Source organism: Pleurodeles waltl, chromosome 9 (assembly GCF_031143425.1).
Source record: "Pleurodeles waltl isolate 20211129_DDA chromosome 9, aPleWal1.hap1.20221129, whole genome shotgun sequence".
Taxonomy (NCBI): domain Eukaryota; kingdom Metazoa; phylum Chordata; class Amphibia; order Caudata; family Salamandridae; genus Pleurodeles; species Pleurodeles waltl.
In genome coordinates, this window is record NC_090448.1 from 76,124,994 (window position 1) to 76,197,082 (window position 72,089).

The following is a 72,089-nucleotide window of genomic DNA, read 5'->3' on the forward strand; positions in this document are numbered from 1 at the left end:
CCTCCCATGGTGGCTTTTCTAATGCGTGGCACGGCGGCGAGGGCGTGGCTGGTCGATCGTAGCTGGCGGGTGGGAGTGTAGAAGGTTAGGCGGTTGTTGAGGTACCTGGGGCCCAGGTCGTGGAGGGCCTTGTGTGCGTGGGTGAGGAGGCGGAACGTGATTCTCTTGCTGACGGGGAGCCAGTGCAAGTCTCTCAGGTGTCCGGAGATGTGGCTGTGTCGGGGGATGTCAAGGATGAGGCGTGCGGAGGCGTTCTGGATGCGTTGGAGTCTTTTCTGTAGTTTGGCCGTGGTTCCGGTGTAGAGGGTGTTACCGTAGTCCAGTCGGCTGGTGACGAGTGCCTGGGTGACCGTCTTCCTGGTTTCGGTGGGGATCCATCGGAAGATCTTTCGGAGCATGCGTAGGATGTTGAAGCATGATGATGAGACGGCGTTGACTTGTCTGGTCATCGAGAGGGAGGAGTCCAGGATGAAGCCCAGGTTGCGTGCGTGGTCCGTTGGTTTGGGTGCGCTGCCCATGGCCGGGGGCCACCAGGAGTTGTCCCAGGTAGAGGGTGATGATCCAAGGATGAGGACTTCCGTCTTGTCTGAGTTCAGTTTCACGCGGCTGTTCATCATCCACTCGGCTACGTCTTTCATCCCTTCGTGCAGGTTGGTTCTGGCGGTGGCTGGGTCGTTGGTGAGGGAGAGGATCAGCTGGGTGTCGTCGGCGTAGGAGATGATGTTGAGGTTGTGATGGCGTGCGATGGCTGCGAGGGGGCTCATGTACACGTTGAAGAGGGTGGGGCTGAGTGATGATCCTTGTGGTACGCCGCAGATGACTTCGGTGGCCTCGGATCTGAACGGGGGGAGGCGGACTCTCTGGGTTCTTCCGGTGAGGAACGAGATGATCCACTCTAGTGCCTTCTCTTGAATTCCGATGTTGCTGAGGCGCTGCACTAGGATGCGGTGGCAGACAGTGTCGAACGCTGCGGAGAGGTCCAGGAGGATGAGGGCCGCTGTTTCCCCGTTGTCGAGCAGGGCTCGGATGTCGTCAGTGGCTGCGATGAGGGCGGTCTCGGTGCTGTGGTTGGCTCGGAAGCCGGACTGTGAGTGGTCGAGGGATCCATTAGTCTCGAGGAAGGCGGCCAGCTGTCTGTTGACGGTCTTCTCGATGACTTTGGCAGGAAACGGGAGGAGCGAGATGGGGCGGTAGTTCTTGAGGTCGGTGGGGTCTGCTGATGGTTTCTTCAGGAGGGCGCTGAGTTCGGCATGCTTCCAGCTCTCCGGGTAGGTGGCGGTGTTGAAGGAGCAATTGATGATGTCCCGGAGATGGGGTGCGATGACGGAGTCGGCCTTGTTGAAGACGTGGTGGGGGCATGGGTCGGTTGGTGATCCGGAATGGATGGTGTTCATCATGTGGATGGTGTCTTCGGTGCTGACCGGGGTCCAGGTGCGGAGGGTGGTGTTGGGGGGCGTAGGTTTGGTGGTTGGGTGCATGGTCTGTGCGCCGAAGCTGTTGTGTATGTCGGCGATCTTGCGGTGAAAGAACGAGGCGAGTGAGTCGCAGAGGTCTTGTGAGGGGGTGATGTCGTTGTTTCCGGCGCTGGGGTTGGAGAGCTCTTTGACGATGCTGAAGAGTTCCTTGCTGTTGTGTGCGTTGTTGTCTAGTCGTTCTTTGAATGCTGTCTTCTTGGTGGTGTGGATCAGCTGGTGGTGTTTACGGGACGCGTACTTGAGGGCGGTCATGTTGTCTGTAGTCGGGTTTTTTCGCCAGGCTTTTTCGAGGGTGCGGCAGTTCTTCTTGGAGTTCTTGAGGTCGTTGTTGAACCAGGAGGCTTTCTTGCTGTTGGGCCTGATGGGATGGGTTTTCAGGGGTGCGAGGTTGTCAGCGCAGTTGGTGATCCACTGTGTAAGGTTGTTGGCTGCTTGGTTGGGGTCCGCTGAGCTGGCGGGAGGGTTCTGGCTCAGTGATGTGGAGAGCTGGTCGGTGGTGATCTTGTTCCAGCTCCTGCGGGGAGCCTGATGTGGGTGGTGGTGAGTCGTGGTTTTTCTGAAGCTGAAGTGGACGCAGCTGTGGTCTGTCCAGTGGAGTCCGGTGGAGTGGCTGAAGGAGATGTACTTGCTGGAGGAGAAGACTGGGTCAAGCGTGTGTCCGGCGTAGTGGGTGGGGGTGTTCACCAGTTGCTTGAGTCCGAGGTTGGCGAGGTTGTCCAGCAGGGTGGTGGTGTTGTTGTCGTTGTTGTTCTCCAGGTGGAAGTTGAGGTCCCCTAGGAGGATGAAGTCAGCGGAGGGGAGGGCGTGTGGGCTGATGAAGTCTGCGATGTCTTCGCTGAATTGTGTGCGGGGTCCTGGGGTCTATAGGTGAGGGTGCCTCTGAGTGTGGTCTTGGGGTCGGTGTGAATCTGGAAGTGGAGATGTTCGGCAGCTGTGAGGGTGTCGTCGGAGTTGGTCGTGATGCGGATGGTGTTCTTGTGGACAATGGCGATGCCTCCTCCTGTCTGGTTGACGCGGTCCCTCCGGGTGATCTTGTATCCGTCCGGGATGGCGATGGCGATGTCGGGCGCTGAGGAGGCGTTCATCCAGGTTTCTGTGAGGAAGGCGACGTCTGGAGATGTGGTGTCGAGCAGGTTCCAGAGTTCCACGGCGTGTCTGTGGATGGAGTGGGTGTTGAGCAGGATGCACTTCAGGTGGTTGCTGCTGGTGCTTGGTTTGGCGGGCACGGTGCGGGTCTGGATGCAGGAGAACTTGCAGGATTGGTAGGTGAAGGGTCCGTGGGTGCGTCTTGGGGCGGCACGGCAGAACCCGGGGATCCGGCCGGTGTTGAGTGCGAGGAGGGTGGCGGCTTCGTAGGTCCGGCGGGTAGGCTTGCAGCAGTGGGGGCCAGGGGGTCTGGCGCTGGGCGCGGTCCAGGCGCGGACGGGCGTAGACGGGCTTGCCTTAAGGCGCGCCAGCGGCGCGGCCTCCATATGAGGGGAAGAGGGAGGGAGGAGCAGCTGGGAGGTGGGAGCGGGGCGGCCAATGGGGAGCAAGGGGGCGGAGCTACCGGAGTGTAGCGGCGGGAAAAAAACGGGCGGCGATGGGGTGACGCGGCGAGGCTGGAAGAAAAAGAACACAGTAAGGGCAAGAGGTAAAATGTACAGTGGAACAATACCAGGGGCACAGGCACTCGGGGTACAGAAGAAAGAGCGGACACAGGCACTCGGGCACAAAACGAAGAGGACGCTGGCGCTAGGTCACTGGAGGCGGGAAAAGGCAGTCAGGGCACAGGAGCACAGGGCACAGGAGCGAGAGCGGTCACACTGGAGGCTGCGTGACGGTGAGGGGAGCGACCTGCCTGAGAACCAGGGTCAGAGGTCGCTCTCTCTATCGCTGCGCGGCCTCCATATGAGGGGAAGAGGGAGGGAGGAGCAGCTGGGAGGTGGGAGCGGGGCGGCCAATGGGGAGCAAGGGGGCGGAGCTACCGGAGTGTAGCGGCGGGAAAAAAACGGGCGGCAATGGGGTGACACGGCGAGGCTGGAAGAAAAAGAACACAGTAAGGGCAAGAGGTAAAATGTACAGAGGAACAATACCAGGGGCACAGGCACTCGGGGTACAGAAGAAAGAGCGGACACAGGCACTCGGGCACAAAACGAAGAGGACACTGGCGCTAGGTCACTGGAGGCGGGAAAAGGCAGTCAGGGCACAGGAGCACAGGGCACAGGAGCGAGAGCGGTCACACTGGAGGCTGCGTGACGGTGAGGGGAGCGACCTGCCTGAGAACCAGGGTCAGAGGACGCTCTCTCTATCGCTGCGCGGCCTCCATATGAGGGGAAGAGGGAGGGAGGAGCAGCTGGGAGGTGGGAGCGGGGCGGCCAATGGGGAGCAAGGGGGCGGAGCTACCGGAGTGTAGCGGCGGGAAAAAAATGGGCGACGATGGGGTGACGCGGCGAGACTGGAAGAAAAAGAACGCAGTAAGGGCAAGAGGTAAAATGTACAGTGGAACAATACCAGGGGCACAGGCACTCGGGGTACAGAAGAAAGAGCGGACACAAGCACTCGGGCACAAAACGAAGAGGACGCTGGCGCTAGGTCACTGGAGGCGGGAAAAGGCAGTCAGGGCACAGGAGCACAGGGCACAGGAGCGAGAGCGGTCACACTGGAGGCTGCGTGACGGTGAGGGGAGCGACCTGCCTGAGAACCAGGGTCAGAGGACGCTCTCTCTATCGCTGCGCGGCCTCCATATGAGGGGAAGAGGGAGGGAGGAGCAGCTGGGAGGTGGGAGCGGGGCGGCCAATGGGGAGCAAGGGGGCGGAGCTACCGGAGTGTAGCGGCGGGGAAAAAACGGGCGGCGATGGGGTGACGCGGCGAGGCTGGAAGAAAAAGAACACAGTAAGGGCAAGAGGTAAAATGTACAGTGGAACAATACCAGGGGCACAGGCACTCGGGGTACAGAAGAAAGAGCGGACACAGGCACTCGGGCACAAAACGAAGAGGACGCCGGCGCTAGGTCACTGGAGGCGTGAAAAGGCAGTCAGGGCACAGGAGCACAGGGCACAGGAGCGAGAGCGGTCACACTGGAGGCTGCGTGACAGTGAGGGGAGCGACCTGCCTGAGAACCAGGTTTAGAGGTCGCTCTCTCTATCGCTGCGCGGCCTCCATATGAGGGGAAGAGGGAGGGAGGAGCAGCTGGGAGGTGGGAGCGGGGCGGCCAATGGGGAGCAAGGGGGCGGAGCTACCGGAGTGTAGCGGCGGGAAAAAAACGGGCGGCGATGGGGTGACGCGGCGAGGCTGGAAGAAAAAGAACACAGTAAGGGCAAGAGGTAAAATGTACAGTGGAACAATACCAGGGGCACAGGCACTCGGGGTACAGAAGAAAGAGCGGACACAGGCACTCGGGCACAAAACGAAGAGGACGCTGGCGCTAGGTCACTGGAGGCGTGAAAAGGCAGTCAGGGCACAGGAGCACAGGGCACAGGAGCGAGAGCGGTCACACTGGAGGCTGCGTGACGGTGAGGGGAGCGACCTGCCTGAGAACCAGGGTCAGAGGTCGCTCTCTCTATCGCTGCGCGGCCTCCATATGAGGGGAAGAGGGAGGGAGGAGCAGCTGGGAGGTGGGAGCGGGGCAGCCAATGGGGAGCAAGAAGGCGGAGCTAAGGGAGTGTAGCGGCGGGAAAAAAACGGGCGGCGATGGGGTGACGCGGCGAGGCTGGAAGAAAAAGAACACAGTAAGGGCAAGAGGTAAAATGTACAGTGGAACAATACCAGGGGCACAGGCACTCGGGGTACAGAAGAAAGAGCGGACACAGGCACTCGGGCACAAAACGAAGAGGACACTGGCGCTAGGTCACTGGAGGCGGGAAAAGGCAGTCAGGGCACAGGAGCACAGGGCACAGGAGAGAGAGCGGTCACACTGGAGGCTGCGTGACGGTGAGGGGAGCGACCTGCCTGAGAACCAGGGTCAGAGGTCGCTCTCTCTATCGCTGCGCGGCCTCCATATGAGGGGAAGAGGGAGGGAGGAGCAGCTGGGAGGTGGGAGCGGGGCGGCCAATGGGGAGCAAGGGGGCGGAGCTACCGGAGTGTAGCGGTGGGAAAAAAACGGGCGGCGATGGGGTGACGCGGAGAGGCTGGAAGAAAAAGAACACAGTAAGGGCAAGAGGTAAAATGTACAGTGGAACAATACCAGGGGCACAGGCACTCGGGGTACAGAAGAAAGAGCGGACACAGGCACTCGGGCACAAAACGAAGAGGACGCTGGCGCTAGGTCACTGGAGGCGGGAAAAGGCAGTCAGGGCACAGGAGCACAGGGTACAGGAGCGAGAGCGGTCACACTGGAGGCTGCGTGACGGTGAGGGGAGCGACCTGCCTGAGAACCAGAGATGAGATTGAGATCTGAAGTGGGTCAGATGATTAAGAGTAATTTGCTTTGTTGGCAAGCGAAGCCGGTTGATGAGGTGTTGCAGTATGTGAAATACTGTAGTGATGAGATCGAGTTGAAGCAGAAGAAGTTGAAAGAAAAAGCAATGGTGATGCAGATCAAGGCAGCTCAAAAGGAGCACAGGGAGCTTTTTTGCAGCAGATACCGCAGCAGCAGGGAGCTGTTATATTCCAACCACAGGTAAGAGGATGTGGAATCAATGTGAATCGTGGTCCAGATTTGAATACTGCGGTGGTTCAGAATGATGTGCAGGGAATGAAAAAGATGTTACCGTGTCATCTTTGTGGAAACGTGCAACACTGAAAGCAAGAGTGTCCGATGATGGTGATGGATGGTGTTGTTCAGCAAAGTGGTCATGTCAATACATTTCAAACTATGAAAGTCCCAAGAATGAGAGGACTTAATCCGAATTTTCGAAATCACATGAACCAAGTGCAGAATTTCCAACCCATGCAGCAGGTGCAAACACCTTGTGCACAAATGACACATTTGCAACCAATGCAGCAGCAGGTTCCTATGGTACCTAGACAGCAAAGGCAGATACCTCAAGCCCCGATCGAACAGCAACAGATGATGCTTACTCAGCAGGTCATAGGTCAGAGACAAGACAGAAGTAGTAACACAGTGCACCAATTCCCATTACACAGAGAGAAAAAAATAAATGATGAATGGATGTGTGAGAGTTCGGGTGAGGAGCCATGTATGCTTGCAGCCTCATTAGAGGTAGACCAACGAGGACCCTTTGTGAGAGGGTAGGTGATGGCTCATAAGGTCTCATTTCAAGTGGAGACAGGAGCTACACGCTCTACATTAAGGAGTGCAGAAGTTCCAAACTTACCTCTTTCAGGCAGAACAGTTCAGGTTGCAGGAGTAGCGAATAAACAGTTGATAAACCTGATCACAGATCCAGTACATGTTGAGATTGGCAACTTCCATGGATTACACAAGTTTGTAGTTTGTAACTCGAGTCCGGTATCCCTACTGGGAAGGGACTTATTGTACAAGGTCAGATGTTCGATTAATTGTTCAACTGCTGGAATAGCGGTTCAGACAATTAGTGATGATGAGGAAGAACAAACTCCAGAAATTGAGAATGAAATCATTAATGATTGAGTTTTTCCCGATGTTTACTGTGAAGGAATTGCATGCAGATTCACAGGGAACAGTACAGAAGAATGTGTGATATCTGACAGGTAAAGAAGTGGGTCTGATCAAGGGAGGAGAGCCGATTAAGATCACTTTAAAGTTGAATGTAGTGTTTCCACAGCTTCCACAGTACAACATGGCACAAGATGTTTTGATGAAAGTGGCGCAAATAATTGGAGATTTTCTAAAACAAGGGGTGCTGAAAGAAGTGTTGAGCAGTCTGTGTAATTCACCGGTAATGGGCTTGAAGAAGCCTTGTCGGAAAGTACGCATTGTGCAAGACTTGCGAAAGGTGAATGACATGGTGGTCAAGTGTTGTCCTGTAGTGCCAAATCCAGCGGTAATATTGTTTCAGATCCCATGCGATGCAGAATGTTTCACAGTGGTTGATTTGTCACAAGCTTTCTTTTCTGTGCCTCTTCATGAGGCTAGTCAGTTTCTCTTTAGTTTCAAATTCCTAGACAGAATCTACAGCTGGTGCAGGCTTCCTCAAGGGTATACGGAGTCACCATCCCTGTTCAATCAGATTTTGAAAAATAATTTGGAGACATTGGAACTACTGTACCAATCGACTCTAATGCAGGATATTGATGACTTGCTGATTGCAGCAAAAATGAGGGATGAGTGTAAGTATGACTCAATTGCCCTGTTGAATCACTTGGGAAAATGTGGACATAAAGGCGGTGATTCTAACGCGGCGGGCGGCGGTCGCCGCCCGCCATGCGGTTACCGCCAAATGACCGCACCGCGGTCACAAGACCGCGGCGGCCATTCTGGCTTTCCCGCTGTGCTGGCGGGCGACCGCCAAAAGGCCACCCGCCAGCACAGCGGGAAAGACCCAGCAACGATGAAGCCGGCTCCGAATGGAGCCGGCGGAGTTGTTGGAGTGCGACGGGTGCAGTAGCACCCGTCGCGAATTTCAGTGTCTGCTAGGCAGACACTGAAATTCTTTTTGGGGCCCCCAAGGGCCCTGCGGCACCCCCTACCGCCATCCTGTTCCTGGCAGGAGACCCGCCAGGAACAGGATGGCGGTAGGGGGTGTCAGAATCCCCATGGCGGCGGAGCGCGCTCCGCCGCCATGGAGGATTCTCAAGGGCAGCGGAAAGTCGGCGGTACACCGCCGACTTTCCGTTTCTGGCCGCGGCTGAACCGCCGCGGTCAGAATGCCCAGCAGTGCACCGCCAGCCTGTTGGCGGTGCTACCGCGGTCATTCGCCCTGGCGGTTTTTACCGCCAGGGTTAGAATTACCCCCAAAGTGTCACCATTGAAATTGCAGTATTATCAGAAATCAGTGAAATATTTGGGACACCAAATTGACAAAGGGTCAAGGAGAATTTCCAGAGAAAGAACTACAATGATATTACAAAGAAGTCCCCCGACTTCACAAAGAGATGTCAGAATGTTTCTGGGAATGGTAGGTTATTGTCGTCAATGGATTCCAAATTTTGCTGGGATTGCCAAACCATTGTAGCAGTTTACACATAAGGATGTTACTGATCCCATAACCTTAGATGAAGAGCAGATGAAGGCGTTTACTGAGTTGACAGAGAGTTTGTGAAGGGCTCCAGCGTTGGGAATGCCTGATTATACAAAGCCATTCACATTGTTTTGTCCTGAACGTGATGCTTGTTCTTTGACTGTCTTAACACAGGTCCATGGAGGTACTTATCGCCCAGTAGCTACCTTGGACCCAGTTGCAGCAGCCTTACCAGGTTGTTTGCATGCAGTTGCCGCAGTTGGTCAAAGCCTTTCACAATGTGAGGGAGTAGTGATCGGATACCCTCTGACTGTAATGGTACCTCACTCTGTTGAGATTTTACTGACAAGGACGAAAACACAGTATTTGACTGGTGCCAGACTGACAAGGTATAAGACGAGCATTCTAGGTGCTCCAAATGTAACATTGAAAAGATGTACAGTGCTAAACCCGGCAACATTACTTCCAAGTGATACTGTTGAAATTGAAAAAGAAGAAGACATTGAGCATAATTGTCTTGAGGTAACTGAGTTGTGCACAAAACCAGGACCTGATATCAGAGATACACGATTGGAAGAAAATTACCAAATTGTTTTTTGTTGATGGTTCATGTCTCAGAGATAGTACAGGGACACTAAGAGCAGGATATGCTGTGTGCACAATTACAGGTATGTTAGAAGCTTCTTGGCTTCGAGGTGTATATTCTGCACAAGTAGCAGAATTGGTTACTCTCACTAGAGTGTGCCATGTATCTGCTAGATTGAGAGTCACTATCTATACAGATAGCCAATATGGATTTGGAATTGTTCATGATTTTGGTCAGCTGTGGTCGCAAAGAGGTTTCCTGACCTGTACTGGTTCACAAGTAAGAAATGACGACAGAATAAAAGAATTGCTGTATGCAATTCAGTTACCTGAAGAAATTGCTGTGGTGAAATGCAGTGCACATCTAAAGTCCCAGGATTATGTATCATTGGGAAATGGATATGCGGATCAAGTCGCAGAGTTTTGCACACTGAACTGTATATCATTCAAAGACAAGTGGGAACTGATGTCAGAAGAAGATAATACATGTACACGTTTTGCATTGAAAGTGATCGATACTTTAGAAGAGTTGAAAACACTGAAGAGTAATGTTGACAAAGAAGAGAAAAGACTTTGGTCCAAATTAAAATGTGTTCAAAGGCCTGATGAAATATGGGTTTCTGAGGAAGGTCAGATGGTCCTGCCAAATAGTTTATTGTCACAAATGGCCAGGTATTACCATGGTCAGTGACATATTGGGAGGGATGACATGGTTTGTTTGTTCAAGACTGACTGGTTTAATCCCAAGTTTAGGCAGGCAGCAGAGGCAGTATGCCATCGCTGTATAATCTGTCAGCAGCTAAATGTGGGAAAAGGAACAGTGGTGAATTTGAGTCACTTTGGAAGAACAGGAGGTCCGTTCAACAGAATGCAATTGGATTTCATTGAGATGCCTGCATGTGGAGGTTTGAAGTACTTGTTGGTGATTGTGTGCATTTTTAGTCACTGGATTGAAGCATACCCCACCAGAAGGAATGACAGTCTCACAGTAGCAAAGATGTTGCTTAAGGAATTGATACCGCGTTTCGGGTTTCCGATCTCTTTAGAATCATATAGGGGAACTCACTTAAATAACGAGGTGATTAAACTCTTGTGTGCAGCACTGAACTTTGAGCAAAAGTTGCATTATAGCTATCGCCCTGAAGCATCAGGATTAGTGGAACAGATGAATGGCACCCTGAAATCAAGAATTGCCAAGATGTGAGCAGCTACGCATCTGAAATGGCCAGATGCAGTGCCTTTGGTCTGATGTCGATGAGAAGTACACCTGACAGGAAGACTTCTCATGGGCAGAGCAATGAGATTACCAGCAGTTCCAGCCAAAGCACTTGTAAACCTTATAGATGATATGGTGTTGGATTACTGCAAGGGTCTGGCTGATGTGGTTTGCTCTTTCTCTCAGCAGGTGGAGGCCACTACCTTGCCACCAATACACGATCCAGGGCAGAATCTGAGAGCCGGCGATAGGGTCGTTGTCTGAAAACATATTCGCAAGACGTGTTTGGAGCCACGCTGGAAAGGGCCTTACCAGGTGGTCCTAACAACTACGATAGCTGTGAACTATGCAGGACTCCCGAACTGGATTCACGTGAGTCATATGAAGAAGGTGGCGTGTCCACAGGATCATGAAGAACTGTTGTTGAGAGCACCAACAACAGTAAAACAGGTTGCTGCTTCTGAACCAGGAAAAGGACCAAGAGAACCTGAAATTGAACAAGAGCTTTTGGAAGATGGTTCTATCACCTCTGCAAGAGACGAAAGTGAGGAGTTACCAGAGGGTGTGGAAGAATCAATATCAATGGATACAGCCGGAGAGCCTAGCTCAGTAGGGGTTCTCCTAGAAGCAGATGGTGTTGAAAATCAATTAGAGCAAGTGTCAGACCAGGAAGGGGAAAGAGTTGAGACGGATCAAAGTCAAAATTATCCGACTCCTCCAGAACCTATTGCAGGTCCATCAAGAGAGAAAGAGAAAGAGAAAAGTCCAATACTGAGAAGAATATTAACAGAAGGATCGAGAAAAGGAGAGAAGTGGCCAGAATCGCAAATAGGGAAGAAGAAGGAATTGGTCATAAATGAAACAATAGAGGAAGAAGTGGGTACTATGAGAAATGAAGAATTGAGTGAAGGAGAAATAAGTGGTGATCGAAAGTTGAAGAGAAAGAGAATAGCAAGTCGGTGATTCACAGATCCTGAATGGGCGAATGCAACTTCTAATGAATGGCAACACAAGTTTATGTCCTTTTGTTTTGATAGAGAGGTTCCGAGTCAGTACTGCGATGTAACCTGAAGGTGAAGAGGGAACTGAATTGTTGAACTGATCTGAAACACCTTAAAGAGACTGTTGAAAATAAACTGGAAGAGACATTGATAACCTGATTTGACATTAACCGGATGTGACAAGCTACTAATCGATTTTGACAAAGGAAAAGGGTTCCTGAATGTGAGACTGAACTGTGAGAGAATTTGTTCCTTGTTTTTTTATTTTTACTGCACTTTTATAAAAGTCATTTCTGCTTTCTGATTCTTTACAGATCATAGCTTAGTTGAATAATCAAGTTAGGAATGCTAGGCGCTGTACATATATGAGTGTTGGATTGGCAATAATGTGTGGGATTTTGTTTATAGTGGTGATTGTGGGAATGTCTGTTCTTGATGTAAAGGGAGCCAATCATACTTCTGCTTTTGAGACTACTACACTAACGGCTCTAGAAAAGTTTAAGTTAGATGAGATGTATTTGCATGATTATACTAATGCTCAAGGAGAGCTTTCTTCTAATGTTTTCTATCGCTTCTTGAATGAATATGTTGAGACGATGGATGCAAGGGATTGTCTTGTGTGTATGCAGATTCCTTCGTCGGTAGAGGAAGGAGTTACGTACCACAGTCTTCCACTAACCTACGGAATAAATTGTAGTCTGCTATTAACAAGGTTCTATAATCAAGGGTATATACAGTATTTTCCTTCTAAGTACGATTTGGTGTTTTCATTTGTCCCTGTTATTAAATATTTGAGTAGAGTACCTAAGGATCATGATATCATGATATAGTATTAGTTAGAGGATTCTTTGAGCCTACACTAACATTTGGAACAGCATATGCTCACCAAAATAATCTTACATGCTTGCTTACACCTTTAGAGAAGAGCTTCATAGGGCATACTGAGAAAGGCATTAAAAGAAAAACTAGAAAAAGGTTTAGAGAAAAGAACAATTAAATTAAAACGCAAGGAAAATTAGCACTAGATGCATTACACGTAGGGAAGCTTTGTATATATAGGCCAAAATCATGCACTGACACTTTATTTGTGGGAACAAGTGAATGTAGGCATGTGTTCTTGTTTCAGAGTAAATGGACTTTTATGCTGAATGGTGAGGACCCTGCGATTCCTGTTATCTATTATATTTGTGGACTTAATGCTTATTACCGTCTTCCAAGAGGATGGTATGGAACATGTTATTTGGGGATAGTTTTCCCAAAGATTTATCAGATAGACGACTTAAAGAAGTTTCCGAAATTGACTGAATTACGTCATAAGCGACAGAGGAGGGAATTCTCTTCTGCAGTCGTGGGCGATATCTTTGGTGCGGTGATTTCTTCAGTGAGAGTCATCCTGAATTCAATCAAGATAAGAAAATTGTCTACTGTTGAGGATAACATGCTGATGAATTTTACAGGGGCAATACTCCTGATAGATACTGAATTAGATGCGGCTAGAGCTATGACGCTTCAAAATCGCCTTACTTTAGACATCCTTCTAGCGAAGGACGGCGGAGTCTGTAAAATGATTAATTCTAGGCATTGCTGCTCGTATATCCCTAACAATAGTAAGGAGATAAGGGGCGTAGGGCTACATGTACGTACGTTTTGCGACTCGCAAATTGGTCGCAGCGCTATTTGCGACTGTGCAAAAAGCTAAATGGTATGTTCCAATGCCATTTTGGAGTCCCAAATAGCGATGCGACCAATTACCTAATTGCAAACATTTGCAACTCGAGATTGCGGCTCACAATTAAGAAATTGCAATTTGCGAGTCGCAAACCGCATGTACAAGGCAGTCGCAAATTGGGAATAGTCGCAAAAAGCCCACTTTGCACACCCAGATTAGCACTGATTCCAGGTGGTAACCAGAACCAAAGTATAAAAGCAGACCCAGAAGGCATCTGGGTTTCTCAAAATGGCTGCACTCTACGTGATTGCATGGAGGAGGAGAGTCGAGGCAGCCCAGCAGAGGAGGAGGAGGCAGAGACAGGAGAGGATATACAGAACCAGGCAGTCCATATTTCAACAAACTGAGGAGCAAATATATGACAAATACAGACTGAGCAGGGCAGTTATCTTAGAGATAATTGAACTGCTGAAACCTCAGCTAGAAAGCCAGACCTTACGCAGCTGCTCCATCCCCACACATGTTCAAGTGCTCTGCTCACTGCACCTCTTGGCCTCGGTTAGCTACCAGGGGGTGATTACAATTGCTGGTGGGGTGTCCTAAAGTGCCCTGTCACAATATTTTAGACAGTTTTTAGATGCCTTACTCACACACATGTCCAGATATATATACCTAACCAGGAATGAGGAGGAGATACACAACACCAAATTGGACTTCTACAGAATTGCAACCTTTTCCCCATGTAATAGGGTGTGTGGACGGGACCCATATACCCATTTGCCCACCTGCAAATCTGGAATATGTGTTCCACAATAGGAAATGTACTCACTCACTCAACATCCAGGTGGTACGTGATGCCCATAATGTCATAACTGATATAGCGGCAAAATTTCCAGGGAGCACACATGATGCGTACATATTCAGGCACAGTGGGATACACCAACACCTAGAACGTGGGGAGTTTGGTGAAGGATATTTATTAGGTACTGTGTATTGAATACATGTCACTGCATAACCATGTGAAGCCATGCTCATATCTGCTGGTTTGTTCCACAGGTGACAATGCGTATGCTCTGAGGCCATGGATACTCACCCAATATCTAACACCTGCCAATCAGAATGATAGGCGCTACAACATTGGACATTGGCGCACCAGAACCGTCATTGAGAGGACATTTGGCATGTTAAAGTCACGTTTTTGATGTCTGCACAAAAGTGGAGGGGCACTCCAGTGTGCCCCAGAGACTCCATGCAAGACTGTGGTGACATGTGCCATCCTACATAACATAGCAACCAGACGTGGACTACATCTCACCCTAGATGACTCAGATTCGGAGGATGAGGAGCAAGAGCCACCACAACGACAGCCTGGGGATGGTAGCATTGCACTGGAGGGCAGACGGCGACGGGGCCACATTGCAACTCACTACTTTGGCAAGTACGTGGCAACCGTTGCAGCACTCACAAATGTAAGACACACATAGCCAGGTTGTGCAACAAAAAATATTCCTTTAATGCCAGCAGTGTAGTATTGAACTGTTGACGTTTAGCTAGCAGTAAAGAAGTAAAATGTAACAACGTCTGACACATTAACATCATGTGCCTCAGGCGAATCTCAGGTAAGCAACATCACACCCTCCTGCGGCTACGCCCACCATGGCCCGTTCCTGGTTGGTCCCCTGATGTCTGGCAGGCACTGCTACTCCGCAGGATGCGTGAATCTGAGGCAGAAACGCTGCTCATGCTGGAGATGTCCTCACTGGCCTGAGGGGTCTCACCAATGCCCCTAGCTGCCTGGGAGGTCTGTATGAGGTCCACTGCATATCTGATGCAACCTAGTCCACTTGCCACATCTCCGGCAAAATGGCTGAGTTCCACCTGTAGCGTAACAGTGCGCCTTGACAGCCAGGTAGTTGTGGTTGCAAGGCGGCCAATCGACTGACTGAGCCGGTCCAAATGGACAGCAGTGTTGCGCTCTCTGTGCCTTGCATGAGCCCGATCCACTACCATTTCCCTACACAGGTCATTGATGGTGGTGGTGAGGTTTACCATGTTGTTTTTCATGTTTGTAAATTGTGTGTCAGCATTGGCAAATCCCTGTGTGAGGGTCTGTTGCAGTCTGTGCAGGTTCCGGTTCATCAACCGCATTTGTTTATTTTGCAGGCAGTGGCCTGCTCTAGTCCAAGGAATTGTTCACCTGTGACATCCTCCTCACCTGCAGCCTGTTTTTGACAACGCCGTCTCCCCAGACCCAGCTGTTCTAAGTGGCCGACTCACACCCACCTGTGGCCCCGGTGTCAGGTTTCCCTTCTTAGTGTCCACATCTGTCTCTTCGGTGGTCTCATGTGCATGGTGGACAATTGGTGTGGTCATGCACTCCCCTGCAGATATGCTGGCTGCCTCGTCTGCTGTGATAGGGGCATCTTCATCTCCCTGCCCACTGGGGTCATTGGTGGCTACTTGAGGGAGACCTGTGGGACACAGGGGATACACTGTCAGTGTCTCTCTGATGTGTGGTATATCAAAATACATTTTCCTCAAACGTTGGACTACTGTACTACATTGACCATAATGCTTTGTACTTTAGGTTGCAATATAGGCATGGAACAAATTTGGATGATGCATGCTTTTGTGTACTGTGGTTGTGTGCATGGTGCATTGAATGGTGTAAATAAGTGAGATTTGCTACTTACTTTTGGAGGTTCCCAGTGCGGAACTGTCCAGGTCCCAAATTCCTACGACAGCCTCTGGCTCCAGTGTGGTCTCCACCATGCTCTCTATAGCTGTAGGAGGTGGTACTGTGGATGGTCCTCCACCTGTTCCGTGCGCCTCGCTCAGCCGCTCTGCCACCCTTTCTTTAGTTCTGGACCTGAGGTCGTACCACCTTTTGCGGACCTCATTGATGGCGCAATGGCTGACTCCAATCACATTGATCTTGCTCTGAATGTCCAACCAGATCATCTTTTTCTGTGTGTCAGGGACACTCATTGCTTCCCTGCCAAACAGGACCTAATGGTGCAGGCAGCACTCCTCAGTCAGGACCTCCAGCTCCTTATCAGAGCATTTCAGTTTTCTCTTCCTCCCTGCAGTGGTTGTCTCCTTGGTCTGAGTTGACATGGCTGCAGGGTCTCCTCTCTGCTGGGTGTGCCTCTGCTGTCTGTGCTGGGTAGACTCCTCCCAGTTCCATGGGGGGTACTTCCTGGGTCTGACATCATCAAACAGCACCAGGAAGTGTCTTTTTAAAAAAGAATTGCACACGTTCACAGTCGCAATTTACGAGTCCGGGCCACACCCATGTGCAATTATGGAAATCGCAATTTGAGATTTCGCAAACTGCGATGCGCATCTGTACCAAATCGCAAAATGGAATTGCGATTTGTACTTATATCCCATTTTGTGGGTCAGAAATAGCGATTCGCGTTGAGTCGCTATTTCCAACTCGCAATTCTTCTGCTTAGTACATGTAGCCCTTACTTACTAATCTGACTAACTCAAGTAAGGATTTGAAAGAATTGAAGGAACCAGGAGTTTGGGAAAAGGTTGGAAATGGATTTGCTTCAGTAGGAAATTGGCTTAGTAACATTTGGAATGGGGTATTATTAAAAATCTTACAGGGAATATTAATTGTAATTGCTTGTATATTAGGATTATGGGATTCATGTAAATTGTGTCAAAAGATTAAATTGAAGAGGTCTAAAAATAATCAGAGGAGGGAAGAACGAAACAGGGAAAGAATTTATAGAGAAGATTTGAGAAGGAGACAAAATACTGAATAAATTGAGTTATGAAAATGTTGATGGTAAAAGTAGTGTGATGATATATTTAGTCATCAGAGGAGGGATTGCTGAAACAGATATGTGAATTAAAATTCATTAATGAGTGTTTATGTATTTTGAATAAATAAAATGTGTAGCAATCAATTTAACGTTGAAAATTAATGTGCACTGTTGAAAATGTGCCCACGGAGAGCGGTCACCAAGATTCACGAATTACACTAAAAAGTGATTAAAATATGTGGAATATCGAACATGTATTAAAGTAATGTAGCAATATGTCATATTAAGAGAAATAACGTTTGTTTTGCATTGTATTGTTGAGCCAACTTAGCTGAAGTTGTGGCCTAGTTTTGCCGGGCCTTATGCAGAAGCTGAATAATAATACAATGTAGAGGAGCTAATGTGCTGAACTGACCATGAACCGATCTTAGTTTAATAAAGTCTTCTTAGCTAGAATTCTTTGTGATGAAGTGATGGACAGGAGATGATGGAATCAAAAATGTATCAAGGACTGTGTAAAGCAGACGGGATGTACTTTCCCAGGACATGAACAATAGAGACTGACTGGAGAAGAAGATGCAACATTTTCGATACCTGATTAGCCAGATGATTAGGACATCGTACAGAGAACCAAACAAAATCTTGAGAACCATGTAATATTAGAATTCATAGATTTGAGAATACGAACTTATTGGGTAGAGTCATAACTGGTGATTAATTGACCAATTAGGAATTGGGGGATAGCCTGGGTGACTTTGATATAATGTTGAGACAAAGGGAGAAAACTTCAGGACTGATAGAGATGTTAGGAGCAGATGTCGAAGGAGAGACCTTATTCCAAAATTGATGCGATATTGGGGGAGAAGAGATTCGAGATACTGTCATGGGGCTCATGCTATTGAGAGCCTGATGTGATGCTGATCGATTGGTGACCTGAAGACGAAGACTGACTTTGTTGCTGATCCATACCGTAGATAGGTAGCTATGACAATGTGACTGAATTACCTTTTGTGCCTTTTCTTTCTAGGTACCAACTGCGCTGTTTGAAATAGTTTTTCTCTTGGCTAGATGCTTTCCAAATTTGTGTTCTAAATTGTTTTAGCATGAAGTCCTATATGCTAATGCTAATCTGGGTTAGGTAAGGATCCTATTCTGAGACGTTGGCACACAGTGATGGACTGATTTGCTGAACTCTGCTACTCATGTTGACTTATTCACCTTTGATTCATATGTTGGCTTATGCTGAAGCATTAGAATGTATGTTTTCTCAAATTCTGATTATAATGTGTTATTGGTGGTCACTAATGAATTAATCTGGAGATGATTGAATAAAGATTGAATTAATTTTATGATTTAGGATTGTGACTAATAGGGGGAAAAAATTGCTAAAACTAATATTGAGTTGTGGTTGTTCATGAAATGTTGACACTATTAACTACTGATTAATGATTCACTTAATGGTTATTGATTTGTGTATTGATTATTGATGGACATCGGTTACTACATGGCTAAGATACTCCATGCGAATCAAAAGTTTAATCGACCTATACGCGTCCCATTGTAAGTTTACTTACTAGGGACGGGGCGCGCTAGCACAGTCATGAAGATCGCCTGTGGCACACAGGGGTAGTACTCCATCTACCCCTGGCAAGCATTTGGGCTGAGCCAGGGTGGCCTGGGTATGCAGAGAAACAAGGCTGGCGTACACAAAACAAATGTTTACATTGTTAGGCTTGTGCATCTCAGAGAAGGGCATTACCTTGTGCTAGTTGGAGAAAGGGAGAGAGTGAGAGAGGAAGGAAGGAAGGAATGAAGGAAGGGAGGGAGGGATGGAGGGAGAAAGAAAGAAAGGAACATGAACAGGACTCCACCTTCCAGTGGTAACGAACTGGGTTGGTTATGAGGTAAAGGGGACAGGCCTTTATGAAAGAGACCAGCTTTGCTGTACTTGGGACAATAGAAGGAACAGGCTTCCCATTATTAGGGGCAGTTAGAGGGAACGGATGAAAAGGGAAATGGAATGTCTCTACCTTCCAGTATAGGAAATTGATCAGAAAGGGTATATAACCACGCCACCTTCCAGTATAGAGAAAGATGAGAAAGGGAATGTAATGGGTTCACCTTCCGGTATAAGAAATGGGTCAGAATTAAATAGAATGCCTCCAACTTCCAGTATAGGAAATGGATGAGAAAGGAGGGTAAATGACTCCACCTTCCAGTGTAAGAAAAGAATGAGAAAGGGAATGGAATAGCTCTACCTGTAAGAATGAGAAATTGATTAAAAAGAGAATGGAATGTGTCTACCTCCCATTATAGGAAATGGATGAGAAAGGGGATGGGATGGCTCCAACCTCCTGTATAGGATATGATGATAAAGGGAATTGAATAGCTCCACTTTTCAGTATAGCAAATGGGTGAGAAAGGGAATGGAATGGCTTCGCCTTTCAATATAGGAAATGGATGCGGAAGGAAATGAATGCCTCCACCTTCCAGTATAGGAAACAGATGGAAAGGGAATGGAATGTCTCCACCACCCAGTATAGAAAATGGATGAGAAAGGAAAAAGAATGGCTCCACCTCCTGGTGTAGGAAATGGTTGTTAAGGGGAATGGAATGGCTCCACCTTCCAGTATAGAAAATGGATGAGAAAGGAATGGAATGCCTCCACCTTCCAGTATAAGAAATGGATGAGCAAAGAGATGGAATGACTCCACCTTCCAGTATAGGAAAAGGATAAGAAAGGGAATGGAATGGCTCCACCTTCCAGTATAGGAAATTAATGCAAAAGGGAATGGAATGTCTCTAACTCCCAGTTTAGGAAATGGATGTGAAAGGGAATGGAATGGATAGGAAATGGATAGAATAGGATAGGAAATAGATGAATAACGAAATAGAACAGCTCCACCTTCCAGTATAGGAAATGGATAAGAAAGGGAATGGAATGGCTCCAGCTTCCAGTATAGGAAATGGATGGAAAGGGAATGGAATATCTCCACCACCCAGTATAGAAAATGGATGAGAAAGGAAATAGAATGGCTCCACCTCCTGGTGTAGGAAATGGTTGTTAAGGGGAATGGAATGGCTCCACCTTCCAGTATAGAAAATGGATGAGAAAGGAATGGAATGCCTCCACCTTCCAGTATAAGAAATGGATGAGCAAAGAGATGGAATGACTCCACCTTCCAGTATAGGAAAAGGATAAGAAAGGGAATGGAATGGCTCCACCTTCCAGTACAGGAAATTAATGCAAAAGGGAATGGAATGTCTCTAACTCCCAGTATAGGAAATGGATGTGAAAGGGAATGGAATGGATAGGAAATGGATAGGATAGGATAGGAAATAGATGAATAACGAAATAGAACAGCTCCACCTTCCAGTATAGGAAATGGATAAGAAAGGGAATGGAATGGCTCCAGCTTCCAGTATAGGAAATGGATGATAAAGGAAGGGAAAGTCTCCACCATCATGTACAGGAAAGGAATGATAAATGGATTGGATTGGCTCACTCCTCAGTATAGAGAAATGGATGAGAAAATAATGGAATGCCTCCACTTTCCTGTATAGGAAATGGAAGGAAAAGCAATGGAATACCTCCATCGTCCTCTACAGAGAGATGGGGAGATGTTGCTGCAGAATCCCAAAAATATAAGCTAATTTGCTTTTTAGAGGGACTTTTTGGGCCATGGGGTCCAATGACAGCCCCCACTTTAGCCACTAAAGCGAGGGGATGACCACGCCTCTGATTCCCAGGGCCTCCCACACAGCTCACAGGAGTGCTGATCCCGGGTGCGTGTATCAAGGGCTGTTAGCTCCGTGGACGAGTTTCATACACTGCCGTCCGCTCTGATGAAATCCGGGCTGTTTTTTTTATCCATTTCAACCTCCTTATCTAAAAATTGAATTTTCAGAAGAGAGACTAATGGACTGCCAGACTGACAGCTCATAATAACTGTGAACTTGGCTTTCATTGCCTAATAACCAGGACACAAAAAGAGCAATATTCATTCTCCAAAAACCCTCTCCCAAGTTCCATTCAACATAGTTTTTTTTTTTAAATCTGTTTATTGGTTTTTAGTTTAGTACAATATCACATTTATATACACGCATTTATTCTTTTTTTCAGTCTCTCCACAGCATTTTTCATCTAATTTCATGGCGTTGGTGAGGTTTGTGTGACAAATATTTCCGAAGTCATGGACCTATCCCCCCTCAGGTGTTTCTCCGTCTGCTGGTTACTTTACACTTCTTCTTGGGGTGTCTCAAAGGACAGCAGAATTTCCTCCCAGAGGTGTGCTCTTGGTCTTTGTACCCCTCTCTTTTCTTCCCCATGCAGGACCATGCTCTTTGTTCTGGCCCATTTACTTCCATCTTTCGTCCACCTCCCCAGCCATGGGGCATGTGTTTTCTCCATGGCATCGCTATGACTCTTTTGTTAGCACGAGGGTTAAATGCCTAAATCTGTTACCTGGCTTTTTCTTTTTTGCTTGATGGAATATGACTAATAGACATGGATCCGGTGTGCACGAACCCTCTTTCTAGTGCCTTTTCCAAGTGCTCAGTAACACCTTTCCAAGCACCTTAAAGGTGGGGCCGCTTTATACCATGTGAAAAAAATCTGTTTTAGGATGATCACACGGGGATTTTTAATGCATCTATTCCTATTATTTTATTTATCGATTTAGTAGTCGTATACGTAACATGAAGATAATTAAATTGTGTTGATTTCCAAGAGAATGGAATGTCTCTATCTCCCAGTATAGGAAATGGATGAGAAAAGGAATGGGATGGCTCGAACCTCCTCTATAGGATATTTATTTATCTTTTTAGGGGTCTTATATGTAATATGTAGATAATTAAATTGTGTTGATCTAAATCTAACATGTCTTATTTATCTCCTGGGTGTATTTTTGTACTCTAGCCCATTCCTTGTTGTTGAGGTTCCTCCCTCAATTACCTTCCCATTTTGCTCTCAGGGCCTCATTTACGAGGCCCTAGTGGCACACTGCACCACCCGAGTGTCAATTCTTTTTACGCTCTGGTGGCGCAGTGTGCCAGCCCACCTTACATGGCTTTTCATGGCCTTGTAAATATGGCACCCTTTCACGCATAACACTGTGCGAAAGGGGGGTTCCAGGGGTGTTGCATGCGGTGTGCCCACACAACACCCATGGAACCCGAAAGAATCTGATGCATTCCCAAATTCACAAGTCTGCGAATGTGTCAGATTCATACGCCACCTCAGGGATGGCATAAGAGTGATGCAACGGGGAGAAACAGTTTTATTTCTCCCCTTTTTTCCTCTCTTAATGTGTGCTACATTCTGTGGCACATAGAGAAATAGGAAAACACCTCTTGTGATTGTTTTTGTGCAGGAAGGCGTCCCTTCCAGCACAAAAACAATCAACCCCACAACACAGGCACCCTGGCACCAAGATGCAAAGGTACTATGTTGGTGCATGGCAGCAATTTGAGTGCCAGTACAGAGGGAGCAGACAGAAATGCGCCATATCTTGTAAATACAGCACATTTCTGACCCTTCCCGGTGGCTCAGGGTGGTGCAGCAAGGCACTGGCCCTGTAAATTAGACCCTAATGCCCGTATTTATATTTTTATAGCGCTGCATTTGAGCCGCTTTTTCACGCAAAAGCGGTGCAAACTTACAAAATACATTTGTATTTTGTAGGTTTGCGCCGCTTTTGCGTCAAAAAATGCCGCAAACCTCGCGCTAACAAAGTATTTGGTCATAGACAGAAGTGTTTTATAAAACCATGTTACCAAACTGCTTACATTACCCCCACCTATACCGTAGAATATCCGTAATAGCTTACTAGCACAACATATTATGCACTGATTAGACAGTGGACCATAGTATTATTATTTTCAGGTGATTAAGTGCATCGGTTTTCCGTCGTTGTATCACTCCCCTGTTGTGCTGGTACCTGATGTTGTCCAGGCTACTAGGTTCTTAGCCCTGAAAACCTGTGTGTTTCGGAGCCTCGTTAGTGGTATTGTTGGAGCATCCAGTGGTAGATGTCAATCCTGTTTTCTGGTTTTTTTAATCGAATACTTTGCTATTCTCAGCAGTCTAGGCAACTATATCTCTCCTCCTCAATTACTTCAGAGCAATGGTGTTAGGTCCCCTGTAACTGCTTTAACTACCAATTACTCCGATTTCTTGTAGTAGCCCATCTAGCCATCTCATGACCAGTGTATCTTCGTAGCCATATTGTAAAGCTTGGCGTCTACCCCACCTAACACTCCCTTGGCGTTTAGCAATTCCAGAACATTCATAGTAACCAGTGCCTGCTATTGCCCAAATATTAAGGGTATACATACCAGCAGCTTGATGAAAAAAGAAAACGGTCTGAGCAACATAACTATTGTAGCCAGAGCGATGTGTCCATACTAAACACTTGGAGTGTACCCCAGAATTCAATATTATCCCTACATATATCTCAGCATAGTACAAACATATGTTTCTTGTCCTAGGGTTCTCGTCTAGATGGTATGCCTTCACTCCTAAGTACCTAAAAAGGCAGTATTCCTAGGAAATATTCCAGTGTCTATTTGCTCCAGTGTTTCTGCTTCTTCAGGGCTATCTGAAACACTCAAGTGTTCAACCAGTTTGCTTTAAGTTTTGACAATGTGCCAAATTCCTCGAGGTATTGTATTGCTTGACATAACCCTGTGTTTCAATCTTTCAGAAATAGTAGATTTTGTCCACGTACCGCAATATGGTGCACACCCCACCCTCGAATACTATGCCCCATTTTCCCAGTCTCTGTTCTTTGGTATATCAGCAAATGGCTCATTCTAGGAATTTCTGCTTTTTTCATGCCTACCTTAAGACCAGTGCCTAATGAACAATTGGAAGATGCATTTTTTAATAAATAAAGCACATTTAACTGGTTGTGTTCAAAGTGAAAATCCGATTTATAAACATGATCTGTGGCTTTGGACAGTTTGAAGGATGTCTTAGGTCTGTAAAGGATGTTTAGAATTGTTTCAAGAGAAAAAAGATAGGACTTATTTACAAGGATTTTGCTTGGCTTAAGGCTGTCTTACTACAGCATTAAACTAGAGAAAATCTTCTTAAGTGAGTCTCTCAGACCTCTATTCAGACTGTGATAGGAGCAGGCGTTTGACTCCCTCCAAGGCCACCCGATTGAGAAGGGACTACTGCTTGATTCTTTGCAGTAGCTGTGACTTCACCCCAAATTATCAGTTCTTACCCAGGATGAGGAATCACCACATGATTTACAGGTAGGCAAAGGGAGCTGGAGTATCACAGTAGATTTGCCACCACCACACCACCTATAGACTGTCGTGGGCCACCTCCTAACCTCCCTTCATGTGTTTAGGGAACTTCAAGGATTCAATTATCCCTAACTGGCCAGGTGATCTGAATCCCCTACATAAAGATGGGCTTGGCAAAGGGCTGCCCTTACCAGACAAGACATAGGAGCCCATCTCTCTTTCAACCACCATGTTGGTCAAGAGCCCGAGGCAGTGCAACTAAACTATCTTGCCACCCTGATCATAAAATGTGTTTGGTGCTTTGCTTCCCAGCCCGTGAGCCACAAAACAGCTGAGATACCTGGAGAAATGCCTGCTTCTGCCAGATCATTTCAAAAGAGGCACACGCCTTATGGAAGTGTGTGAGTGACAATGTGGAAAGACATTGTTGTGCATGTGTCTCCAATAAATGTGAACCTCACAACAAGTGCCTGTTTCTCCCAACAGACATTCATAGTTGTGCCTATTCTCTGCTCTTGTGGACACCTTTGTGGCCTCTGAAGCCCTGAACACTGTGGTGGAAATGACAACAAAAGGTCCAGCCACAATGGAGGGGTTAGCTTCCTGGCCAACAACCAAAGACAGCTTTGCTCAGACCACTAATATCAGTTTATAGTAGATACTAATAAACTGGCAGACATTTCTGTCCCTATTGAAGTGCGATCAGTCAAAACTTAACCAACTTAAAACAACATCAACCATGTCCAAAACAGTGAGAGGTGCAATCATTATGATAAAAAAGTGCTGAAAGCAATGCTGTAATTAATCTAAGATCCTGGTACTCTGAGCACATTCCATGCAATCCTTTCATTGACCACTAAGCCATTATAAGCATGGACAAACCTTTAGCAAATCAGCCTTGGCTCTGCCCTAAAACAAACTGTCCAGCGTGAACTTCTGGGTCATGGCCCCTTTCCACTAGGAACACAGCAACACCAGACATGAAATTGATTTGCCGGACGTCATCAAAGAACAGGAGCTTGAGTCCTCTTAGCAGTTAATGGTCTCTATGGCAACCAGAGATTGAGAGTGCAACAGAGTATATTTGGTTAACCACAGCTTGACGCCAGAATATCTTCAATCAAATAGTAAGACTCCTGGGTAATCAATGGAAGTTCACAGATCTGTAAATTGAAGAGCAACGCAGCACAGAATTATTCTTTCCACATTCAGGGATTTTGTTGCATGGAACACACTCACTTGAGTAGATGAAGGAAGTTTATAATGTGTAGGGTATTCTTTCAATGTCAGCACACACACAGTCCTATTTTATGGTTGTAATATCAGTTGTGCATTTGGTTTAATTTGTTGGATGCCTCTAGTTCCAGAACTCTAAATTGCCAATGATAGAGAGGTACTTCCTGGGAAAGTCATCATGCAAGTCTCCATGCATTTGCTAGTATGTTTAAATACAATTACTTCATGAGTGCTTGAAGAATATCACACATTTTTATTAATTACTATTTGTGATCCTTTCTAGCGCTTGTCGAATTTTAATACATAATTTGATTAAAAATACATTTAAGTCGTTGAATGTGTTTCCAAAGTTTCAATTATTTAGAATTTAATTTTACAATGCATTTCAAGCCACTATGGCTCTTCCTCTGAAGAGCCTTAGGAGCTTCTCTGTCGATTGGCTGACTAACAGACGGTGGAATTGAAGTAATAACTGTTGAAATTTTGAGGTCCATATTTATACTTTTTGACACATAAGTGCGTTTGCGCAGTTTGGCGTCACAAAGTATTGCACTGGCTTGCGCTATTCCAGGATGCCAGGTGGGCGCCAAATTTATGGAATGCTGCAATCCGGTGCAAAGGGTGAGCTAGTGTAAAAAAAAATGACGTTAGCCAGGTGGGGGTGGCGGTATGGGAGAAGGGGGTTTTGCACCAAAAAATTATGTTAGGTTGTTTAGAGGTGAAACAAATGCCTCTAACCAGCCTAGCATCATTTTCTGACGCAAAATCATCCATACCACATGACTCTTGTCTTAGAAAATACAGGAGTCCTGCCCACCACCCCAATTGTCAGCACAGAAGACAAGGATCCTCTTGGCATGGCCACAGCACTCTGTGCCATGCAGGGGCCCCAAGTTGGGCCCCCAATGGCACTTTAATTTTAAAACAAAATACTTACCTGGTATGGGATCTCCCATCCTCTGGTGTCCCTCTTGTGTGGGTGGGTGTGTTCCTAAGGCTTGAGGAGGGCACCTGTGGACCCATTCCATGGTGTTCTACCATGGAATGGGTCCACAGGTCCACTAACGCCTGGTCTGACCCAGGCATTAAATAATGGTGAAAAGCAAGCTTTGCACCATTATTTAGCCCCTCCTTCCACCCGTGCGTCATTTTAGCAGAGGGGATAAATATGAGGTTATGAGGTTGGCACAATTTTTTAGATGGGAACGCCTACCTTGCATCTCATTGATGCAAGGTAGGGTCACACATCTAAAAAATGGTGCAAACTCCAATATTTTGAAGTTAGACAGGTCTAATGTCAATATATAAATAAGGAGTTAGTTTTGCGCCAAATTTGCGTCAAAAAAATTACGTAAGTCAGGTGCAAATGGAGTATAAATATGCCCCTGAGTTCCTTGAGGAAGAATCAAGGTGGCTCTAAATGTGAAAGAACATGTAAAACATTTGGAACTTGAAAAAGTTTTAAAAGATATGGGCCAACTTAAAACTCTTTGTAATCCTATTATGTATTTGAAATGAACACGAGCAAGAAATGATCACACATAATAATGGAATAAACAAATTCTTTCACACTTTCGAAGCAAATTGGAAGAATTTATAGAGCAGACACATGCGTGGTGCCATGTCTGACATCTTGCTAGAAAGCATTTTGATAGCACATGAAGTTTACAATGTAACATTCTATACAGTTTATGAGCTAAAATACCTTTCAATAATTAACAAGAACATTTTACAATTCAATATTGTAGCAAAACCAGAGGCAGGGGGAAAAGACTTCCACTGATTGTTTAAAAGTTGGCCTGGCAAATATGGGATTATCAAAACTGCAGATCCCGAATTGCACTTTGAGTAAACATGGCATAAATGTCTACGTCATAAGTATGGCACAAGCAGCGTTTATAATAAACATCTCCTCAAACCTCTAAAACAAATAAAACAACAAGGAACATCGACTGTTTGATGTCCACTGCGCCCTACGTGCCTCTGCCAAGCATAAACCATTCCTATTAAGGTCAGACATTTTTTTGACTTGTGTTGTGTTGGCATGTCTAAGGAATTCAGCCACAGTGTTTAGATAGATCAAAGTGGGTGTTGTCTTTGAAGTGACTCACTTGACCCTTCCATTAATGCTCACTGCAAAGAACAAAGAAGCATTGCAGATTTATCCATAACACTTTGGAAACAGGTTTAAGAAAATGCACACCTTGCTTAGTGCTTCTGTGACAATCAAAGCATTGTTCGCGCTGACAATCGGCACAAGAATAACACATACACATAAAGTATAATAGTTCCTTTGATCACTTCTTTCAGACAAGTGGTTGGTTCCAGAAAAAAACTTTCTCAGTAGCAGGTTGTGCTTAATTTGTTTAAAAAACAAAAACATAAGTAAGTGCAGGAGTCCAACAATTTTCTTATGATCCGTATGCCGGAGAAGCTAAATTACAGTATTGCTGTGTACCAAGGTTGGTCGCCTTCTCTTGCTTCCACCACATGACTTTCTTCTGCCTATGCACTTCCTATCTCCTTATCTCAATCCTGCAGTCTCTTTTTTGTTCCTGCTTTCTCCCATTGTCACTGTTTAACAATCTTTCTCCTCCTTGATACCTTTTCTGTCTTTCTCTGATTTGCTTTTGGTCAAAATCTGATGATGAAAGATAAATTGCAATCCCAAAAATAATGGCTTTCCCAGCACCCTACCACCAAAACTACCGGCAATGGCAGCAGTGCTATTGATCCATATTTTAGATGTCTGATCATCTTTCTGAGAACCACGTAAAAGGCATGGTTTAGGGAGATTCCAGCATCAAATCTAAGGCTTTCCAGCTTTTTTTGCTTATGTGGTGGTCATCAGACTTTTCTTCCTTAGAATCAGATTAAAAATACGTCTCCAGGTTCCACGTTTTGCCGCCTTACCTTGAGAGATCTCCTAGAATGCAGAAGTTGATGTTCATTTTGATATGACACTTCAACATATACTATGGGGGTCATTACAACATTGGCAGTAAAAGCCGCTTACCGCCGTGCAGAAGACCGCGAACACACCGCCGCGGCCGCGGAATTCCGCCACAGCTATTACGACCCACATCCCGAAATCCGACAAAATTCAGACACCCACACATTTCTGCCACACCAAAGGTCAGTGAGAAACTGGCGAAAACAAAACCTCCACTGTCAAGCCAACAGAAATACTCCCATGCCATCACGACACACGAATCCACGCGGCGGTCCTTCAACCGTGGTATTCCATTGGCGGTACACACCGCCGCGCTCAAAATACACACACATTTACAAAACACAGCCACATTGGACAATTCAAAATACACACACCTGATACACATACACACACCACACCCACACACCCAATACAATATAAAACACACACTCACATCACCCACAAACCCCTACGACAACAAATTCAGAAAGAAGGCCAGAGAGAGACACCACCATCCACAAACTAGCAGCCACAGGCACACAACACCATCACCCACACTACTTCCACGCACAAAACACCACACACCACTACATATCACCACACTTATCACCACATACACCACCCCACACATCACCTACACCACCCCATGGCATGGCAAAGACACCCCAGGTTCTCTGAGGAGGAGCTCAGGGTCATGGTGGAGGAAATCGTACGGGTAGAGACACAGTTATTTGGAGCACAGGTGTAGCACACCCCCATAGCTAGGAAGATGGAGCTATGGCGAAGAATTGTCGACAGGGTCAAAGCACTGGGACAGCACCCAAGAAATCGTGACGACATCAGGAAGAGGTGGAACGACCTACGGGGGAAGGTGCATTCCGTGGTCTCAAGACACAACATCGCGGTACAGAGGACTGGTGGCGGACCCCCACCTCCTCCCCCACAACTAACAACATGGGAGGAGCAGGTCTTGACTATTCTGCATCCTGAGGGCCTCGCAGGAGTCGGTGGAGGAATGGACTCTGGTAAGTCAAATCTTAACTATCATATCACCCACCCTACCTGCATGCTATTACAGACCCCCACCGCGCCCCCTCCCCTATTACTCTAACTCCTCACAAATGCAGTAATAACACAAACCACACATCCCAACACCAAGCCCTGCATGACACAACAAAGCATGGACACCCATCACTAAAGCATGCCCACTGCACATACCCATAACACCCCCCTCAACCATCATCACACAAGCCCCCACACAGGAATGCTAGCACTGGGGTACACGCTCACCCACCCATTGCACACCATGACACACACAGATGCAATAATCATGCTTTTATACCCCTGAAGGACCACTACCCAATGTCACCAGACAGGAGGGTCCAGACATCTCCACCCCACCCACAGAAGAGGCCCACAGTGATGACAGCAGCTCTGTCCAACTGGATCCAGATGACCAACCCGGACCATCGTGGGCCTCGGGACAGTCGGTTCCCGACCACCCCAACAACAACAGGGACCTGGGGGCAGTGGTAGTGGGCACACAGTCCAGGGGACGGAGGCACAGGAACACAGGGGAACTGGGAGGGCTGTTGTGCAACATGGGGCGGACAGGCCTAGGGAACCCACTCTCCACGAGGCCCTCTCCTCCATCATGGGAGCCTACCACCACTCCCAGGAGACGATGGCAACTGTACTGGCCAAGTTTCAGGAGACCCAGCGGCTGCAGGAGGAACAGTATTTGGGGTTCAGGGAGGAACTCAGAACCATCAGCTCCGCCCTGGGCACCATCGTAGGGGTGCTGAAGGAGATACTAAACACCAGGAGGGACAGTGTGGCACTCCAAGGGGCCCCTGACACTAGCATGGACGATGAACTGCCCACCACCTCCGCCGGCGCTAGTGGACAGGATGCCCCGCCACAGGACCACCACACCAGCACCCCACCCCCTGCAGAGGGAGAACCACCCCGCAAACGGTCCCTGAGATCCAGGAACAAGACAGAGCACGATGCCAAGACCCCCGCCAAGAAATGAGACCACCCTGATTGTCATCCTACTGTCCCACTTTGTAACCCTGTCCATCTTGGAACTGCCCCAGCTCCACTTCCTATGCCCATATGGGCAATGCACCTGTGAGACTAATAGACTGGACTCTGCCATGGACATTCCTCCACCATCACCCCTCACCATTTTACAACCCCCCTCCAATATTGAGCACTTCAATAAACACCCTTGAACCACAAAACAATCTGGAGTCAGTCTGTTAAATTCGAAAATGTGTATTAGCAATGACAGTGACAAAATGCATTTTCAAATGTAATGTCAACATACCTATGTCACACATCTCAAGTCCATGAGGAATCTAAGCAGATGACACACGTTGTAAACCACACCTGTGAAACCGTAAGGGAAATGTACAACTCAGTTGCCATATACTGGGTGAAATCGACAGACAGGATAGAGGAAGAAGTGTGAAAGTACTTGTAGTAGGCAGGAATTTGTTCTAACCTGTGTGTCACTGGAAATATTGCTGGATAACTGAGTCCCTGTTGTCAATGTCTTCTTCCTCTGCTTCCTCCTCATCACTGTCCACAGGCTCCACAGCTGCTACAACACCATCATCTAGACCAGTGATTCCCAACCTTTTGACTCCTGAGGACCCCCAATGAATCATTACTGGAAGCCGGGGACCCCCAGCAATTTGTACGATTTAATTTTCAAACATTAAAACAGTAACTCGCAAAAAATATTACAAGTACACACCAAACAAATACTCAAATTACTAAAGATAATATTCTTTTATATTGAAAAAATATGCAAAAATTGAAACATTTTATTGGGAAGGTTGGCGCTGCATCTCGGCAACTACCTTTTCAATGTTTGGTTTTATTTAGGTAAGGTGAATCCTCAGGTCGGATTCTACATTTCCGGAGCGATTTTTGTTTTTATTTTTTAGGTATACAAGATCTGAGAAAGCTTTTTCATATAAATAAGTGAAGGGGAAAGGAAGTAAACCATAAGGGCCTCTCATCTCTCCCTAGCCTCTCTGTCACATGTTCTTCATTTGTTTTATAGCACCTCTCATACCACTGTAGGGTGTCAGGGCACTTTACAGGGGACTACAAGATGTAGGATTCACATGTCATCCACACTGGTAGGCATTTTCTAAGAGTGCTTGGTCCGGAGAAGCACAAACTTAGGATTCAGAACACAGCACAGTGATTAGCGATGATGTTAGCACAGTGCTTAATTTGTAAATAAAAACGTACCGGTGCCCAAAGCCCTCCTCTTAAACACGTGGCTGCTGCAATTAAATGTGGGTACACGGAATACTGAGGCAGCATAATCCTAAACCATCTTGGGCCTCTTCAATCCATATAAAGCCACTCCCTGCCACTTCAGCTCACTCTAGCAGATTTCTACTTTCTCCCTTTTGTGACGCTTTTTCGTTTTTCCCTTCCTCCGTCTTTCCCATATGTGTCTTTTGCTCACAGCAAATGCTTGAGGCAGAAGAATAAACCCCGGCCCTCAAAAATAAGGGCCGGTGCTGAGTACCGGAAACACCAAGCACAAATTAAGCACTGCATTAGCAATAAGAATGTATTTCGACACAAGCAAATCTTTTTAGCAGCATAAGGAAAATGAAAGACTAGGAAAGAAACAACTTTCTAATTTGTGCCATGCGGTTTGCATGCAGCTCTTTAATGGCGGTTCACAGCTAACTGAGCTAGATTACGATTATGAACTGCATAGTAACAAAATAATCTCTGTGACCAAAGCAGTAACCTACTGTGCCATGCACATAAAATACTGTTTTTGCATGATGCACATTCTTTGCAGCAGGCATATTAACCATCTGTGCTGCCTTTGAGTCAAAACTGCCACTGCACAAAACTCCCATCTCTCTCCAGCAGATACATTAATCACTTGAGTTAGCTTGACACTTTTATTTTTGCAGTACAAGGAGCTTTGCAGTGCCTTTAAAACTGCTCAACAAAGGAAGTAATAAATATGAAAACACACACGCACGTCTTTGTCCGAGGCCCCAGCTGGAGAAGTGCTTTCCTCCCAGCCCAGGCCTGCGGACCCCCTGGGAATGTGTCACGGACCCCTGGGGGTCCGCGGACCACAGGTTGGGAACCACTGATCTAGACCATCCTCCTACAGAAAAGGCACCTGTCGTCGCAAAGCCAAGTTGTGAAGCATACAGCAGGCCACGATGATCTGGCACACCTTCCTTGGTGAGTAGAATAGGGAACAACCTGTCATATGGAGGCATCTGAACCTGGCCTTCAGGAGGCCGAAGGTGCGTTCGATCACCCTCCTAGTCTGCCCATGGGCCTCATTGTAGCGTTCCTCTGCCCTTGTCCTGGGATTCCTCACTGGGGTCAGTAGCCATGACAGGTTGGGGTAACCAGAGTCACCTAATAGCCACACTCGGTGCCTCTGGAGTTGACCCATCACATAAGGGATGCTGCTATTCCGCAGGATGTAGACGTCATGCACAGAGCCAGGGAACATAGCATTTACCTGGGAGATGTACTGGTCTGCCAAACATACCATCTGTACATTCATGGAATGATAACTCTTCCAGTTCCTGTACACCTGTTCACTCCTGTGGGGGGGACCAGAGCTACATGGATCCCATCAATGGCACCTATGATGTTGGGGATATGTCCAAGGGCATAGAAGTCACCTTTAACTGTAGGCAAATCCTCCACCTGAGGGAAAACGATGTAGCTCCGCATGTGTTTCAGCAGGGCAGACAACCTTCTGGACAACACGTTGGAAAACATAGGCTGGGACATCCCTGATGCTATGGCCACTGTGGTTTGAAATGACCCACTTGCAAGGAAATGGAGCACTGATAGCACCTGCACTTGAGGGGGGATCCCTGTGGGATGGCGGATTGCTGACACCAGGTCTGGCTCCAACTGGGCACACAGTTCCTGGATTGTGGCACGGTCAAACCTGTAGGTGATGATCAAATGTCTTTCCTCCATTGTCGACAGGTCCACCAGCGGTCGGTACACTGGAGGATTCCGCCATCTCCTCACATGTCCCAGCGGACGGTGCCTATGAAGGACAACAATGAGCACAGAGTCAAACAACTCAGAGGTACGTACCCACAGCTTACACAGAACACGAATCATAATCCAAAATGTGGCCTGTATGTGTGTTGAGTCTAGGCCTAGGTATGTGTGACGCAGTTAAAAATTAAGACATGTGGGCCCCTGAAATGGCACCTGCCTGACCTCTAAAGTGGGACAATGGGATGTGAGGTAACTGCGCTGGCGTTGTACACCGTCGCGGTAGGCGGTCGAAGGCCGCGGCGCAATGCTGCATTGGTTAACATTGGACCCTATGGGTCCCAGGAGCCAATGACGATGGACGCCGGCGGTGATGGTACGCACCGCCGCGGACATTACCGCCGCGGACGTGACTGCCATTTTCTATCTGTTGAATCACTCGATACCTGATCCTCGACAGGAGAGGACCTACACTGCAAGTGCTGCTGTGACCTTGGTCTGGAAGAGACAATGGCTCGTGCATCTAGGGAAAGGGCCCCTGCCTTCACTGCAGAGGAGTTGGAGAAGCTCGTCGACGGGGTCCTCCCCCAGTACACGCTACTCTACGGTCCTCCAGACCAACAGGTAAGTACACAGGGAGCACGTTGTATGGGCTATGCCTGTGTGGAGAGTGCTGGTTGTAAGAATGAAGGGGGCACAGTTCTGCGTGCATGAAGGACTGTGAATGCATGTGCCACATGGCAAGGGTAGGGATGTGGGCCACTCACTTCGATGGTGCAGTTGGTAATGACTTCTCTTCTTCCCCTGTACATGTCATGTAGGTCAGCGCCCACCAGAAGAAGGATATTTGGCGTGCCATCGCCAAGGACGTCCGGGGGGTCCACCACAGACGGAGCACCCACTGCCGGAAAAGATGGGAGGACATTCGCCGCTGGAGCAAGAAGACGGCCGAGGCTCAGCTGGGGATGGCCTCCCAACGTGGGAGAGGTGTCCGTCGAACCATGACCCCCCTGATGTTCCGGATCCTGGCGGTGGCCTACCCTGAGTTGGATGGGCACTTGAGGGCATCACAGCAGACACAAGGGGGTGAGTACAACATCATTCAGCGGACTTTGCGTGCAGTGAAGGTGTCTGGGTGGGGGAGGAGGGCTGTGGGATTCCCTAGGCCAGGGCGAGTTCCGTAGGCTAGGCCCCTCCGTAATGCAGGCCATGTGGCACCCCACCCCACCTCTGTAGAGTGCCAAGTACAGGTATACATGCCCCTATGTGCCGATGTCGACCATAGCCATGTAGAACATATCCTAGGAATTGCATCTGTAGAGCCCAACAGCGCGACGTAGTGCAGGGGGCTGCTGTGTCTGTATTGTCCGCCAATGGTAGCGGTAAGCCATGCACTCAACCTGTCTTTCTTCTGTCCCCCCCCCACTTTTTGTGGTCTCCCTGTTCTTGTGTGCATCAGCATCATCAGGCGGAGGTACAGTGGCACCGGAGCACGAGGGAGCTGCATCCCACATGGTCATGGAGGGCCACACCACGGACTGCACGGACAGGATCTGCAACCAGCGACACGGACTGGTCCTCCGATGGGAGCTCCCTTGTGGCGGTGGCAAAATCTGTGCCCCCCACTTCTACAGGTACAGCTGCCACCCCCCCTACCAGCACCGCCCTCCCAGCAGCCCCTCAGCCTTCACCTCTGCTGCCCTCAGTGAGGAGGCCATTGACCTCCTCAGGTCCCTCACTGTTGGGCAGTCTACCATTTTGAATGCCATCCAGGGTGTAGAAAGGGAATTGCAACACACAAATGCATTCCTGGAGGGCATTCATTCTGGTCAGGCTGCCCTTCATCGAACCCTGCAAACTCTGGCCTCAGCACTGATGGCAGCCATTGTCCCTGTCTCTAGCCTCCCCCCTGCAACTTCCTCCACCCAGACCCAATCCCCTGTACCCCAGCCTATCCCAAGCACACCATCAGACCAGCCTGCACACACCTCACCACACAAGGGAAGATCAGGCAAACATAAGCACCACACATCCCACAGGCACTCACGCAAGCATCACACACATACAGACACACCAACATCCACTGCCTCCACTGTGTCCCCCTCCTCCTCGTCTCCCTCCTCCCTCCCAGTCTCGTCTAGACTCTCACTCTCACCTGCATGCACTACCTCTACAGCCACTACGTCCCGCACCAGCACACCCACCACCACATACCGCTCACGTGCAGTCACCACCCCCACTCCCATTCACACGTCCCCTGTGTCCTCTCCCAGTGTGTGTGTGACGCCCCCTCCGAAGATACACAAACGCAGGCACACACCCACCCAACAGCCATCCACCTCACGACAGCCTCCTGCGCATGCACCTTCACCCAAAGTCACCAAACGTACACCTCCTACAACCACTACCTCTTCCTCCTCTCCCAAACCCCCTCCAGCTACCCATCCCAGTGTTCCTAAGAAACTTTTCCTGGCCAACCTTGACCTCTTACCCAACCCCCCCTCCAACTCATAGGTCCCGTACTAGCACCTCAGCCAAAAAATCGCCGGGACCAGCGGTGCCTGTTACAGGTATGTGGAGTGCACTGGCCACCAGGCCAGCCAGTGTGGCACGGAGCCACAGCACAGCCAGTCCCCCCCCTGTGAAGCACCAGAAGTTGGACAGTGCCCGGCGGGAGAGGGGGAAGACTCCAGCCAGCAAAGCCGCTCACAAGGGTCACGGGGGTAGTGTTGAATCAGCTGTGACTCCTCCCAAGGTGGGGAAGTGGCAGAAGAAATCTCCAAAGTCTGGGAGGGGCAGCACGGCAGAGAAAACCGCCATCATCCCCGCTGCCCAGGAGGCCACCGCCAGCCCAATCGTCACTGGCCAGGAGGCCACCGCCGGAGTCACTGCCCAGGAGGCCAGCACATTCGTCACTGGCCAGGAGGCCACCGCCGGAGTCACTGCCCAGGAGGCCAGCCCAATCGTCACTGGCCAGGAGGCCACCGCCAGAGTCACTGCCCAGGAGGCCAGCCCAATCATCACTGGCCAGGAGGGCCCTGCAAGCCACAGCCCAGCAGACCCATGAAGGACCGCCAGCCACAGGCCTGCTGGGCAATGAAGGACTGCCTTGGCAAGCACCGCTGAACAGGCCAGGAACCGCTGAACAAGGCAAAGGCCGCCATGGCAAGCACCGCTGAACAGGCCAAGAACCGCTGAACAAGGCAAAGGCCGCCATGGCAAGCACCGCTGAACAAGCCAGGGACCGCTGAACAAGGCAAAGACCGCCATGGAATGCACAGCTGAACAGGTCAGAAACTGCCAACTCAAGCACCGCTGAACAGGGCAAAGACCGCCATGGAATGCACAGCTGAACAGGTCAGAAACTGCCAACTCAAGCACCGCTGAACAGGGCAAAGACCGCCATGGAATGCACCGCTGAACAGGGCAAGCACCGCTGAACAGGTCAGAAACTGCAAACTCAAGCACCGCTGAACAGGGCAAAGACCGCCATGGAATGCACCGCTGAACAGGGCAAGCACCGCCGAACAGGGCAAAGACCGCCAAGGCGAGCACCGCTAGCCCATTAGCGGCAGGGGCAGTGCCGCAACTGGGACCGTCACGGGGTGAGTGCTGCTCTCTGGGCACCAGTCCCCCTCCAGAACCAGTGGAGACATGCATCCACTACCTCTGTCCTGCACAGGATGAAGCACTCTGGGCACCAGTCCCCCTCCAGAACCAGTGGAGACATGCATCCACTCCGTCAGTCCTTGGCAGGATGAAGCACTCTGGGCACCAGTCCTCTTCCAGAACCAGTGGAGACATGCATCCACTACCTCTGTCCTTCGCAGGATGAAGCACTCTGGGCACCAGTCCCCCTCCAGAACCAGTGGAGACATGCATCCACTCCGTCTGTCCTTGGCAGGATGAAGCACTCTGGGCACCAGTCCCCCTCCAGAACCAGTGGAGACTGTTATCCACTTGTGAGACTGTGGCTTTGCACTCCCCAGGATGGTACAGTGGGCAACCCACCCACTGCAGAGACTTGAGAGACTGTGGCTTTGCACTCCCCAGGATGGTACAGTGGGCAGCCCACCCACTGTAGAGACTTGAGAGACTGTGGCTTTGCACTCCCCAGGATGGTACAGTGGACAATCCACCCACTGTAGAGACTTGAGAGACTGTGGCTTTGCACTCCCCAGGATGGTACAGTGGGCAACCCACCCACTGCAGAGACTTGAGAGACTGTGGCTTTGCACTCCCCAGGGTGTAACAGTGGGCAACCCACCCACTGTAGAGACTTGAGAGACTGTGGCTTTGCACTCCCCAGGATGCAGAAGTGGGCAAACCACCCACTGTAGAGACTTGAGAGACTGTGGCTTTGCACTCCCCAGGATGCAGAAGTGGGCAAACCACCCACTGGAGAGACTTGAGAGACTGTGGCTTTGCACTCCCCAGGATGTTACAGTGGACAAACCACCCACTGGAGAGACTTGAGAGTCTGTGGCTTTGCACTCCCCAGGATGCAGCAGTGGGCAATCCACCCACTGCAGAGACTTGAGAGACTGTGGCTTTGCACTCCCCAGGATGGTACAGTGGGCAACCCACCCACTGTAGAGACTTGAGAGACTGTGGCTTTGCACTCCCCAGGTTGGTACAGTGGGCAATCCATCCACTGTAGAGACTTGAGAGACTGTGGCTTTGCACTCCCCAGGATGGTACAGTGGGCAACCCACCCACTGCAGAGACTTAAGAGACTGTGGCTTTGCACTCCCCAGGATGTAACAGTGGGCAACCCACCCACTGTAGAGACTTGAGAGACTGTGGCTTTGCACTCCCCAGGATGCAGAAGTGGGCAAACCACCCACTGGAGAGACTTGAGAGACTGTGGCTTTGCACTCCCCAGGATGGTGCAGTGGGCAACCCACCCACTGCAGAGACTTGAGAGACTGTGGCTTTGCACTCCCCAGGGTGTAACAGTGGGCAACCCACCCACTGTAGAGACTTGAGAGACTGTGGCTTTACACTCCCCAGGATGCAGAAGTGGGCAAACCACCCACTGTAGAGACTTGAGAGACTGTGGCTTAGCACTCCCCAGGATGCAGAAGTGGGCAAACCACCCACTGGAGAGACTTGAGAGACTGTGGCTTTGCACTCCCCAGGATGTTACAGTGGACAAACCACCCACTGGAGAGACTTGAGAGTCTGTGGCTTTGCACTCCCCAGGATGCAGCAGTGGGCAATCCACCCACTGCAGAGACTTGAGAGACTGTGGCTTTGCACTCCCCAGGATGGTACAGTGGGCAACCCACCCACTGTAGAGACTTGAGAGACTGTGGCTTTGCACTCCCCAGGTTGGTACAGTGGGCAATCCACCCACTGTAGAGACTTGAGAGACTGTGGCTTTGCACTCCCCAGGATGGTACAGTGGGCAACCCACCCACTGCAGAGACTTAAGAGACTGTGGCTTTGCACTCCCCAGGATGTAACAGTGGGCAACCCACCCACTGTAGAGACTTGAGAGACTGTGGCTTTGCACTCCCCAGGATGCAGAAGTGGGCAAACCACCCACTGGAGAGACTTGAGAGACTGTGGCTTTGCACTCCCCAGGATGGCACAGTGGGCAAACCACCCACTGTAGAGACTTGAGAGACTGTGGCTTTGCACTCCCCAGGATACATCAATGGGCATGGAGCCCCCTCGTGGATCTGGCGTGGTGCACTCATCTGGCTGAGGTGCCCCCCCTTCCCTTCCCCCTGAGGTGCCTGTTGTATTTCTATCTGATGCCCCTGCAGTGTTCTCTCCGTTTTGATCAGGTATCTAGTGTGGGCCTCGCCCATGCATTTTGGGCCCAGTGGTCCACGGACAATGAATGGTGCATTACCTGCACTACTAATCGTGGTGTATATTTTGTTTAATGTGTATATATATATATATATGTATATATTTGGTTACTGTAATTTGATATATTATAATGGTTCAACTCATTTCCTTTTGTCTTTGCATTCTTCCGGGGGGTTGGGGGTTGTTAGTGTAATGTTTGGTTATGCATTGGTGTGTGTGTTGTAGTGGGTGAGGGGCGGGGTGGGGGTTGTGATGTTGGTTGTGTGTGTCCCTGTGTTTTTCCCTCCCCCTCCCCTATGTCGTAGGTGCAGTACTCACCGTGGGCTTCGCCGCCGGCGTTGGTGCTCCTGGTACAGGAGCAGGAAGACTATCGCAGGAAGAATATGGAGTTCTGGCTCCATGGTGTCGTCGTTCCTCGTGGGGTGTGTAGAGGTGAGCGTTTTCCCTTTGAAATGGCTGTTTCCACCGTGTTTTTATCTGCGGTGAATCCGCCCCGGATTGGTAGGTTGTGATACTGTGGGCGGTACATTGTCCTCCGCCTGTCTGTTGGCGGTGACCGCCACGCTGTTTGTCTGTACCGGTGGCGGTCGGAGTGTTAAAGTGGCTGTCTTTGTTGGCGGTTTCCGCCACTGTCATAATTGCAATTTTTTTACCGCCGGCCTGTTGGCGGTTTTACCGCCGCTTTAACACAGACCGCCAGGGTTGTAATGACCACCTATATGTTCTGAATAATCTCAAGTCTTCACATTCTAAGATTGCTTGTCAATTTTCTAGTCTCAGCACCATCTGGGATTGTAAAATTATGGACTCCGCTACCTCAGCACAGGGCACAGCGCCTGTTTTTATGTGCCTATTGTGCATAGGTCAATTCATTTAAACCGATATAGCTCCAAAAGTGAGAATTATTTTAAAGAGCAAAATTCAGAAGGAGGAAAACATTGCTCGCAGTTTCCGAGCTGTACTGTCTGAAAATGAAGCTCTAACTTTGAGAAATATCAGGTTAACTAAGTTGAATTTAGGCACAGAAGGCACAGAAGGCACATAAATCACGTGTTTGGATCTACAATAAAGAAGCAGAGGCCATCACAATACAACAATCACGCTGTCCCCAGGCTTGATCAGTGTTAATCTCTGAGGTATATGCTTATGAAATGAACACTCATTCCGCTTCTTTGACCAAAGACACAGTCACTGGAGGGCCTGGTCCAAGAATTGCACTGGAACACATTCCTGTGAGCTTTCCCTTGTTTGGATATTTAAGTTGTTGGATTCTGTCCTTTGCTGTACTCTGCATCACATAGCATCCTTTCGTGTCTCACTATTTGTATCAATACAATTTATGCCATGTACATAATAAAATATGCAAGGGATCACCAAACACCAATTTAAAGTGGAGTGGGTCTGCTTAACATAATGTAGAGTAATGTAATGTGTTTGATGTCATTCCAAAGCAGTACTTGTACTGTCTTGTATGTTTTAGGATGTAACCTTTCTGGCCCCTAAAGGACTCTGTATTAGTGTGACATAATAGCTAGAATAAAATGTAATGCAAGCTTGGTTTAGGATGCAGGAGTTCACAGGTACATGAAGAGGAATAAGGGCGTGTGATTTACAGATCTGTGTGTGGTGTAGTCATTGGCGGGTACCCAGGCTGGAGAGAACACTACAACTGGTGACAAGATAGGGAATAAGTAACCCGAAGAAGAAAGTGCTTTCCTGGAGAGTTTGCAATGGTCCAAGCAAACTGCTTCTTTGTGCCATGTGTGCCTTTGTCAAATGCGGAGTCGACGACTGGCATATGAGGAGTCAAAGCACAATACCAGCCATTGTGAAGCATTTGAATGGAAAGAAAGCTTCACTAAGAAGTCTACATATTGTTGGTCAAGAAACTATTACCAACACCATATTAAAAGGTACAGCTGTGCCATGCAAAATAAAGTTATACGTTGTTCAGAGCATTAACACTGAAAGTGGATACAAAATGGTTTACAAAGTGTAGTCAAGGACAATCATAACTTACAGCACACAACTGCAAATAATAGAGCTGGCTGACAGAATGAGCAAAAAAAAGCATACTATTATTACACCTACCAGAGTCTTGATAAGTGGAGCGTTACAACCTCAGCTTTGGTCAGGGAGACCCAAGAAGAAACACTTGGGGTGTGATTACTGAGCTGTCCAATGTCTGAGGCAACACACCTCCAAAGCTGCCAGGTGGCGGCTCAGAACAACTCCTGGGTCTTCGTGAGTGACAATGCTCCGATGGAGACAAAGAAGAAGGTCAAAACTCCAAAGACTGTCTCGGATAACCCAGAGGCTGAACCATGGTTGGGCCTCAGTGATGATGGAGATTCCCAGGGACAGCTAACAGCATCTGACAGAGCTCTACCCTCACTGCCAGACACTTCCATAAACAGTTACAATGCTGATGCCTTCCTGAAACCACCACCACCTTTAGGTGCAACCAAAAAGCAAAATATTGGGAATAGATGGACAACTTGAATGGAGACATTTGAAAACTTCATTGGTGTAAACTGGAAGATTATCAAATATCTCAAAGGTTTGCTGGTGAAGGTGTGAAAGACACTATACATAAAATGCAGAGAACTGATGAAGTAATTTACCTTCAGATTAAAGATGCATTGAGTCTCAAGTTCAATCCAGTTCTATTTGTTGATTATGAATAATTTGTTTTCAGTCAAGAACATCAAAGAGTTGGTGGAAAGAATTTGTAGAAAGACTCGATGCACTCATCAAACACTAAGTTCAATTAATTTAATGATGAAGAAGGCATGCTTCTTAGAATCATTGATGGATGCTTGTCCAATTAATTTAGACAACAAATGCTGAGAGAAACTATTAGTCTAGAGCAAGTTTTGATGGCTGCCAGAGCTGAGGAATGTGCTGAGAGACAAACTGCTGAGGTGCCCAAAGCGAGCCAGTCATTAGTGTGGAAAGTGATCCAAAGAAAAAGACTGAAGAGCATAAAGTGATGTTTACACATAAAAAGAAGGTGGATTTGAGATGTGGATTTTCATATGAATGGAAGTGTCCCACAATTGGACAGATATGTAAAGGCTGTGGGAAAGAGAACCATTTTGTGATGGTGTGTAAAGTTGCGGGCGTGCCTAGACATATTTTTTTGATAATTTATTTATAAGGTGACACATATAGGGTAACCATCAATTACCCTTAGAGGCCGACACAGATCTTTGAACTCAGATAGGAGTGAGATGGTTATCAACAATGAAATCAAATCAATAAACATCACTTTTCAATATTGGAGTCAGTAACTCATATGAACCACGACCCATGTGGCCATGAATCCCCACACCAGTTTAGTAAAGTTTAAACATGTATTGCCCTTTAGATTAACAATGCTAAGATCACGTAAACCAAATGCAAGACCAAATGATAAAAGTACTTCAGTAACACAGGCCGACCAAACCTTTGGAAGAATCTCCGTCTAGACAAAATATTTATCATTAGGCATTCAAGAACCACCATGCAGAATAACTACAATAGCAAATGAATGATAGACATAGAATGCATTTAGTTATTGCTGATAAATTGTTATGAAACAGTCAAATTTAGAATGTGGCATCTTTAACTATTACCCCAATGCATGCTAAGCATGTTTGGTATTCATGCAAAAAGAAAAGAAGAAAAAAATTAATTTGGAAAACATCTGATAAGGACACTAACCAAAAATAGAGGTTGGATTTTTAAAAAAGAGAACATAGAAATCTGTTAGAAAAATAAATGCACGTTTGGTTATACCTCTCCTAAATGGATCACCAGGCAGCAATGTCTTCAACAGTGAAGCATCTTCTGGTCATCTTCATTGGACAATAAAATAATAGGGAACAGTTCAATAATGTTTGGCCTTAATGCATCTGAACTGTCAGTGGCAGAAAGCTAAAACACAGCTCATTATTACTCTGGCAAAATAAAGAAATCTGTAAACAGCTGAGAGCTGCAAGGCACACAGGAACAGAAGAGACTGAAACTTACATCACCTAATTCTGTTATATTAAACTCTTAAAAAGCAACTAGCTAAAACTTTATTGGTCAGTCTTTGGGGTGGCTTAGGTCAGATCCAATTAACTCTTCTCCACGTTCTCAGCTGTAACCTTCTTCATTTTCTGCATTCACCAGTAGTTCATCCTTTTTCAATACAGTCACCAGTTTCCGCAGCAGAATACATTTGTTGCAAATTACTCATAAGCCTATTCAAGAAGTCAGTAAGTCTTTGTTTCACGAGTACATGTTATCTGCAGGAAGCCAGACAAAATGTTACAATACAAGAACATAACTTTCCACAGTGTCGAAACACAGGATGCTTAGAAAAATAATTTCACAACGTTAGCATTTTAACCCCATTGGCTGCCCTGGACATAATGGTTATGTCCTGTGGCGCTGCGCTGAGGCACCACAGAAGTAACTACTACATCCTGGGACCAGCCCTCGAGGGAAGCTCTAGTGCTCCCCTTGAGGGCCTCCCCCCCAGGCCAGGGCAGGGCTGGAAGGGGAATCGCTTCCTGACCCCCCGACTCTAACAACGTCAGCGCATTGACATCATCAGGAGGTGCCAGACGCATTGGAAGCCATTTGCTTCCAGCACCTCGTGGGAAGAGGAGGTGAGTTCCTCTATTTTGTTTAGGTCCATCTGCCCCAAGGGGTGGCAGAATCCACTTAGCACCAGGGATCATGTGTGTGTGTATGTGTGTGCTTTTTGTGGTGGGGTGGCCCCTTGGGCAAGGGTCTCTCCCCAAGGGGGGGCAATATTATTTACACCATTTCTGCCCTCATTGGGGGCAGATCGCCCTATTATTTTTTGGGCAGAAGCCACTAAGGCACCAGGTTTTTATTTTTTTTTTATTTCTTTTGTGTGGGGGGGTGGCCCCTTGGGCAAGGGATTCAGCACAGTACTGGTGGCCATTTCTGCCCCCCTTGAGGGCAGATCAGCCTGGTTCTTTTAGGCCCTTCTGCCACCGGGGGGGCAATGACCACTAGACACCAGGGAACATTTCTAAATCTTTAGTGGCGGGGTGTTTGTCAACTGGCGAAGTATTTCCATTTGTTAATATAACAGTTTATTTCTCCTTTTTTGTTCTAGTGCAAAGCTTTTGCTTCCTTTGCTGTGGCTCATTGCGATTTTGGCTGTGGTTGACCTGCGGTTTGTGTAGTTGCATATTTTAGGTAAGTAAAAACAATTTACTCCAAATGACTATTGTTGCCATGCATTAATGACATTTTGTAAGTGTTGTACTAAATGCAGGATTGTTTGTGAAATTGTCTTTAGATTAGTGCACAATGATATTTGTGTTGTCTTATGTATAATTTTCTTTTCTTTTTTCTTTTTAGTGGGATATCATTGGTGATTGTTGTGGCTGTGCAAAGTAGTTGCTGGTGAGTCTAGCTTTTTCAGGCAAGTGAGTGGTATAGTTTTTGAGTTTATAACTCTTAGTGATAAAGCCACTTTGTTTATTACTTATTTTACACAGTTCTGGTTGTTGGTGGTGCATTTGTCCAGTTACTTTTCGTAGGAAGGATCATGGCTAGCTGTAGGATGACTCCTGCCCAGGTTGTTGGTGTGCTTTTTGAGTTGTCTTCGGACCATGATTATGAGACTGGCTCTGCATCTGAGGCAGAGGAGGAAGTGCAAGATTCTGGAAGTGACTATTCTGTCAGAGAGGAATCATCTAATGATGAAGCCATTCTCAGTGCTGATGAAGTGCCTGTTTTAGAGGAGGACACTGATGTGCCAATGGTGCAGCAGCCAGAGGCCGAAAGGCTTCCCATTGGAAGACCTGAACTCTGGGTTGCCCCAAACATGGAGCAGCCACAGTTGCCTGCATTTACTGGTCTCCCAGGGTGTAGAGTGAATACAGAAAACGTTTTGCCTGTCAATTTCTTTGAGTTGTTTCTGTACAATGTATTTTTGGAAGAGATTGTTGAGCAGACTAATTTGTATGTAGAGCAGTATTTAAGGGACAATGCTGCCAGACTTAGGCCACACTCTAGAGCTAGCCAGTGGATTCCACAAATCTGGAAGAGTTGAAAAAGGTCTTGGGTTCCACTTTTTTGATATACCTGATAAGGAAGCCACCACTGTCTTCATATTGGTCCACTAGTCCCTTGATGGCAACTGCTATATTTCCTGCAACCATGAGTCGTAACCGGTATGAGTTTCTTCTTCGGAGGATGCATTTTGTTGATAGTGCTTTAGCCTTGCCACAGGATCACCCTGATTGTGACAGTCTTTTTAAGATTAGACCTATCCTTGATCATTTTGTAGTTGGTTTTCAGAGGCCTTTGTTCCAGGTAAAGAAATAGCAGTTGATGAACCTTTGGTCCTGTTCAAGGGTCGTTTTTTTTAGGCAGTACATTCCTAGCTAGAGGGCATGGTATGGAATTAAATTGTATATGCTGTCTGAAAGTAGTACAGGATATCTTTATAATTTTCAGGTCTACACTGGTAGTGATTCCAGTTTTGATCTCCCTGGTTGTCTGCCCACTTTTGGAGTTAGCTTGAAAATTATGTGGAAACTTGGTAGACGACTGTTTAACAAAGGTCACCATTTGTATGTAGATCATTTCTACACTGGAGTGCAGTTGTTCAAGGAATTGTACAGAGTGGAAACTGTTGCTTGTGGCACAATCCGCTCTGCTCCAGAAAGGCTATCCAAGAGAGCTTGTCTGTAAAAAACTTGAGAAGGGACAGTGCAGTGACTTGTGGAATGATGAGCTGCTAGCTCTGAAATTTGCAGACAGGAGGGATGTCTACATGCTATCTAACATCCATGATGAGAGTACTTCACCTGTGGCTGTTTGGGGTCAAGTTGCTGAAGTGCGCACACCTGTGTGCATTTTAGACTACAATAAGCACATGAGTGGTGTTGATAGAGTAGATCAGAGGTTGGAACCTTACACTGTTGCTCGTAAGGCTTATGTTTGGTGGAAGAAATTAGCAGTTCACCTGTTCCCATCGGCAACTTTTAATGATTTTGTTGTGTTCAAGAATAGTTCTCCAGAATCAAGGATGACATTTGTGAAATTTCAGGAGTCTGTCATAGCGAGCATTGTTGTGCTGGAACAAGAGTTCCTAGAGAAGCAGAGGTGGAGGATGTGGCTAGATTGAAAGATCTCCACTTTGGTGAGCACATTCCTCCCACGGCCAGAAAATACTTTCCTGCTAAGAGATGTAGAGTCTGTGCTCGAAGAGGTATCTGGAGGGAGACTAGGGTGTACTTCCCTGATTGTCCTTCAAAGCCTGGGCTGGGTGTGGGTGGCTGTTTCAGGAGTTACAACACTCAAAAACATTATTGGGAACTAGCGTGAGCGCAAGCTGCCTGTTTTATTTTTTCATATGGCAGTTTCACAGTTGCCATTACTGTCATGTATTTAGTTACAGCTTTTGTGTTTGTAGTTTTGTACTTATTTCTAATTGGTTAGTGGTTTCTTTGTTGTTAAAAAAAAGTGATGGCGGTGTGCGCAGAGTGGCGCTTGGCTGGCGGTGTGTGCGGAGTGGCGCTTGGCTTGCAGTGTGTGTGGAGTGGTGCTTGGCTGGCAGTGTGCGTTGAGTGGCACTTGGCTCGCAGTGTAAATAGTGACTTGCTGTGGGCCACTGAAACACACTGCTAAACAAACGCCAGTCCACATACTCCCATCACCTGGTGTGATTGCTGTGACAGGCATGTGGGCGCATGTCTGACACAGCAAGTGATGGGCCCTTGAATGGGGTTGTCTGTTTATGCGAGTGTTGTAATGTGCTGGGCCCGCAACTGGCAGCGTGAATGGTCTTGTGCATGTCATGTATGAAAGGTGTGTGAATGGACTGTAAAGCAGTTGGTGCCTTGTCGCAGCTTTACAGCTCACGAGCTGTGAGTCATTAGTTCAGTTTTTTTGGTCTTTCAGTTATTGAGAATGCATTTCATTTTTGTGAAATCTCTTGTTAATAAAATTTGATCTACTGAACCATCACTCACCCTTGTGCCAAATCCAACCATTATTTGTGGTAAAAATGAGAAAACCTTCTCTGGTGTAATCAGGCGTTGCAGCACACCCATGACATGCTAGGTGTCTCGGGCGGGACCCTGATGATGAAGCATGCCACCAACTTGGTGGGTTGGTGAGGGGTCTTTTTAACATAACCTAAGTGCATTTCTTTTCACAATTTTAGTGTTTGGAACATCACAGAAGGACGCAAACAAATCAACATGATCTATTATATAAAACTAGCTGTGTTTTCAGGAGGGGATGGCATCTGCTTGGTCCCGGGTGCAGCCTTCATCTAGGGAAACCTACCATACACTTGGGTAGATCCCCAACATTTGCTTACCCAGAATCCTCTGCAAACCTCAAAATGTGCTTAAAAAAGCATATTTTCCACACTTTTCTTTGTAGAATCATCGGGCCGCCACAAATTTCCTACCACCCAGCGTTCTGCTTAGTCTAGCAAATTAAATGATGCCTCACTTGTGTGGGTCCCCAAAGCAGAGTCAGCCTAAAAATGTATAAAAGAAAAAATGGTGTTTATCAACTCGCTGTGCTAACCCCTCAATCTCTACAGGTCTTTGACCTTTTCCTGTTGCTGGCTCCCGGGCCACACACACAATTGAAGTATCATTTTTATCGGGAGACTTGAGGAAACACTGGGTGGAAGGAAGTTTTTGGCTCCTCTCACTTCCAGAACTTTCTATCACCAAAATGTGAGGAAAAAGTGTTTTGTTGCCAAATGTTGAGGTTTGCAAAGGATTCTGGATAAAAGAACCTGGTGAGAGCCCCACAAATCACCCCATCATGGATTCCCCTAGGGGTCTAGTTCGGTAGGTTTCCCTAGGTGCCAGCTGAGCTAGAGGCCAAAATCCACAGCTAGACACTTTGTAAAAAACAGGTCTGTTTTCTTTGGGAAAATGTGTATGTGGCCATGTTGTGTTTTGGGGCATTTCCTGTCATGGGAACCAGGCCTACCCACACAAGTGAGGTACCATTTTGATAGGGAGACTTGGGGAAACGCTGGGTGGAAGGAAATTTGTGGCTCCTGTCAGATTCCAGAACTTATTTGCCAAATTTTGAGGTTTGCAAAGGATTCTGGGTAACAGAACCTGGTGCGAGCCGCACAAGTCACCCCATTCTGGATTCCCCTGGGAGCCTACTTTTCAGAAAAGCATAGGTATGCTAGGTTTCCCTAGGTGCCGGCTGAACCAGAGACCAAAATCCACAGCTAGGCAGTTTGCACAAAACAGGTCAGTTTTCTTTTGGAAAATGTGATGTGCCCATGTTGTGGTTTGGGACATTTCCAGTCGCAGGCACTAGGCCTACCCACACAACTGAGGCTCCTTTGAGATTCCAGAACTTTCTATCACCGAGATGTAAGGAAAACGTGTTTGTTTTGCTAAATTTTGAGTTTTGCAAAGGATTCTGTTTAACCGAACCTGAGAGCCCCACAAATCACCCCATCCTGAATTTCCCTAGGTGTCTAAATAAAAAAAATGCACAGGTTTGGTAGGTTTCTCTAGGTGCCGGCTGAACTACAGACCAAAATCCACAGCTTGGCACTTTCCAAAAAACACGTCAAATTTCAATGTAAACATGTGATGTGTCCATGTTGTGTTTACTTTTGGCGGGCAATAGGGCTACCTGTGCAAGTGAAGTACCATTTTTATCAGGAGACTTGGGGCAACACAGAATAGAAGAACAAGTGTTATTGCTCCTTGTCTTTCTCTTAATTTTTTCTTTCCAAATGTAAGATGGTGTGTAAAAAAAACATCTATTGCCCTGTAATTCACATGCTTGTATGGGACCCCAGAATTCAGAGATGTGCAAATAACCACTGCTTTCCAACACCTTGTCTTGTGCCCATTTTGGAAATACAAAGGCTTCCTAAATACCTATTTTTCACTCTTTTTATGTCACCAAATGAATTGATGTATACCCGGTGTACAATGAAAACCCATTGCAAGGTGCAGCTCATTTATTGGCTCTGGGTACCTTGGGTTCTTGATGAACCTACAAGCCCTACATATCCCCGCAAACAGAGGAGCTCAGCAGACGTAACAGTATATTGCTTTTGAAAATCGGACATCGCAGAAAAAAGGTACAGTAAAACGTGGAAAAAATGGCTGTTTTGTTCACCTCAATTTCAATATGGTTTCATTTCAGCTGTTATTTTCTGTAGGAAAACCTTGTAGGGTCTACAAAAATGACCCCTTGTTGTATTTAGAATTTTGTCTACTTTTCAGAAATGTTTAGCTGCCTGGGACCCCGTGTTGGTTTCACATTCATTTCTGTCACTAACTGGAAGGAGGCTAAAAGCACCAAAAATAGTTATAATGGGGTATGTCCTAATAGAATGCCAAAACTGTGTTGAAAAATGTGGTTTTCTGATTCAAGTCTGCCTGTTTCTGAAAGGTGGGAAGATGGTGATTTTAGCACCAGAAACCCTTTGTTGTTGCCATTTTCAGGTAAAAAAAACCACAAGCCTTCTCCTGCAGCCATTTTTTCCCATTTGTTTTAAAATAACGAAATGTGTGCTGTATTTTGGCTAATTTCTTGGTCTCCTCCAGGGGAACCCACAAACTCTGGGTACTGCTAGAATCCCAAGGCTGTTGGAAAAACAAAGGATGTGCCGGGGAGGAGATCTGTCTCAGCAGATGGTGAAACAGGATGGGAGAGAGCAGCCAAACTTTTCTTCAAAGGCGGTAAGGACATTTGGAGCAGCTCAGGACCTCCCCCACGTCCTGCAAACCCAGACAACAAGGTGCCCTCTTTATTAGATTAGAAGAGGGCAGGATAGGGGTGTGTTAAGGATTTTTAGCCACACCAGTGGGTGGGCTCATCCACACCTAACCTCCAAAATTCAGTTTTAGCCATGTTGGATTTTTAAAATATGTTGCTCCTTGGGATTGATTTTTGCCACGCTTCCCAGGAAGTCGTCATCCAAGGGGGTAGTGCCTACCTGTGATTGGACGGTCGCCTCCCCCTGTTTTTCACCCCACGAGCAAGGATAAATATGGCAAAGCTGCACTAACACCTCAGATCCCTGCTAGAAGAAGATACTGGGGAAGAAGGACTGCCCTGTGGGACCCCTGGCCTGCAACACTTCACTCAAAAGGACTGCACGAGGTCACACTTTGGGCTTCAACAAGTAAATAACTTTGCCTTGCTTTTGCAACTCCAGGAGTGGACTCCCTGTAAGCTACCATTACAAAAGAGCTGCCCAGAGCCCCCTGTTCAAGTCCTGCAAGAAGAGCCCAACTGATTAGCGTCCAGTGGCCATTTGAGGATTCTGAACAGGTGCATTCTGGGAATTGTAGTCCCAACTCCCAAGGAGCAACTCAGAGCTTCTTGAACCTTGGATCAAGTCGTGGACACTTTAAGGACCCCAAAAAAGGACCTCTGGAAGAAGATCCAGAAGTCTGGAGACATTTGGAGCAACAGTTGTAAACAGCTCTATAAGTTGAAGAGATGCATTGTGGGTGTTGTAGTCCCAGACCCCAAGAGGCAAACTAGAGCCTCTGAACCCTTGGCTGGTAAAAATGTAAACAATTCTTATACTGTAAAGTGGTGTTGGATTTTTATTGTGATTTATTTATTTACTGTTTTGTGATTTGTAAGTGCTTTACATACCAGTCTCCTAAATTAAGCCTTGTCGCTCCAAGCTACCAAGGGTTGAGCTAGGATTAATTTATTGAGACCTGAATGGACCTAGTGGGGGGTTGTGGTCTATTGCTAAGTGTAGGTACTTACCTACCCTTACTAATAATCCACTTTCCAACAGAGACCTTTCATTATCACAAGTGGTGCATCAATAAATATAATGCCTGAAGAGAAATACAATGATCTGTCTCCACTAATGTGGCTACGCTGTAAAAGACCAAAGTGTATACTTGGGCTGCATCTGCGCCCATAAACCGTCAAGGTTCATTTGTAGCAACAGTGAAACATAAGAAAACAAAGGTACAAGCACTGATCCATGTGCTTCAAAGTTCAGCATCAAATGCCCGTTTGCTTAGTTTCAACATGGCTGCTGACATGGTACTGATTATGTGAGTTACAACATGAATGTTCATCAAAAAATAGACAGTCAATGCTGTTCATTGTTTCATGGTTTAGGAAAGTTAAAGACTATGAAAGTAAAGCTGCATATTAATGAGGATGTCCCTCCTATTGCGCAGAGACAAAGACAAGTCGCTTTTAATTTGTAAGAAACCGTTAAAAAAGAACTTGAATCATTACTTATTCATGATATTACTGAACGTTTCACTGGTCCAATACCATGGGTTTCTTCCATTGTAGTAGTGACTAAAAAAGGACAGTGAAGGAGCTGTGCGAATATGCGTTAACATGGATCAGGCAAACAAAGCAATTGAACAAGAACGACATCCAGGGCCACACTTTGCTGACATGATAACGCAATTGAATGGTGGCAAGGTCTTTTGTCGACTTGATCTAAATAAAAGGTATCATCAGATAGAACTTGAAGAAAGCTGCAGGTACATTAACAAACTTTTCTACATGTGTTGGTTTGTTTAGATACAAGAGACATTAGTTTTGACATGTCATTGGCTGCAGAACTTTTCCATGACTTTATTAAATGTATCATACAGTCTGTTGTGAATGCATTCAACTATGGCGGTGACATAGTAGTTTTCAGAGTTACACAGAAGAAGCATGATAGAGCTCTCACACAAGTAGGTCAATTACTCAGTGATGCAGGTTTGACTTTGAATGTAGACAAGTGTGATTTCAATATGACAAAACTGAAATTCTTAGGCTGTATTTTTACTGATGGGGCTATGATGCCTGATCCTGCAAAAGTACAAGATTTGTCAAATGCTGATCCCCCACAAGATTTTTCAATGCTACGTTCTTCTCTTGGCATGGCCACTTACCGTTCAAGATAAATACAAGATGTTGCCACTGCTAGTGCTCCACTACGAGAGTTGACAAAGTAAAATGTTTCTTTTCAGTGGTCACAAGAATCGGAGAAAAGTTGCCAGAGAATCAAACATGCCGTTGAAAATGCCACTGAAATGGCATGCTTCAATCCAAAGCTTCATACAGAGTTGTGGTTAAAGAATGTTTGGCTGTATTATGGGCTTGTGAACATTTCAATGTAATCCATGTACAGAAAGCCTTTTATGCTGGTAACTGATTATCAAGCTTTGCTGACAATTTTTGGCAATCCACGAGCCAAGAAGCCTCCTACCATTGAACTTTGTGGGACTACGATTACAAGAGTACCATTATACAATTGTACATCATCCAAGAAAGGATCAGAATCAAGCTGACTACTTTTTGGGAGTGCTTATACAGGGTGATGGTACTCCATCCAAAATGCTGGAGGCCTACGTTGATTTCATGGTCAAGTCAAGTACACCAGCTGCTATATCGTTAGCCCAGCTTGTCACTGTCATGATCCATGATAGTGACCTGCTGAAGTTTAGGCACATAATTACACACCAGTTGTGGAACAAACACATTCAACCTCTCACTAATGATGGTCAATATCAAAAATGTCAAAGATGAATTGTCCATAACTCAGGTAGGAGTTATACTGCGATGGTCAAGCATGCTGATTCTGGAGAGTCTGCGACAGAAAGTGATTGAAGTGGCTCACAAAGGACATCGTGGTGTCAGTGCTACAAAGACAGCTCTCCAAGACAGTTTGTTTTCCATAAGTAGATGAAAGAGTTGAAAAGGGACTCCAGGCCTGTCACATATGTGATTGCCTGGCAATCAGTGTTACTCAACATACTCTGAACATGTCAGAGCTCCGTAGACAATAATGGGAGAGAATAGCCATCAATTTCTTTGGTCCACTTGATAATGGACATCATCTAATGGTGAATGTAGATGAATACTCACGTTTTCCTTTGATTGAAGATCTCTCATCCACGACTCATAAACAAGTTGTTGAAAAACTAGATGGCATATTTATGACATGGGGCATCCCAGCCATGTTCTGATAATGGCCTGCCCTTTAGTAGTAAACAATTCAAAGAGTTCTTGGTGCATCTGAACATCAAACATGAAAAGATTACACCTTTATGCTTGCAGGCTAATGGACTTGTTGAGCCGGCTCCCGTGTTGCGGCCGACATCCCCGCTGGGCCGGCGGGCAGAAACTTGGTTTCCCCCGCCGGCCCAGTGGGGATGTTGTGATGGCCACCGCAGAAGTGCGGCCCCATTGGCGGCCGCTGCCGGTTACAACTTGGCGGGCGGCAAAGTTGTAATGAGGGCCTTAGTGTTGCTTCCTGACCTTTATAAAGTCTGTTATGTATATGTGTTACTTCTTGAGGACAGTACATGGTTTCCAAAGGGAGAGATTGAGAGTCTCTGAGCCTCTCAAATAATTCATCCTCTCTTGTGGGGTGTGTTTAGGGTGGAGTTGAGCTTAAAATAGCTTGCAGATGAAGGAAGGTCAGCCTCTTCTGTACTCAGCAGATCTTAAAATTGTGGGACCTTGATAAACTCTAGTGCTGGCTCAAGTGCCCCAAAATGGCTGTGTCCTGTTCTGCTCTGGAATGTACAAAATCTTAGCTCTAGTGATCTTATAGGATAAACTACAGAGACTATGATCCAAGTCTGTGACCAATAGTTGCAGTTCCTCCATAGAAGGAACAAGGGAAGAGACCCACTCCAAACCTTCGTTGCCTCAGTCTACATCTAATTTTTAGGACCAACCTAGACAGAACTTGCACTGTCTCTTTGAGACATGTTGAATACACTTTGTGATGTTACAGCCCGCACATTACTTTTCATTTGTTTCTTTCAGTGTCCTTCAAAAATCCTTACTTCTAAGTGGTTAATCATTCCTATTTGTCCCTCCTTTTCATCGGTTGTTCACTCTCAAAGCAGCACCCCATTACTTGTAGGCTTCCACTTGTCCAATTTTAGCAACTGTAAAGGAGACTATTTTTTTTTTGTCTAAGAGCATTCCACATGAGAGCTCAATGTTTTCAGTCCCTCCGAGCTCAGAATTCCATTTCTGTAAACAGGGCTGTAATTCTTATTGTCTCCTCATATTTGCTGTGCATTCAAATACTGAGACGAAATGTCAGACACTTCAGATGCTGTTTTGAAGGGCATCTCTCTCATTTTCTCTGACTTCAAAGGATGAGGATTTCCCCAAAACCCATCCTGCTTCGCTGCTTGTTGCTTTAGCGAGCCTCGGTCACCTGACCTTTTGCAGTCCAACCTTACAGCACAGTTAAAGGCAAAGCTTGGACAACTCCTGTGCATTTTCTTCTTCGCTTGTCTATAAAATGTGAACTCAAGTGACCCGAAGCTGTTGGACCACTTTACCTGAGCACTGGTTACGTTACACAAGTTCAGATTAATGTTTTGTGGCATATTTATAGAGCATGAACTTGACTTACCAGAAGGTATTGGAGTGCTTTACAAAAGCACCATATACATTACAAAAGGTTAAGTTAATTTTTTTGTTTTTAGGTGCGTGGAGATTAAGTGATGCCGGCGCCAGCCATGTTTATCCACTATTTCCCCTCTACCTGACAAATGGGAGCAGCATTCATCCCTCCCACGCCTCCCATGTCAGTGCATGCGCACCGCGCTGCCTTTTGCTATTGTCCCCCTCCTCTCCCATCTCTAATTTTAAAGCACATTCACTGCAGCTCCCCAGGGACTCTGAGACATTTTTTATTATACAATGTGAAAGCAAGCGACCCAAAGGTGTTGGAGGATTTTACATGAGCACTCATTACATTACACAATATCAGACCGATTTTTGGGGACATTTTTATACAGTGCAAACTTAACTGACCCGAAGGCATTGGAGCACTTACAAAAGCGCCAGTTACATTACACAAGGTCAGGTTAAATGTTTTGTTTTTAAGTGTGTGGCGATTAAGTGATGCAGACACTGTACCTGTTTATTCATTATTTCCCCTCTACCTGACAAATGGGAGAAGTATTCATCTCCCCACACCTCCTTCCATGTCTCTGCATGCCTGCCCCACTGCCTCTTCCTGTCATCCTCCTCCTCCCAGAGTTCTAATTTCAAAGCACATTCACAGCAGCTCCACAAGGACAGTGAGGTATTTTTTATTATATAATGAGAACGACCTGAAGATGGTGAAGTTTTTTACTTGAGCACTAGCTACATTACACAATGTCAGATTACTGTTTGGGTGCATTTTTATAAAGCACAAATTCGACTGACCGGAACGTATTGGAGTGCTTTACGAAAGCACCAGATACATTGCACAAGGTCAGGTTTATGTTTTGTTTTTAGGTGTGCAGAGATTAGTGATGCAGACGCCCTCCCTATTTATTCATTATTTCCCCTTTGCTTGACAAATGGGAGCATGTTGTTGTTGTTGCTGAGTCCAGTGCTTCTATACCCAGGAGGTTGGGGCCGAGGGCTGGTCGGGGGCTTGATGGTAAACGGACAGTGCAAGCAGTGTTATGAATGGAAAACTCTGGAGAAGGGGGTCTGGTGAATAGAGGCCTGGGGAGAAGGGATGTGACGTCTCCATCATTGGAATGAACTTCATTGCCTTAGTTCATAGGCTGTTCAATACTCTAGTGGTGCAGTCACACACAGAATATTATAGTGCTGTTGACTTACGTTGAGGCACTTGCCTTTCTGTCTGTGCGTTAAAAAGCTTTGGAATGTGTCCATAAATGTTTCCTGAGGCAAGCATGTATTTCAGAATCAGATTGCATGATCCAGTGTGTAGTAATTGTATAGCTTTTCAATCCCTGGGGGCACAGCACCTAGAATAATGTGCTAAACACTTATAAGGTCCTATGCTATGCCAATGCTTGTTTATCTATTGCAGCCTTCAAATGAAAGTAAACAAACTCATCAATAATTTCTTTACATGCTAAAGTTGGTATATCTAGAGGACTCACATGGGCTGTATAGTACATGTGTCAGGCAGTGGCTATTACTTCCCGTCCTCACACAGATGCAATAACTACCTTATAAGTGGCATTAGTGTCAAGCAGTGTAGCATGTCAGATAATAGTAAATTGGGACCTGTCAGTCATGCACCCTATGGCCCCATCAGAAGCCACTGAGCCTCTCTTCCTATCTGAGCTCCTGACTGGGCATAAAGTTGCAGACCTCGCTGTAGTCTCAATAAGGATGGAGACCTTTAAGTAGCACAAGGGCCATGAAGTGAAGGAGGAGATAACATTGTTAACAAAAACCTGTGGGCAGGTGAAACTGGCATAGAAACCGATGCTCATGATTGAACATGACATGCAGCTTTTGAAATGCAGCAATTACCTCTTAGAAAGCGACAAGGCCGGTGTGGCCGTACTTGGCTTTAGGCATTTCCCCATGAAGGCTGGAAAGGTGGGGGCTGCTTTTGTTACTGGGTTGCGTTTTTGTAGCAGTGCAAGAGTTTTAAAAGCACTACTGTGTTCCTTGTATATCCAACAGTTTTCAGGCAACAATAAAAGTGCCAAGATAACTCTGGTGATTAATGTACCTGCTAGGGAGAGGTGAGGGTTTTGTCTAATGGCAGTTTTGACTCATTTAAGGTAGTGCAGAGGGTTAATATGCCTGCGGTAAAGAACGTGTACTATGCATATTGCAGAACAGTATTTTATGTGCATATCTCAGCGGGATAGTGCTTTTACCGGATAGGTCCTTTTGTTACTGTTCAGTTCATAATTTACAATCATATTCTAGCACAATGAGCTATGAACTGCCATCAAAGAATTGCATGCAAACTGCATGGTACAGATTGGAAAGTTATGCTTTTTGACAGTCTTTGATTATCCTAATTTTGCTAAAAAGGGTTTGTTTGAATAGAAATAAATTGTTATTATTAAAGTCAACCCTAACCATTGTGTTATAATCTGAATCCCGAGTTTATGCTTCCCCGGACACTCTTTAAAAATGCCTACCAGTGAGGATGACATGTGAAGCCTACCCCTTCTAGTCTCATTTGTCAACATTTTCAATACATTGATTTACACATGTATAATTCATTGTCTCTATATGCATATATGATCTAAATTCTTGAACACCATACAAGAGAAGCACTATGAAACAAATTAAATACATGTAAGAGAGGGGCTATGGAGGGGTATAAGGCACTGTTAGAGGCTGATGGTGAGATCATCATTGAAGAACCCCCAAAAATATTGCTGTATCCTGGTGCACTGTAAGATCACCATTTACTATGCTTTAAGAACTAATACAATTGGAAATATAATGCAAACTGTGTTGCAGAATGCACCATTTGTACCATTTTCACAAGTTTGCTTGTGGGGAGATCCCCCAATCCCCATTGTAGTGGTCAGGTTCACTGGTTATGCACCCTATGGGGGCTGTTCTGACACAATTTGCCAGGGATGCTTTGGGTTCCCAGCCCGACCCTGGAAAGTGCATGGAAGGGTGAGTGTTGTATTGTCTTGCATGATTTACAACGGAATGCTTCTGACTCCCAGCAGACTCCATATCATTGTGAAGTAATCACTAGAATAGAATGCAATGAAAGCTTGGTTTAGGGGTTTGTATTTCACAGGTGCATACAGAGGAATAAAGACATGTGATGTATAGCTCCATGTGTGATGTAGTCATTGGTGGGTACCTAGGTTGGGGAAGATGCTACAAGTGTGAGTCCTGAAACGAGTTTTTCACAAACATACTGCTTCTGTTTGTGCGTTGTTGCTTTGAGAGTTACAAGGTACTTCACATTTGTAAGTAGGTCTCTCGCCTTCTGAACCATTCACAGTCTTGAAATGAATAGCCCCCTTTCTCTCCAGCACCTAGCGGTGGATCAGTGTACAGAGAAGTGCATTGTATCCTGACTCTTCGTAATGCTGTAGGGGTGTGGCAGTTCCTTAGTTACATATTTGTCATTAGGTCTCTAGTTTAATATTTGATTGCATATTTGCTGGTTTTGAATGTTACAATGTTTTAATGGATGCCTTAGCTCTGTGTCCTGGTGAATGGCAGAAAGGCCATGGATTAGGAAACCCCATGCATTAATCATCCATTTTGATTCTTTTGACAACTCAATCATCATATACAGAAAAGCAGCTGGTTTTTACACACCATCCTAAACCTGGTTGTTTTGCCATTCTGTTGTTACTGACCTCTAAACAAAGCTGCATTCTTAATAAATGATGGACATTTTTAAAAATTACTTTGTTGAAATATGAAAGCTTCCTAGACAATTTGCAGACTCACAGCTTCTCATTCTTCAGATGTGCAAAGGGTTCTTAGGCCAATAAAGTGCCTCCCTCAAGCTACTGCATTTACATCAAATATTGACCATTATGGATAGATAATGGTACTTACTTTTAGTAATTTAATGATAGTTTTGCACAGTGCTGACAGTCCCAGAGTCTTCTCCAAAGCTCTTTGGAGGGAGGGAAAGGAGGGCTACACGAGTTCAAGTAGATGCTTCTAATGAGGTGGTAGAGAGGCAGAGGGATCCTGATGCCTGAAAGATGCCACAGCACGAAGACATGAATATGAAGAGTACAATAGATGGCACTATTATTAATTATTTGCAGTTCGTTTTCAGGGTTATCCATAGTGCAGCAGGTACAGTGGCACCAGAGCCCAATGCTGTAAAGGGACAGTTGCACCCCAGTTGTGGTTGCCTTTTCTTGTCCAATGGTGGGTTTGGTGCAATATAGCACACTCCTTGGATTCATGTATTTGAAGGTGCTCTATTATATGATAAGGAACAAGAGGAAGCTTTGTGAAATAAAGTATCTGCCTAGGGTCACACAGCTTGATCAAGCAGAGAAGCTGAGATTGAGCCCAGATTTTCCTGTTTCACAGTGCAATGTAGTCACTAGATGGGTACCTCTATCTGAAATCAAAATGTTAATGCTCCAACCACAATTCTTGTAGGATGAGATCAGAGCTTCGGACAAAAGACACTCACTACATTACATTTTTCAGCACAGTGAGATTTGCAGGGATTTGAAATTGTTTTCACATATTGCATTGTTGGCAGTTGTGGCCACTCGGCCATATTTCCACCTGTATTCTTATGCATAAACTTAGAAACATACACCCTTTCATCCAAGACGACCAGTCCATTAGTGAACAAAAAGGGAAATCTGTTGTAACACGTACCATTATTAGGACCTAGATTCTTATCATACATAAAGCAACATTATAATCTATTAAATCTAACCCACAAGAGAATGTTTTGTATAGCACACACCATGAACTAACATATTTGAAGGTGCTTACATATGTGATAATGGATATAAAGAAGGCTTGCTGAAATGAAATTTTTCCTAGAATCACACAGTTTGGTCAAGTGGAAAAGCCAGGATTAATCCCAGGATTTCTGGTTACACATTGTGAAATTCAGCCACTATATGGGTATCTCCTACTCCTATTTTACCTGAGAGTCCAATTGTTTGTCTTTCTTTCTTGATGCAAAAAGATAAAGTGTGGGTGGCAGGAAGGACCACATGAAAGCTTTTTTTTTGGGTGTTAAGTTAAAAAAAGACCTCAATCTGAGACAAGCACCTGATCCAAGACTACAGTGTCTCGCCCACCATCAAGACTTTTAGGTCAGTGTATGAGATAATTATGATGTAAAATGTTCCAACATTGTATTTTTTGCAAACATTTTTGGGCAGAGAATCCCTGGATCCCCGAATCCACCTCAAGAAATTTAGCTAATTTACTTCACTGTCTTGCTCAGTCACATCAAAGACATTATTTACGCTCTACCACTTTCTAAATTCACCAACCACCACTGATTAATGATAGATGGCACAGACAAGCATTCTGACAGGCAGAGTTTTGGACCTGGCCCTTTTGGCAGGTTCATCCTCAGACTTTCTGCCTCCTTCCTCCTATTTTTTCTGACCTCTTGTTAGCTCTAGGACACTGAGCACTTTATCACTGGTGATCAGTGCTAAAGTGCAGGTGCTGTCCCTTCTAAAGTTGGTATAATTGGCTTATACCTAATTGGCATATTTAATTTACCTTTAAGTCCCTTGTACAGTGTTATTTCTATACCCAGGGCCTGTAAATTAAATGCTACTAGGGGACCTGCAGAGCTGCTTGCGCCACCCACTGAAGTAGCCATTCAAACCTGTCTCAGGCCTGCTAGAGCAGGGTCTGCATGCACAGTAGCTTTCTGCCATAGGGACCTGGCATCTACATTTATTTGCCAGGCCCAGTATTCCCCTTTTACTACATATGTCGCCCCTGAGGTAGGCCCTAGCTAGCCCTTTGGGCAGGGTGCTATGTATGTAGAAGGCAGGACATGTGCCTGGTTGCCTGTCCTGTCCTGGTAGCCTATTTGGTTTCTCACTGCAGTGAATGCTGCCTTCTCATAGGATTGCATTGGAAATGCCCTGCCTTATGTGTAGGAGTATTGTCTGATTTATGTGGGTAGCATAGGCATGTTTGGTATGGTTGTAATGGTAGTGAAATGCTACTTACTGGTGTAAGTGGATTTTCTATTACTATTACGGAAATGCCCGTTCTAGAAAGTGAGCATTTCTCTGTGCTTATGACTCTGGTGTTTTGCAGCTTGACTCTAATCCATATCTGGGCAGAGTGACAGTTGACTCTAATCCATATCTGGGCAGAGTGACAGTTGGGCCATGTGCATACTTTTCAGACAGACAGGGCGGGTGGAGGTGTCACAGAGGTGCATCTGCATTTTGAATAGTCTTCCTGGGCTGAGAGATGGGGAGGCGGGGCACACATGCATCTGTAAAGGCTGTGCCCTTGCCTCACACAAAAGGGTTGCTTACCCCCCACTGATGTCTGGAGCCTGTGCTGGAGGAGAGCGGAGGCAATCCCAGAACCAGTTGTAACTGGTTGGAACCTCCTCTCCCCTTCTTTGTTTACCACACTGCAAACTACAGGGGATTTTCCCCACAATTTGGAGACACTCTGAACGTACCTGTAACTGGACGCAGAATGCTGCTGGAGGGACTCACCAGGAACGCCTTGGACTGCTGCTGCTGTGCTGACCTGTGACCTGCTGGGTCACCAGGAGGAATTGCCAACTGCCTGCATCCACCTTGTGCTGGCTTGCTGTTGGGCCCTGCCGCCCTGTGCTCCATTTTGTTGTGTCCCCCGGGGTCTGGGTGCAGTGGCCCCTGACCCCTCCAATCATCTGCTACAGTACCTGGAGAGCACTTCTTTTTATGCCCTAGCACTTTGAAAGCGCTCTATTTGTTTACCGCGAAGCGCCTTGGAAAGTGCTTCTCTTTTAAGTTGTTTCGCTCTCTGAAAGCGCGTTCTTCTGCCAAGAACCGCCCCCAGCACTTTGGAGAAGCATGTTGCCATGAGTGGGAATCACCGCCATGACCTGGGTTTTAACAATTTCAAGCGCACCGGAGACGCTCTGCACCTGGGACCCACGGAGCACCACTGAAGCGAAGACAGGAGTGAGCGCACTCCAAGCGTGCCACTGTGGTGCTTGATCACTGCTGCGGTCCAGGCGGGCTGCAGCTCACGCGCGCACCAGGCTGGGTGCGGGAAAGTCAGCCCTCTGTTGGATTGACCGGGGAGGAGGCCTTATTGGAGGCTCCCTGCCCCACTGGGCCCCATTTCAGTGTGGAGATTGGACGGGAAGGAGACCTCATAGGAGGTTCCCCGCCCCACCAGAGCCCTGATGGTTGTTGTGGAGACCGCAGGTGGAAACCCAGCTGGGGGGCCCCTGCACCACAAGGTGCCCTCTTGGCCCCTGATTGTTTGTTGGAGCTTTGCCAACCCCCCTTTGGGAGGGCCAGTCGTGGCCCGAGGGGAGGCTCCCGTGAGTATGGTCCCCCAGTGGGGCTGACATAAAAATCAGAGGGGTGCGAGCTGCCCCCTCCCCCTAAAATCACCTCAAGGCCCCCGTTCTGTGCAGAGGAGCACTGGGGGCCCCCTTGTTGTACTTCGCTGCACTAAAAGTGCCTATTTCATCATAGAGATAAGTACTCTTTTGTGGAACTACCCTTTTCAAATGTTCCTGGTACTGGCATTATGGACTGGTGTGCTAACCTGTTTTCTATATGGTGTGCTAACCTGTTTTCTATAGATGTGCTGAAGTTCCTTTTATGGGCATTCTATGCTAATATGTTTGTACCACTTGCCAAATGCTTTCTAATTTTCCTGGTATGGGCATTTATGATATTGCTATGACAAGTGCATTTCTTTAGTAATGTGATTCCTGACTACTGCTTATGTTGCAGAATAATAAGTAACCTGTGTGTTATGTGTGACTACTGCTGGCATCTGCAGAGTAACTATAGTGTAACGTTCTGACAACTGCTTGGGTAGCAGGGTATTACTGACATGTGTTTGGTCTAATTTTGTTGTGTACAGTAACAGTTTATTTTTATATAACTTGGTATTGTGTTTCCTTTGTGGTGGGGATAGTGCATCACGTGTGTTGTGTGTGTTGTGCAAATGCTTTACACATTGCCTCTGGGATAGGCCTGACTGCTCGTGCCAAGCTACCAAGGGGGTGAGCAGGGGTTATTTTGGACATGTAACTCCATTGTCCTGACCAGAGTAGGTGGGTTCTGCCTGGCTTAGGTATATACCCTAGCCAACCAGAAATACTATTTCTAACACAGAGATAAATCACTCATCAGGTTTACAGGGTGATACTAAGGCAACATGAAGCAGCAACAATTCCCATCAACCAATAATATGATTGTATTCTGGGGTCTCTTCAATGAGGTCACCAATTGAATGCAACAGTGCTTCATATACTAGGGCAGGTGAAAATCCTCAATAAGTGTAGGTTGATGTGTTAATATTCCTTCAAATATGGCGGAAGTCTGTCAAGAAGAAGAAGATTATATCCCAAAAAATGGCACTGGTAGAGGACAATACCTTTAACCTTAAATTTATTCAGAATGGTAAGCTTAACTAAACATTGTTGACTGCTGTTAGAAATGGGGTTATTGGTTGGCAGTCAGGTTACCCTCTGTCCAAGCAAGAACCCTCACTCTAGTCAGGGTAAGTCACACACAATCCAAATTATCCTGTGCCCACCCTCTGGTAGCTTGGCACGAGCAGTCAGGCTTAACTTAGAAGGCAATGTGTAAAGTGTTTGTGCAATAAATCATACAATAACACAATATAGCACCACAAAAATACACCACACAGTGTTTAGAAAATTATATAATATTTATCTGGATATTTGCAGGTCAAAACGATAAAATATGCAATATGAAATTGTAGAGATATCACTGAAAAGTGTTATAAAGTGTCTTAAGTCTTTCAAAAATAAACAAAGTCTCTTTCAAGCACAAAGTACCTGGTTTAAAGTGGAAAATCTCTGCAAGGGGCCGCAGAGGAGGAGATACGAGGAAAAATGGTGTGTGCGTCGGTTTCGCCCCTTCACACACGGACTTGCATCGTTATTTTTCACGCAGGGAAGTCGTGCATTGTTTTCCGGCGTGCGGACAGTCTCCTTCTGTGGTTTGTGGGATTACCAGATGTCCCGGGGTCTGTGCGTGGAATCCTAGGCTTGTTATCCTGCTGCGCGTCGTTCCGGTGGGCTGTGCGTGGAATCTTCTCCCTCACGGCAGGCATTGCGTCGATTTCCTCTCTGAAGTCAGGCGGCGTTGTCCAGGCGAGGCCGTGCATCGAAGTTCCGGTCGCACCGCAGGCGTCGCGTCGAGCGCCGTCTTTCCGGATCGGCGTGCGGTGAATTTGTCACCACGGAGCAAGCTGTGCGTCGAAGTTTTCAGCGCACAAGGCGTCCAGTTGAAAAAGAGAAGTCTTTTTGGTCCTGAGACTTCAGGGAACAGGAGGCAAGCTCTATCCAAGCCCTTGGAGAGCACTTCAGCAGCAAGGCAAGAGTTCAGCAAGGCAGCAGGGCAACAACAAGGCAGCAGATCTTTGTAGAAAGCAGTCAGGTGAGTCTTTTAGGCAGCCAGGCAGTTCTTCTTGGCAGGATGCAGGGTCTGGTTCAGGTTTCTTCTCCAGCAAGTGTCTGATGTGGTAGGGCAGAGGCCCTGTTTTATACCCAAATGTGCCTTTGAAGTGGGGGAGTGTAGGAAAGTACCAAGAAGGATGGTAAGTCTTCTGACAAGGGTGGGGACAAATCTAAAAATGAGTCTTCATCAGGCCCACAAAAACACTCAGGTGGGGGTGGTGGGCCCAAATCCTCTTCTAATCAAAACAAGGAAAAGAAACCATGGTGCTATTTATGTAAAATAAAAGGCCATTGGACAACAGATCCCAGTTGTCCAAAGAAAAGCACCAAGCCTCCTACCACTACAACCCCTACTGCTACACCTAGTGTCCCTACTAATAGCAGTGGTGGTGGGAGCAAACCTACTAATAGCCAATCCAAGGGAGTAGCTGGGCTCACTATTGGTAACTTAGTTGGGGTTGGTCTTGTTAGGGAGACCACAGAGGCTATATTAGTCTCTGAGGGGGCTATTGATTTAGCCACCTTAGTTGCTTGTCCCCTTAATATGGATAAGTACAAGCAGCTACCCCTAATAAATGGTGTTGAGGTTCAGGCCTACAGGGACACTGGAGCCAGTGTGACTATGGTCACAGAGAAACTGGTCCACCCTGAACAACACCTACTTGGTCACCAGTACCAAGTAACCGATGCTCACAACAACACACTTAGCCACCCCATGGCTGTTGTAAATCTCAACTGGGGGGGGGTTACTGGTCCAAAGAAAGTTGTGGTAGCCACAGATTTACCTGTAGACTGTCTACTAGGAAATGATTTGGAGACATCAGCTTGGTCAGATGTGGAGTTGGAGGCCCATGCAGCAATGCTGGGCATCCCAGGGCATATTTTTGCTTTAACCAGGGCTCAGGCCAAAAAGCAAAAAGGACAGGGAAGCTTGGATCCTGGAACAATGGACCAAGTGCTCCCTAAAGCTAGGGCTAGTAGAAGTAAAACACTTCCTACTATCCCTCCCTCTACAGTGGATTCTACTTCTGAGGAAGAAGAATTTCCACCCTGTGCAGAACCTACACCAGAGGAGCTGGAAGCAGACACTGCTGAGCTTTTGGGTGAAGGGGGGCCTGCCAGGGAGGAGCTGAGTGTGGCACAGCAAACCTGTCCCACACTAGAGGGTCTAAGACAGCAAGCTGTCAAACAGGCTAATGGGGATGTCAGTGACTCTCACAGAGTTTACTGGGAGGACAACCTCTTGTACACTGAAGCAAGGAATCCTAAACCTGGAACTGCCAGGAGATTAGTGATTCCTCAGGAGTACAGAAAGTTCCTCCTAACTCTAGCCCACGACATTCCCCTAGCTGGACATCTGGGGCAAATTAAAACTTGGGACAGGCTTGTTCCCCTGTTTCATTGGCCTAGGATGTCTGAGGACACAAAGGAATTTTGTAAGTCCTGTGAAACCTGTCAAGCCAGTGGCAAGACAGGTGGCACTCCAAAGGCCACTGCCTGTGGTTGGGGTTCCCTTTGAAAGGGTAGGGGTTGACATAGTTGGCCCACTTGACCCTCCTACTGCTTCAGGCAATAGATTTATCTTGGTGGTAGTGGACCATGCCACAAGATATCCTGAAGCAATTCCTTTAAGGACCACTACAGCACCTGCAGTGGCAAAGGCCCTCCTGGGAATATTTTCTAGGGTGGGCTTCCCAAAGGAAGTAGTATCAGACAGGGGAAGCAATTTCATGTCTGCATACTTAAAGGCCATGTAGAAGGAGTGTGGTGTGACTTACAAGTTCACTACACCCTATCATCCACAAACAAATAGACTGGTGGAGAGATTTAACAAAACTCTCAAAGGCATGATTATGGGTCTCCCTGAAAAACTCCGCAGGAGATGGGATATCCTGTTACCATGCCTCCTTTTTGCCTACAGGGAGGTACCCCAGAAAGGAGTGGGCTTCAGCCCCTTTGAACTCCTCTTTGGTCACCCTGTTAGGGGTCCACTAACACTTGTCAAGGAGGGTTGGGAACAACCTTTAAAAGCTCCAAAGCAAGATATTGTGGATTATGTACTTGGCCTCAGATCAAGGATGGCTGAGTATATGAAAAAGGCCAGTAAAAACCTTCAGGCCAGCCAAGAGCTCCAGAAGCAATGGCATGATCAGAAGGCTGTTTTGGTTCAGTACAAACGAGGGCAGAAAGTGTGGGTCTTGGAGCCTGTGGCCCCAAGAGCACTCCAAGATAAATGGAGTGGACCCCACACAATTGTTGAGAAAAAGGGTGAAGTCACCTATTTAGTTGACTTAGGCACTGCCAGGAGTCCCCTTAGGGTGCTCCATGTCAATCGCCTGAAACCCTACTATGACAGGGCTGATCTCACCCCGCTCATGGCAACTGATGAGGGACAGGAAGAAGACAGTGATCCTCTACCTGATCTCTTCTCTTCCACAGAACAAGATGCTCTTGTGGAAGGTGTCGTTTTGGCTGATTGTCTTACTGCTGAGCAGAAAGACCATTGCATAAATCTCCTGGGTCAGTTTTCTGAACTCTTCTCTACTGTGCCAGGTACCACTTCTTGGTGTGAGCACACTATAGATACTGGAGACAGTTTACCTGTCAAAAGTAAGATCTATAGGCAGCCTGACCATGTCAGGGACTGCATAAAGCAAGAGGTGCAGAAAATGCTAGAACTGGGAGTGGTTGAGCACTCTGAAAGTCCATGGGCTTCTCCTGTGGTACTTGTACCAAAACCCCATTCCAAAGATGGAAAGAAGGAAATGCGGTTTTGTGTAGACTACAGAGGTCTCAACCAGGTAACCAAAACTGATGCTCACCCTATACCCAGGGCAGATGAGCTCATAGATACACTGGCATCTGCCAATTATCTAAGCACTTTTGATTTGACTGCAGGGTATTGGCAGATCAAATTATCAGAAGATGCTAAACCTAAAACTGCATTTTCAACCATTGGAGGCCATTACCAGTTCACTGTAATGCCTTTTGGATTAAAAAATGCACCTGCCACTTTTCAGAGGTTGGTGAACACGGTCCTGCAAGGGCTGGAAGCTTTCAGTGCAGCATATTTGGACGATATAGCTGTCTTTAGCTCCAGCTGGGATGATCACCTGGTCCACCTATGGAAAGTTTTAGAGGCCCTGCAAAAGGCAGGCCTCACTATCAAGGCTTCAAAGTGCCAGATAGGGCAGGGTAAGGTGGTTTATCTGGGACACCTGGTTGGTGGGGAACAGATTGTACCACTTCAGGGGAAAATCCAAACAATTATTGATTGGGTTCCCCCTACCACTCAGACTCAGATGAGAGCCTTCCTAGGCCTCACTGGGTATTACAGGAGGTTCATTAAGAACTATGGCTCCATTGCAGCCCCTCTTAATGACCTCACATCCAAGAAAATGCCTAAAAAGGTATTATGGACAGCAAACTGTCAGAAAGCTTTTGAGGAGCTGAAGCAGGCCATGTGCTCTGCACCTGTCCTGAAAAGCCCTTGTTTCTCTAAAAAATTCTATGTCCAGACTGATGCATCTGAATTAGGAGTAGGGGCAGTCCTATCACAACTTAATTCTGAGGGCCAGGATCAACCTGTTGCTTTTATTAGTAGGAGGTTGACCCCTAGAGAAAAGCGTTGGTCTGCCATAGAGAGGGAGGCCTTTGCTGTGGTCTGGGCTCTGAAGAAGTTGAGGCCATACCTGTTTGGCACTCACTTCATTGTTCAGACAGACCACAAACCTCTACTTTGGCTAAAACAAATGAAAGGTGAAAATCCTAAATTATTGAGGTGGTCCATATCCCTACAGGGAATGGACTATACAGTGGAACATAGACCTGGGAGTAGCCACTCCAATGCAGATGGACTCTCCAGATATTTCCACTTAGACAATGAAGACTCATCAGGTCATGGCTAGTCTTATTGTCCTTCGTTTGGGGGGGGGGGGGTTGTGTAGGAAAGTACCATCTTGCCTGGCATGTTACCCCCATTTTTCACTGTATATATGTTGTTTTAGTTGTATGTGTCACTGGGACCCTGTCACCCAGGGCCCCAGTGCTCATAAGTGTGCCTGAATGTGTTACCTGTGTAGTGACTAACTGTCTCACTGAGGCTCTGCTAATCAGAACCTCAGTGGTTATGCTCTCTCATTTCTTTCAAATTGTCACTAACAGGCTAGTGACCAATTTTACCAATTTACATTGGCTTACTGGAACACCCTTATAATTCCCTAGTATATGGTACTGAGGTACCCAGGGTATTGGGGTTCCAGGAGATCCCTATGGGCTGCAGCATTTCTTTTGCCACCCATAGGGAGCTCTGACAATTCTTACATAGGCCTGCCACTGCAGCCTGAGTGAAATAACGTCCACGTTATTTCACAGCCATTTTACACTGCATTTAAGTAACTTATAAGTCACCTATATGTCTAACCTTTACCTGGTAAAGGTTGGGTGCTAAGTTACTTAGTGTGTGGGCACCCTGGCACTAGCCAAGGTGCCCCCACATTGTTCAGGGCCAATTCCCCGGACTTTGTGAGTGCGGGGACACCATTACACGCGTGCACTACATATAGGTCACTACCTATATGTAGCTTCACAATGGTAACTCCGAATATGGCCATGTAATATGTCTATGATCATGGAATTGCCCCCTCTATACCATCCTGGCATAGTTGGCACAATTCCATGATCCCAGTGGCCTGTAGCACAATCCCTGGTACTGCCAAACTGCCTTTCCCGGGGTTTCACTGCAGCTGCTGCTGCTGCCAACCCCTCAGACAGGCATCTGCCCTCCTGGGTCCAGCCAGGCCTGGCCCAGGATGGCAGAACAAAGGACTTCCTCTGAGAGAGGGTGTTACACCCTCTCCCTTTGGAAAATGGTGTGAAGGCAGGGGAGGCGCCTCCCCCAGCCTCTGGAAATGCTTTCATGGGCACATTTGGTGCCCATTTCTGCATAAGCCAGTCTACACCGGTTCAGGGACCCCTTAGCCCTGCTCTGGCGCGAAACTGGACAAAGGAAAGGGGAGTGACCACTCCCCTGACCTGTACCTCCCCTGGGAGGTGCCGAGAGCTCCTCCAGTGTGCTCCAGACCTCTGCCATCTTGGAAACAGAGGTGCTGCTGGCACACTGGACTGCTCTGAGTGGCCAGTGCCACCAGGTGACGTCAGAGACTCCTCCTGATAGGCTCCTTCAGGTGTTGCTAGCCTATCGTCTCTCCTAGGTAGCCAAACCCTCTTTTCTGGCTATTTAGGGTCTCTGTCTCTTGGGATTCCTTAGATAACGAATGCAAGAGCTCATCCAAGTTCCTCTGCATCTCTCTCTTCACCTTCTGCCAAGGAATCGACTGCTGACCGGGCTGGAAGCCTGCAAAACCTCAACATAGTAGCAAAGACGACTACTGCAACTCTGTAACGCTGATCCTGCCGCCTTCTTGACTGTTTTGCTGGTGGTGCATGCTGCGGGGGTAGTCTGCCTCCTCTCTGCACTAGAAGCTCTGAAGAAATCTCCCGTGGGTCGACGGAATCGTCCCCCAGCAATCGCAGGCACCAAAGAACTGCATCACCGGTACCTTGGGTCTCCTCTCAGCATGACGAGCGAGGTCCCTTGAATCCAGCAACTCTGTCCAAGTGACTCCCACAGTCCAGTGACTCTTCAGTCCAAGTTTGGTGGAGGTAAGTCCTTGCCTCCCCACGCCAGACTGCATTGTTGGAAACCGTGACTTTTGCAGCTACTCCGGCCTCCGTGCACTTCCGGTGGAAATCCTTTGTGCACAGTCCAGCCTGGGTCCACGGCACTCTAACCTGCATTGCACGACCTCCTAAGTTGTCCTCCGGCGACTCCTTTGTGCCACTTTGGGTGAGCACCATTTCACGCATCCTTGTAGTGCCTGTTTCTGGCACTTTTCTGGGTGCTGCCTGCTGCTGAGAGGGCTCCTTGTCTTGCTCGACGTCCCCTCTGTCTCCTGACGCAATTTGCGACATCCTGGTCCCTCCTGGGCCACAGCAGCATCCAAAAACCCTTACTGCACGAATTGCAGCTAGCAAGGCTTGTTGGCGGTGTTTCGGTGGGAAAACACTTCTGCACGACTCTCCACGGCGTGAGGGACCCGTTCTCCAAAGGAGAAGTCTCTAGCCCTTGTCGTTCCTGCAGAAACCTAAGCTTCTACAGTCCAGTAGCAGCTTCTTTGCACCCGCAGCTGGCATTTCCTGGGCATCTGCCCATCTCCGACTTGCTTGTGACTTTTGGACTTGGTCCCCTTGTTCCTCAGGTACCCTCGACTGGAAATCCATCGTTGTTGCATTGTTGGTTTGTGTCTTTCCTGCAGAATTCCCCTATCACGACTTCTATGTCCTTTGGGGAACTTTAGTGCACTTTGCACTCACTTTTCAGGGTCTTGGGGTGGGCTATTTTTCTAACCCTTACTATTTTCTAATAGTCCCAGCGACCCTCTACAAGGTCAAATAAGTTTGGGGTCCATTTGTGGTTCGCATTCCACTTTTGGAGTATATGGTTTGTGTTGCCCCTATCCCTATGTGTCCCCATTGCATCCTATTGTAACTATACATTGTTTGCACTGTTTTCTAAGACTATTACTACATATTTTGGTATTGTGTATATATATCTTGTGTATATTTCCTATCCTCTCACTGAGGGTACACTCTGAGATACTTTGGCATATTGTCATAAAAATAAAGTACCTTTATTTTTAGTATAACTGTGTATTGTGTTTTCTTATGATATTGTGCATATGACACTAAGGGGGTGATTCTAACTTCGGCGGGCGGCGGAGGCCGCCCGCCAAAGTTCCCCCACCAAAATACCGCTCCGCGGTCGAAAGACCGCTGAGGGTATTTTGGGATTTGCCCTGGGCTGGCGGGCGGGCGCCAAAAGGCCGCCCGCCAGCCCAGGGCAAGTCAACCTTCCCACGAGGACGCCGGCTCAGAATTGAGCCGGCGTAGTGGGAAGGTGCGACGGGTGCAGTGGCACCCGTCGCGTATTTCAGTGTCTGCATAGCAGACACTGAAATACTTAGTGGGGCCCTCTTACGGGGGCCCCTGCAGTGCCCATGCCATTGGCATGGGCACTGCAGGGGCCCCCAGGGGCCCCGCGGCACCCCCTACCGCCATCCTGTTCCTGGCGGGAGTCTCGCCAGGAACAGGATGGCGGTAGGGGGTGTCAGAATCCCCATGGCGGCGGAGCGCGCTCCGCCGCCATGGAGGATTCTGCAGGGCAGCGGGAAACCGGCGGGAGACCGCCGGTTTCCCGCATCTGACCGCGGCCGAACCGCCGCGGTCAGAATCCCCTGCGGGGCACCGCCGGTCTGTCGGCGGTGCTCCCGCCGACCCTGGCCCCGGCGGTCTCTGACCGCCGGGGTCAGAATGACCCCCTAAGTGGTACTGTAGGAGCTTCACTCGTCTCCTAGTTCAGCCTAAGCTGCTCTGCTAAGCTACCATTATCTATCAGCCTATGCTGCTAGACACCCTATACACTAATAAGGGATAACTGGGCCTGGTGCAAGGTGCAAGTACCCCTAGGTGCTCACTACAAGCCAGTCCAGCCTCCTACAGGGAGACTTCAAAGAGTGGCTTAGAAGTGCACCAGGTCCCCTTTCAGTTCAATCCTGCTGCCAGGGTCCCAGTAGGGTGTGTGGCAGTCCTTTGTGTCAGAGCAGGCCCTCCACCCTCCCAGCCCAGGAAGACCCATTCAAAATGCAGATGTATACAAGTGAGGCTGAGTACCCTGTGTTTGGGGTTGGTCTGAGTGAATGCACAAGGAGCTGTCAAATAAACCCAGCCAGACGTAATCCACAGAAAGATTTAAGTGCAAAGAAATGCTCACTTTCTAAAAGTGGCATTTCTAGAATAGTAATATTAAATCCAACTTCACCAGTCAGCAGGATTTTGTATTACCATTCTGGCCATACTAAATATGACCTTCCTACTCCTTTCAGATCAGCAGCTACCACTTCAATAATGTATGAGGGCAGCCCCAATGTTGAAGGGAGCAGGCCTCACAGTAGTGTAAAAACAAATTTAGGAGTTTTACACTACCAAGACATGTAAACTACACAGGTACATGTCCTGCCTTTCACCCACACAGCACCCTGCTCTAGGGGTTACCTAGGTCACACATTAGAGGTGATATATGTGGAGAAAGGGGACGTTTAGGCTTGGCAAGCACTTTTAAA